At 36.4% G+C, this 55,628-nt stretch overlaps 6 protein-coding genes, 2 long non-coding RNA genes and 1 pseudogene across 13 annotated transcripts; 4 read left to right on the top strand and 5 right to left on the bottom strand.

Annotated features, from left to right (window-relative positions):
* Positions 1-44: 44 nt before the first annotated feature.
* Positions 45-5,425, top strand: LOC118055927 (probable importin subunit beta-4; annotated as a pseudogene).
* Positions 5,426-8,223: 2,798 nt separating this feature from the next.
* Positions 8,224-10,276, bottom strand: LOC118055891 (uncharacterized). Of its 2 annotated transcripts, XR_012170431.1 has the most exons (4): positions 10,017-10,276; positions 9,749-9,841; positions 8,888-9,682; positions 8,224-8,388 (listed from the first exon to the last, which is right to left on the bottom strand). It is a non-coding gene; the product is annotated as an uncharacterized lncRNA (long non-coding RNA). The 2 variants fall into 2 exon arrangements; XR_012170430.1 differs by having other exon boundaries at positions 8,888-9,841.
* Positions 10,277-11,134: 858 nt separating this feature from the next.
* On the top strand, positions 11,135-17,797 carry LOC118055817 (uncharacterized). The gene is made up of 12 exons (XM_035067819.2): positions 11,135-11,997; positions 12,149-12,265; positions 12,364-12,556; positions 12,800-12,966; positions 13,080-13,254; positions 13,826-13,887; positions 15,406-15,487; positions 15,971-16,028; positions 16,179-16,306; positions 16,973-17,056; positions 17,153-17,223; positions 17,380-17,797. The coding sequence occupies exons 1-12, from the start codon at positions 11,468-11,470 to the stop codon at positions 17,504-17,506; spliced, it is 1,794 nt and encodes a 597-aa protein (XP_034923710.1). The 5' UTR covers positions 11,135-11,467; the 3' UTR covers positions 17,507-17,797.
* A 792-nt stretch (positions 17,798-18,589) lies between these two features.
* On the bottom strand, positions 18,590-19,931 carry LOC118055818 (protein BPS1, chloroplastic). Its single transcript, XM_035067821.2, has one exon. The coding sequence runs from the start codon at positions 19,744-19,746 to the stop codon at positions 18,760-18,762; it is 987 nt and encodes a 328-aa protein (XP_034923712.1). The 5' UTR covers positions 19,747-19,931; the 3' UTR covers positions 18,590-18,759.
* A 2,446-nt stretch (positions 19,932-22,377) lies between these two features.
* LOC118055822 (BTB/POZ domain-containing protein At1g50280) lies at positions 22,378-27,825 on the bottom strand. Of its 2 annotated transcripts, XM_035067826.2 has the most exons (4): positions 27,543-27,825; positions 26,428-26,531; positions 25,158-26,312; positions 22,378-23,010 (listed from the first exon to the last, which is right to left on the bottom strand). In XM_035067826.2, the coding sequence occupies exons 2-4, from the start codon at positions 26,488-26,490 to the stop codon at positions 22,585-22,587; spliced, it is 1,644 nt and encodes a 547-aa protein (XP_034923717.1). In that variant the 5' UTR covers positions 26,491-26,531; positions 27,543-27,825; the 3' UTR covers positions 22,378-22,584. The 2 variants fall into 2 exon arrangements, with proteins under 2 accessions (XP_034923717.1, XP_073267091.1); XM_073410990.1 differs by lacking the exon at positions 27,543-27,825 and having other exon boundaries at positions 26,428-26,705.
* Positions 27,826-28,240: 415 nt separating this feature from the next.
* LOC118055823 (transcription initiation factor TFIID subunit 15) lies at positions 28,241-31,775 on the bottom strand. 2 transcript variants are annotated; one of them, XM_035067827.2, is made up of 8 exons: positions 31,405-31,775; positions 31,133-31,283; positions 30,648-30,994; positions 30,336-30,530; positions 29,466-29,549; positions 28,979-29,057; positions 28,773-28,899; positions 28,241-28,576 (listed from the first exon to the last, which is right to left on the bottom strand). In XM_035067827.2, the coding sequence occupies exons 2-8, from the start codon at positions 31,250-31,252 to the stop codon at positions 28,374-28,376; spliced, it is 1,155 nt and encodes a 384-aa protein (XP_034923718.1). In that variant the 5' UTR covers positions 31,253-31,283; positions 31,405-31,775; the 3' UTR covers positions 28,241-28,373. The 2 variants fall into 2 exon arrangements, with proteins under 2 accessions (XP_034923718.1, XP_034923720.1); XM_035067829.2 differs by lacking the exon at positions 31,405-31,775 and having other exon boundaries at positions 31,116-31,256.
* Positions 31,776-35,574: 3,799 nt separating this feature from the next.
* Positions 35,575-40,969, top strand: LOC118055819 (uncharacterized). The gene is given in 4 exon segments (XM_035067822.2): positions 35,575-37,322; positions 38,507-38,946; positions 39,117-39,450; positions 39,452-40,969. Coding segments are annotated over 4 exon segments (3,387 nt in total). The 5' UTR covers positions 35,575-35,864; the 3' UTR covers positions 40,607-40,969.
* Positions 40,970-41,793: 824 nt separating this feature from the next.
* On the bottom strand, positions 41,794-44,825 carry LOC118055820 (uncharacterized). Of its 3 annotated transcripts, none has more exons than XR_012170524.1 (3): positions 44,338-44,825; positions 43,835-44,241; positions 41,794-43,683 (listed from the first exon to the last, which is right to left on the bottom strand). It is a non-coding gene; the product is annotated as an uncharacterized lncRNA (long non-coding RNA). The 3 variants fall into 3 exon arrangements; XR_012170525.1 differs by having other exon boundaries at positions 44,034-44,241; positions 44,338-44,824; XR_012170523.1 differs by having other exon boundaries at positions 41,794-42,412; positions 42,565-44,241; positions 44,338-44,823.
* Positions 44,826-47,998: 3,173 nt separating this feature from the next.
* On the top strand, positions 47,999-54,319 carry LOC118055886 (uncharacterized). The gene is made up of 9 exons (XM_035067909.1): positions 47,999-49,172; positions 49,326-49,567; positions 50,525-50,543; positions 51,047-51,246; positions 51,789-51,898; positions 51,996-52,094; positions 53,007-53,430; positions 53,553-53,680; positions 54,091-54,319. The coding sequence occupies exons 1-8, from the start codon at positions 48,373-48,375 to the stop codon at positions 53,639-53,641; spliced, it is 1,983 nt and encodes a 660-aa protein (XP_034923800.1). The 5' UTR covers positions 47,999-48,372; the 3' UTR covers positions 53,642-53,680; positions 54,091-54,319.
* Positions 54,320-55,628: the final 1,309 nt, after the last annotated feature.

The raw sequence follows: 55,628 nt of genomic DNA, 5'->3' as shown, positions 1-55,628 counted from the left end.
ATGTGTAGTTGAGACACAGAAATTCCTCCTTTTTTTCTCAATCTTGTCCCCACTTCCTCTGCTTTTTTCATATCAGGCTATTCAGATAATTTCATGGCTGGCAAAGTACAAATACAGTTCCCTGAAAAAGTATAAGCTGGTCATCCCCATTCTGCAAGTGATGTGCCCCTTGCTTGCAGAATCAACTGATTCTGTTGAAGATGATGATCTCGCTCCTGATCGAGCCGCTGCAGAAGTGATTGACACTATGTCTTTGAACCTCTCAAAGCAAGTCTTTCCTCCTGTCTTTGAGTTTGCTTCTCTAAGTAGTCAGAGTGCAAACCCAAAGTTCCGGGAAGCTTCTGTTACAGCTTTAGGTGTTGTTTCAGAGGGTTGTCTGGAGTTGATGAAAGATAAATTGGAACCCATTCTTCATATTGTCTTAGGGGCTTTGAGGGATCCAGAACAAATGGTTAGAGGGGCTTCATCATTTGCATTGGGTCAATTTGCAGAGCATTTACAGCCTGAAATCATGTCCCACTATGAAAGTGTTCTTCCCTGCATTTTAAATGCTATTGAGGATGCATCGGATGAAGTAAAGGTAAACATAAGAATACCATCAAGTTATCATGCAAATCACATTTTGCACAGCACTTGTATAAACAGTACTCTTTTACTCCATATGATCTTCTTTATTTGATTTTGGATAGGAAAAGTCATACTACGCTTTAGCAGCATTTTGTGAGGACATGGGTGAAGAAATTCTTCCTTTCCTTGATCCTTTGATGCAGAAGCTTCTTGCAGCCTCCAAAATAGCCCTCGTAATTTGCAGGAGACATGCATGGTAAGGAAGATGCATCTCATGTGCTCTGGCAAATCATGTGATTAAACTGAATTAGTAATTAACTTCTGTGCCTTTTGTTTTTGGTTATATTTATAAATTTTACCAAGTAATGTTTTTGCAGTCTGCAATCGGTTCAGTTGCATCTGCTGCTGAGCAAGCTTTCATTCCTTATTCTGAAAGGGTTCTTGAGTTAATGAAATCCTTCATGGTGCTTACCAACGATGAAGATCTCCGATCACGAGCAAGGGCTACTGAGCTTGTAGGAATAGTGGCCATGTCTGCTGGGAGAGTGAGGATGGAACCAATTCTACCCCCTTTCATGGAAGCTGCAATTTCTGTAATGACATTACCATTTTCTCTTTAACAATTGCAGCATGTTCTTTTAGAAATTTAATTTTTTCTGTATTTTCTCAGGGTTTTGGATTGGAGTTCAGTGAGCTTCGGGAGTATACTCATGGATTCTTTAGCAATGTAGCAGAAATTATGGATGATAGCTTTGCACAGGTTTAATTATTTCCATGGAAATAAACTTGTATGGTCCTTTGCATAAATCCATGTTCACATGTAATGATATTTTTTTGAACAGTATCTTCCTCATGTTGTACCCCTGGCATTTGCTTCCTGCAATCTTGATGATGGTTCTGCAGTGGACATCATTGAATCTGATGATGGAAATATCAATGGATTTGGTGGAGTCTCATCTGATGATGAAGCTCATGATGAGCCAAGAGTTCGGAATATCAGTGTAAGAACAGGAGTGCTGGATGAAAAGGCAGCTGCAACTCAAGCACTTGGCTTATATGCACTTCACACAAAGAGTTCTTATTCTCCGTATCCATTTTCTATCCTCCTTATTCCCAGAATTATTTTCCGTTATCATCATGCTGAGGTTTGAATTTTAAATAACAAATAAAGTATTACATCTTGAATTCTTTAATTGTTTTAAGCTATTTGGAGGAGACATCAAGGATTCTGGTGAGACATTCAGGGTATTTCCATGAAGATGTTCGGCTTCAGGCTATCATTGCTTTGAAGTGTGAGTGACAACCATATGGCTTGTTGATGATATTGTGTTAATGCATACCCAGCTGCTCCATTTCCCCATTCAAACTAATGTCTGTTATCGAATTGAACTCTTTTGATTGTTTAAGTGGAAGCAGATCACCATGAGATAGCAATAACAATAATTATATGAAAAACAAGTCATTTTCTTAGGAGAGGAGAGTGGATGGGAACTTTAACAAAAATGTGGGCATCTTTTTTCCTTGGCAATTCAAAAGAGATTGAAAGATTAGAGACAAATTTTAGCGTGTCACCCTGATGTTTGTTATTGCTATTAATTCTTGCATGACTTGACTTGTCTTATCACACGCTGCCTGTGGGATTTAAGCTCTGTAAGCCTGTATTGTTCATAGCAAAGATGTAGAGATTGAATGAATATTCTATGATTACAATAGATAACACACTAAGTCTCGCCGAAATCATACTAATCCCATTATGTGATTCCATACAGCTATTTTGACTGCAGCACATGCAATCTTCCAGAGTCAAAATGTGAGTATGCATTAGCCCTTTACTTATTGTTGTCTTTCTTTGATGTTTTTAGAAATATCTTTTACTTTTCTTGTCTTAATGTAGCCCATCTCTTTTCCCTTTGCCACACCCATGGACAGATGACTTGTGAATATTACATACAACTTGCACTTTTCATACAATCTGGCCATGCATTTTTTATTTTTGTTTTCAGTTGGAATTTAATTTGTTTCTTGGGATAAAAACCTGAAAAGAAAATAGATCGGTGGAGCCATTTTGGTTTGTATGAGTTCTTCCATGTCCTCCCTTGTTATGTTGCTGACCTTATTCTCAACTTAATTCCAGTCTATCCTTGGTACAAGATGAAGTGAAAAGACATACAACTAGTTTCCAAATACACTTCTCTTCAATTCTGACTGTGATGGTTGGTTGTCTGTACTAGTAAAATGTTAATCTTGCTTCTTGTTATGCAGGATGGACCGGCAAAAGCAAGAGAAATGCTTGGTGAGGACATGGCTTGATAGTGGCTTATAAAGTCTGTATCTGCCAGGAACAAATATCCTGGTTTTAAGTGGTGAATAAATTCCAATTAACATATCTTCATACAAGCAGATACTGTGATGGATATTTACATCAAAACTATGACCGGAGATGATGACAAGGAAGTAGTTGCTCAAGCTTGTACGAGTGTGGCAGAGATCATCAAGGATTATGGTTATGCAGCTATTGAACCGTGTAAGCATGGCTGTATTTGCCCCCCCCCCCTCTCCCTCTCCCTCTCCCTCTCCCTCTCTCGTGAAATTAAAGTTCTTAGATGCAGATAAAACATCTTAATGGGCTGTGCTCTAATGTGATTTGATCATAGATATGTCTCGGCTTGTTGATGCGACTTTGCTATTGCTAAAAGAGGAGTCAGCCTGTCAGCAGTTGGAAGACGATAGTGATATGGAAGATGATGACACGGAACATGATGAAGTGCTTATGGATGCTGTTTCTGACATTCTTCCTGCATTCGCAGAGTCCATGGGCTCTCATTTTGCACCCATCTTTGCAAACCTATTTGAACCTTTGATGAAATTTGCGGTGTGTTATTAATTGATCCTCTTGGCAAGTTAGTTGTCATCTTGTGCTAAGACTCGTTTGGGTTCTTATCATTTTGATGGTTGGAAAGTGCAGAAAGCTTCACGCCCTCTGCAAGATCGAACTATGGTGGTTGCTTGCCTTGCAGAAGTTGCTCAGGGCATGGGTGCTCCAATTGCGGATTATGTTGATGTACTTTTATTGCAACATGACACTTTTTTGTTCATTCAAGGTTTGGTTATTTGGCAGTTCTGATATTTTTTCTATATTTTCTGAAAGCTTGTCTCATATTTCAGAGAGTGATGCCCTTAGCAATCAAAGAACTCGCATCATCTAATGCAACTAACAGGAGGAATGCTGCATTTTGTGTTGGAGAATTGTGCAAAAATGGTGGGGGGTCAACTTTGAAGTATCCTTATGCATGCATAACCCAATAAACTTACCCATTTCCCCTCTTTTTTCTATGTTGCCATGATTGATAGTTAAGAGCTCTGCCTTTTGTAATCTACATTTATGTTGTGGCTGCTGGATAGTGTGGGACTACAGTTTATTGTGAGTGATTAATTATGTTGAAAGTTGTCTTAAAAGGTAGAAGGAACTATTTTGTTGCTGATTTCATCATTACATAGCCCATTCATTTATGTTGCTGGAGTTTTTTTCTTTCACCAACACCAGATATTATGGTGATACATTGCGCGGGCTCTTCCCATTATTTGGAGAGTCAGAGCCAGATGACGCTGTCAGGGATAATGCAGCTGGTGCAGTTGCAAGGATGATAATGGCGCATCCCCAGTCTGTACCATTAAATCAGGTTAACATTCCAGTCTGTTCCATTAATATTCTTACTTATTTCTTCCTCATAAATCTTGACTGCTAAATCTCTTGGGTTAATCTTCTCAGGTCCTTCCAGTTTTCCTGAAAGTTCTTCCATTAAAAGAAGATCGTGAAGAGTCCATGGCTGTCTACAGTTGTGTCTATACTCTTGTTTTGTCATCCAATCAACAGGTAATTTTGTATCTGTGTGTACACATCATTCAGATGGATACAGCTAATAGATTGTTTGGTGAACTTATTAGATCATTGAAATAGTTATGAGGTGGTGAAAGTAACAGTACACAGACATATACTAATCTTATCTGCTTTTTTAGTTGTGTTTCGATCACTAAAGCTGTGCTCTTTGTTTTTCTTTCTTTATATACGCAAAAGCAGATCCTTGCACTTGTTCCAGAGTTGGTCAATCTTTTTGCTCAGGTTGTGGTTTCTCCAGTTGAAACACCTGAAGTCAAGGCTCAAGTAGGAAGAGCTTTCTCACACCTGGTTTCACTCTATGGTCATCAAATGCAACCTCTATTAAGTAACCTCTCGCCTGCACATGCTAGTGCTCTAGCTGCATTTGCCCCCAAAAGTTGATGCCTGATTGAATTGGCCAGTTCGCTTTCTTCTCTAGTTTTCTATATGTTTTCCTTTACAGAGTGTGCTTCTCAAAGAAAATGTTTTTTGATGTCGTCTTTTAGTTGGAAGGCTAAATTCAGGGAGGATGCAAAAGTAGTATCAGGTAAGAATGATTTTTTTTTATGAGAGACTCTTATCAGTACAAACTTTTACCTGCTACGTAGTATACCTGCTCCACTAGCATAAATTGAAACAGATGCACTCATTTTTACAGGTTTGGATCCTGCTGCTGTCTCCACATCTCATTCTGTGAATGCACTATTTTCTTTTCCATCAATTTTGTTTCATGGTATTCCATTTTCTCGATATTTATTTCCCTGCATTGTTATTTATCATAGCTCCAGTGTTCTCCAATTTATTTGCTTCTTCAGCTTGAGTGGCGAGGTTTTTTCAGGGTTTTCTGCTCATGACAAGAGAGGTTTTCGAGTGTTTCACAGAATACAAATTTGTTACTTGTCATTCATTCATTACAAAGCATAGAATGTAAAAAAAAATACTACCTTTGTAAGATCAATGTTATGATTTTTGTTTGCTGCTGTCGTGGTTTCTTCTGAGCACACACTCCATTTACCGAAGAAAAAGGACAGTTTGTGTTTTCCCTCCCATAAATTGCTTCTCAAGCTCCTCAGAATTTTATATCATGCTTGGAAATCTACCTTTAGCCTCTTTTTTATCTGTTTTCCCCATGCACGTACAAAACTCCAGTTCCCGCATTGATTTTGCCTGTTAACGAGGACACTTGCTTTATACATTATGTGAATATATAAAAGCCAGCAGCGTTGAAGAATCTGCTTCGCTACACGGCACTATATTATTAATTCTTGATATGCATTTTTTATATCTGTAGTGGCTTGTGGTTGATCAACATGTTTGTAGAAGCACATTTGCCGGTGATGCTGCTGCCACTCCGCAAGATAACGGCTCTCAGCTCCATAAGCTTGCAGAGTGCCGAAATTGCACTTTGTAATTGATAAAATGTTTATTCATTCATTTTTACGTGGATTTGAAATTAAATTTTGTGGATTTAAGTGCTCCGAGTGCCTTTCGATCTCCGGTCCTTGCGTGGTCCTCATTTTCATTGCCTCTCAACGTCATGCCGTCAACATTTACCATGAGATATGCAACAATCTTGTCTTTTAGCCATGTGCATTAGCGTCGGTGCGAAGATCTTTTCAATTTCATCATCAACCCCGTCTATTATTCCAAGCAAGCCATCCACAAACAGTCGTATCTTTTTCCTGCCAGGAAAAAAACATCTTTACATCCTGATCGATTGACTCTTAGCTTCAAGTTTTTGATACCAGCAAAGCAAGTTTGAGCATATCACATCTTCAAGGAAACAAGCGATCATATCATACAAAGCAAGGATTTTCTTAGAAAACAAAAGGTACCGAGCTTGTGTTGAGAAAAGTCTTGCAGCAGCTCTTGGTGCGCTCAGAAATCTCAAATAGAAAGTTTTGGAGGCTGCATATTTGAACGGGAGCGCATCTGGAGTATCAATGGTGCCTTTCACCAGTCTTTAAACGGAGATTTTCAGGTCCTTGACTTGAACTCGTCTAGGCAGAACACGCCCAAGGGAAGGGATTTCGGGATTAAATAAGGGTCTTTACATGCTCTTTTTGTTAAGCAAGGTCATCACAGCTTCACCACCTCAATGTTCTTCTTGCAAGCGATTAGATCAATGTGGCACTCCCGATTCTCGCCATGATACAGAATGTTCAACACTTCAACGTCACCGAGGTTGATCAAACCAGACAGTTAAAGGATTTCGAGCCCCTGGCACCAAAACATAACAAAATTCTCAATGGAAGGGCAGAGAGAGACGAGGCTGAATAATATCATCAACAACCTCAGTGCAGCACAGAGATCTCTTAGAGAGGGCCAAATTATGTTTTCTCTTGGGAGGGGCAGCTTGAGAAAGCATCTATCCAAACTAATAACAGAAAAAAGAATTGGCAGAGAAGATGGCTGCCGGCAAATTACAGCGGAATCGAAACCGTGAAATTCACATTCGAGATCAAGCTCCCAGTTCTGTTGAGGATTCCAGAGATAGTCTAAACTTCTGAATGCTAACTGCTATAGGCATTGTCTAACCAAAGAATTATGCACGAAATTGAGGAATTTTTGAGTCCTGCTATTGACTTCATATGTCCCTGGAAAAGCGAGCATTTCAAGTCGAAACAAGGACTGAAAATGGGCAATGAAATCCAAATATGATGCAACACTTTGGGCACGACTGATGTCAGTTTCATTGATCTCCACGTTCATGGTGTTGATATTGATGTTATTATCTTTTCCATGACGTTTCCTTTGGCAATTAATTCTGTTAGTCACGCTGGCAACATCCCCTGTCTTGCTTCCTCTAATCCATCATTCATCTTCTATTGTTATAAAAATAATTAAATAGATGAAAAAAATGTGATTAGTTGGATTAATTTCAAAATGAAGTAAATTAGCTGAAATTCAAATAAATAGTAAACAATTTTCCCCTTGGAAATGAAAGAAACTAACTAAAAAATGTCTTTTTTAATGGCCGAAAGAACTTTATGATATTTAAATAATTATTTTTTTAGAAAGAAAAAAATATAATAATATTATAGAGAAAAATGCTCTTAAAATATATATGCGATAGAGAATAAAGATTGTGAATATTTATTCTTATAGCCTATAAATTTTGTCTTTTTATAGAGAAAAAAAGTTGAAATGTAACTTCATCTTTGTGATATTTTAAGTTACATTATAAATTGTATTTCACTTATTTTATCAAGCTAAAAGATAAAAAAATGATTGGCCACGAAAGACTTTAATATATATAATGATCTTAATGGAGTATATACTTATTTTATCAAGTCTATTTATTGAGAAATAACTCATATATAATTTTATTTAAAATTATATAGAATTGATAGTGTGAAACTCAATTATCTCTTAAATTTTATACCTAACATGCTTGGCCAGGATATACTAAGAAACTCATTTGTGACTGGGTTTGACCAGTGCCATATCCAATACACGGGGCTTGACACATTGTAAAGCCTAATCACGACTAGTTATGGCCAACACCATATGATTGAGTCCACATTTAATAGGAAGCATGGTAATAAAATATGATTGTTCAGATAGATGCTATTAGAAACGTATTGTGCTCAAAGAATGATACCCTAGGCTGTGATATAGTCCTTGTTGTGAATGTTGTGTGAAAATTTATCTTCTCGAAAAGTTTTACTCTTCTCCAGGAACAAGTACTAATTCTACTCGAGGAATATTATATCACACCAGTTATTATTGTTTAGTGATGTTAGTTTTCATTTTTTTAGTGTTGTTTTCATGCTAACTATGACCATCTGGTTGGAACAATTGGTTTTGCCTTCTAATTTGGATAATTGACCCTAAACTGCCTGAACATTTATTGTATCTCTCGCAAATGTTCAGCCCTGTTTCTGTCATCAGAAGATGGTCCCCGGTGAAGAATATCTTCAGTGGCTTGTAGAATAAGCAGACTGATCCTTGCACCAACCATGAGATAGAGACACTGTCATTGATGTCTAATGCAGAAATTAACTGGAAGCAATATATCAGTATGCTTAAAGCGCTGCTATGCGAACACGAAGCAATTACTACAGTGGTACAACCTATGTTTTCAGAGAAATTTGTTTCCAAAAACAGAAAAAGGTTGACCATGGAAGATATACAGAAAGCGAGACAGAGAAAAAGATTCGAGGAAATAAGAAGGGAAAAGGGAATGAGTACGATTTGCTTTCATTTCGTTTAGGAAAATAAGGAAAAAAGTTTAGATCCACCGGGATAATACTACTTTTTATGAAGAAGGAAAAGAAGCGATCTCTTTTTATGCAACTTGATTGGAACAATTGGTACAGAGGCTATTATACGGTGCTTGTCATGATTAAACCAGGACCTGATATAGATGCTCAAGCGACATTTTTGAATTTTGGAGTGATAGTGTATATGTACAAAATATGAATGCAGAAGAAAACCTACCGGTGTTTTTCTGCTGATCAATTGGTGTAGGAAATGTCTTCTGTGCTTGAACAAATCTGGGGCAGGTTTCTCGGTATGGATTGAACTCGTTGGACAAGAAAGTAAGGCCTAAAATGTAAAACATTTTAAGGTTAACAGTTAGACCAGTACAGTTGGATCAAATTCTGTGCAATCAGTAATGTTAAAGGTCAAACTTTTATCAAGCCGATCAAAGACAAGCTAAAAGGTTTGCTACAGTTGGATAAAATGAGGCAAAGCCCTTTGTGCTACAGACAGAAATCGGGGGCAGAAGATCAGAAAAAATGGAATAAAGTCGGCAAAGTACGTAAACCCCTGGCTTAAGAATGCACTAGAAAATCCAGAAACTCAACTTGTGCAGACAAGCATATCTCTTACTCTTCTCATCCTCCATGCAGTAGAATCTTCCTTTGATTGAATGAAAAATTGATGTGGACAAAAATGTAGTATAAAAGCTTAGCCAACTTCCACTCCAGGTCATCATCAATAACTTCAAAACCGTTTTCGATTTGAAGCCTTAAAGCCCTCCTTCCAGAAGAATCCATTGTTGCATTTCTTCCTCCTTGAAGGGAGTGCCGCCGCCACACCCCAGTGGACATCCAAAAACTAGCAGCCAACTTATACGCATCCACTAACTTTTTATAACTCTCCTAGAAGAGAACTCTTAAAGATCATATAGTATTTCCTTGAACAACCAAGGCAGATAACTGCTTCCCAAACTAGTCAACTATGGATGGGGGAGGGGCGATGTATTCAGATGCTGATAGGAAATTTTGTCTGAAAAGTAAATGACCTACATAAGTTAGCTAAAACAGCAACTAAAGAATCAAATTGCAAAGGCACCTGAAGAGCTTTGAGGCGTTCCTCCCCAGAATCAATATAGAAGGATTCCTGGAGCCATCCAACGGCAGGCATCGCAATCTATGCATGTGTGATCTGCAAAACGAATCAGAAAGAAAATAAACTACGTTGCCTCATCCCATAACAAAACTTATAGAATGAACACCAGCATCATCAAACACTAAATTGGTCTGAAAATAGAAGCCTCGCGTTACGTTCCAGCTATACCCAGAAAAGGGAACGAGAGAGGGAGAGACTATTGTTAAGTTACCTACAAAGAAGTCTCCTTCTATATTCTAGTGTCGCCTCATTCGTCTAGCCTGATATGGAGCGGAAGCAGGTGCTGCAGCTGCTTCCTCCTGGCTTTTGATTGCTTCAATCTAACCAGTCTCTTGACGACTGAATGATGAAGAAGGTAACAACACCTCTGGGCATCTCAATTTTGCAGTACTCTTCACAGCCATCCCCACATGTTTCCTTGTCAAAAGACAGTCAAGAGAAATGAGGCAGCGATAGTCCCGCAGTCAAGAGAGAGAACACATAAAACATCAAAGTCAAACAAAATCAATCGGTCAACGCATGCTTGCTTCTTTTTTAAGCATCTACACAGCTGCAGTTATCTGTGTATGCCACCTGCTTCCAAGGGGTTGGGTTCCGGACTTCCGCTGACAAGAAAAAAGATTTCTTTTATGCTCGGATTAAAAAAAAAAAAAAACACCCATTTTTGCCTTTTGAAAAGTACAATATTTTAGTTTCTTTTAACTTCATTAGGAAAATACAAGCTTTGGTTATCCTTGATTTCGATATTCCGAGAGATTTTAACCGAGATTTCTCTTAAAAACATTCATTAAAGCTTGCGATTTGTCTAAAGTCTACTTAATTTGAATATGCCGAAAAGACAACCTCAAAATATTCTTTATCATTTAAGAAAAGAATTGAAAAAAAACTCTCATTGCTGGAACCAACTATCTTGTAGCCAGTATTGCACAATTTTGTCTAAAAAATTGGAAGGTCAGATTGGCCGTCTAGTTAACAAATTTTAGGTTAATTAGAAATTCTTTTATTAGAGATGACTAGATTATTAGTGATCCACATGTATTCGATTTTGTGTTATAATCTAATTGAATCTTAATTAATTTAATTATTATTTTAAGTCTGATTTAGACCTGTTTATTTTTATATTTTAAAAATATTTTAAAAAAATTAAATTTTTTAGTGTTTTTAAATTATTTTGATAGGTTAATATTAAAAATAAATTTTTAAAAATAAAATAATAGCCGGTTTGCACAATTTATTTCGGATAAAAGAAGAATGAGGAATTGTTTTAGTTTAATTGCTGAAAAACAAAAACTAGTATAAAAGAGGTGTAAAACATAGAGGTCCCTCATCCTCCCTCCCTCCCTCCATGCACCCTCCTCACCTCACCTCACCTCTCGTGTGTATATTCTTCTTCTCGTAACAAAATCTAAATTCTAAAACCTCAGAAATGAAATTAACAAACACTTCTCAGCCAACGCTTCAGCACAATCCATAATCAACAAAACCAAACACCCACCCCCCTCCCCCGGGAAGAAAGAAAAAGATTATTAGCTTTTACCACACTACTGTCATTTGGAGGAAAAAAACAACATAAACAACGACTTCAAATTCAAAACCCTAATTTTCTTCTACCATTCCGCATCAAAAATCAAACAAGCTTAGTTAAACACAAAACAATGATTAATGGTTTTGATGATGATCCAACATCATCACCACCGCCACCACCAACACCAACACCAACACCAACACCAGCAAACCTCCACTGCACTACCACCACACCCTGTCCCTCTCTCCACTTCCGCCCATAGATCCCCAGCTACTCCCTCCCACACTCAATCCCAACCCCCTCTTCCTCTGGCCCCTCTCTCCTCCTCCTCTCACCGTCTCCCACCACCAGCCCTCGATCATGTAATTTCCCCTATAGCATCCGCAGCTCACCACTCCGCTGACCCAGCTCCCACACTGGCTAGGGTCCGGCTCTCTGATATCTCTCCCTACGATGGGGCTCCTGGCGGGCCCTACGTGCGGGCGGTGGATGCGCTTTCGGGGTCTTTAATGAGGCACAACGCTGCTGTTATTGAATTGGGGAGTGAAGAAGCCTCGCTTATGCGATGTGGCCTCGAGGCTGCAAGGCTGTATTTTAGGAGTCGGTCTCAAAACGGTGTCGTTAAAGGTTGTAGCGGCCGCGGGGTTTATATGTACAGAGCTGGAAGGTAAAAATGCTTGTTTAATTAGTGTGTATTTTGATTAGAAGTGTGCGATTGGTGTAAAGTTGGAAACTTTAAATGGTTCTGTGTGTAATTAGTGTGAAGGTTAAAACTTCGAGTGGGTAATTAGGTGTTATAATTTATAAATGTGTTGCAGGCCAGTGGAAGATTGGGACTCGTCTCCGCCATGTATGGCTGAAATATTTAGGTGTATGGGAAAGGCAGCGCGCTCTGCTTTATGTGCAATAGCAAGACATCTTCGTTTAAGAAGCGAGTAAGGATGATGACGGTGGTGGATATTTAATTTTGAAAGCTTGTGTTGGTTAAGATTCTTATGAATGATATGAAGCTTGCAAATTATGTTGACTGCAGTGTTTTCAACCAGTTGCTTGATGATACCCCATTGCCAGCTGGCGAGGTGTCTTCTTCGGTGCTTGTTGCCACCTATTCTCATACTTCTTTGCAAAATGGAAAAGGGGCTATTGGGGCAGGGAAGCCAGCGGCTAATGGTGAAGTTGAGAAGGGATTGTTGACTTTGATTTCCTCAGACAGTCCTGGTCTGCAGGTATTCTACTGTCTTTTAAACAACATGTACTCCTGATATCTAACAAATATTGTTCTTTAGTGTTGGAGAATTTTTCCTGACTAAGTATCACACTTGTGCTGGCTTCAAATTAATTCTAAAGTTTCCTTTTTTCCTTTTCCCCCAAGCCATGAGTAACATTATTCATTTGCGACACTCTGACAGGTGTTTTAGTGTAATAGTGACAATCTGTTTTATACCATCTTAAATGCTTTTCTCCCCTAGGTTTGTGACCCAAATGGTCGCTGGTACTTAGCTGATTGTGGTTCAGCTCCAGTTGATCTCTTACTCATTACTGGCAAGACACTTAGCCACACGACTGCTGGACTTCGTCCTGCTGCCTCATATAGAGCTGCTCCTGATTTCTCATCGGGTACTAACAGTGGTGGGAGGTATAAATATTTTTATTGAAACTGATTAATGTCATGCATCTTGTGTTTAAAATTGTTCCAGTTTTACAATTGATTTTCACATTTAGGCTGCTCACTAAACTTTTCTGTTGCAGGACTTCACTGGTATTCAGGCTCATGCCACAGGGAAATGCTATTTTAGATTGTTCTCCAATTGCAGCAGCTGGTCATGTTATTCCCCAGAGCTATGTACCAATATCAGTGAGTCAGTTTATGGATGACCTTTCTGCTGAGGAGGATGTTGTGTGCAATCAACCTAATAATACTTATGTAAGTTCTAATTGGAGTTTGCCTGTAAAAGTGTAAGAGTAAAAGAATTTCCACCAACTGAACCTTCGTATACTAGATTTTATCCTTCTTTATTTGTTGTGCTTTGTGGCCTTTCCTTCTTCTCTGTTCTTCTCACAAGGTTGTTAAGAGTAGGTTCTGCTGAAATAGATAATTTGATCTGTCATGAAACGTATTTGTTATCCGCCCTGTTTTCAGCTGAGATCAGATCTTAAAGACCCCACATGAGCAACGGTTATGGAATTCATATTGTTATTGATCAAGTTCCTATTCTTTGATTTTTTTTCACTGGTTTGCAAAATTTCTATATGACTTTCATATCTGGAGAAAAAAGAAAAATATTGAAAAAATCAGCTGAAATCAGGTGATGCTCACACATGTAAAAGAATATGAGTTCGCTACTTGGTTTCCTGCAATTCCTTATTCTTTGTTCATGCATATTGAGATTTTATTTCTTGTTGTGTTAAATGCCTTACCTTTTTTGTTTGCTGATCAACTGAAACTTTCAGTTGTAATTTGTCATGAGATTTCATTTTAAATTTTGGATTTACAGGTTGCTCAAAATGATACGAACAAGGAACCATCACTAAGAAGTGTGCTCTCAGATCCCTTGTCGTGAGTTCTCCTGTCTTTGCTTGTGCTTTTCCATTATGCTTGTTGGTTTCAATATAATGGCATTCTAGATCAGGTAACAGCCTCAAGTCTTGGAATTGAGTAGGTTTTTTCAATTCAACATGATACTGGCACCTTTTTTACCATGGCTTATATTGTTAAATTCATCCAGTTAAAATATTCTCAGTCCCTACTTTATACTGTTACCAATACAAAGTGTAAGTTTTTAATAAACATATTTGTGCAATGTTATAAAGGAATCCGCGTACTGGTTTCTTTCTGTTTTTTTTCACAACCAACCTCTCTAATGGTCTTGTTGTGCATATATAACGTTTGGGAGTGACTCGCCAATAAAAGAAAAATACATAGCATAGAATTATTCCTAGGATCACACGCGATAACCAACTTCACATGCCATGGGATTTTTATGGTTATATATCCCTGTGACAAAGATCTTTAGCTGCTAGTGTCTAAGTAGACTTCAGGTTGTCACAATGGTGGAAAAGATGGGTGGTGAATCTTTTTGTCTATATTTCATCTCTGCGACGTCTCCTTTTCACTGATGCAGTGAGAAATTTGCAGCACTGCTGGCCTGCCAGTGTATGTATACATCATGAGAGTTTCCTACAAGTAGTTGTTAAGAATTGACTTCGAATGCATTAAGTTTTTACATAACCTCATCTCTTGGTGCTCTCAGCAGAGTTCGGGGTTCCATGTCATCAAAGAAATAGAAAACAGGATGAATCATCAGGTCTATACTTGATGTTGGAAAATTTGGATTTATTCCCCACAAAGGATTCATAGCTCAGTAGGTCAGAAAATTAAGGATCTTAGAAGGAAATTAGAGCTTTTACTGTACATGTGAATGATGACTGAGGTTAGTAGTAGCCAAAAATAAATAGAAGAAAATAGCATTTAGAGTAAAGAGAAGAAAAGAAACACTCTCAGGCTGCAGCTCAAACTAAACCAAAATACTCATAATTGTATCATTAAAGTCTTGCCTTTTAGATATTACTATTATAGGCACCAAAACCCCTAATAGTTCTGATCTAAATAGGAAATAAAAATCCAAATTGAAAAAGGAAAATCATAAATACTAGAAAACTTTTGATATAAAATCATTGTGTATATTGTTGGAAAACCAGAAAACTCATACATCAGTAGTTTTTGCATCAACTAAAATCAGAAAACCATAAATGATAGAAACTAAACCATAAATCCACTTTCCTAAGTAGCTTTAAATTCCTAAGAAGGACAAATTTCTAAACAGACTAAAACAAGAATGTGCAGAAATAAAAATCAAAATATGGTAATTCAAGAAGTTATTCCTATTTGGCTGCATCTGTTCATTGTCGATGATTTTGATAAAATCAATTTTATATTTATTGCTCTTCTTACTCATATGTTGATTTGACCTCTCTTGTTTAGAGAGAGAAAGAAACTGACCGCTATGTTAATGTGTGCTATGTGAATATTAAATGGGTTTTTTCTTTTCCATGCGCTTATCTAATGATGCATCAGAGGTGCATTCCTTGAAGATGCCATGTTTGTTTCCTGTGGACATTCGTTTGGTGGTCTCATGCTGAGAAGAGTCATTGATATGGTAAGTAGGATTATCTGCTAGTTATATGGAAATTAGAAGTAACTTTCATAATAGCATAGGTATAAGATGGTAAAAAACACTAGATGCCTGATGTTCTTATATTGGTTCTAGTGTCGATACATTCAAGGGAGTTTCAGGACCTTCATTTGTATATTTTTACAAACTTCGACACTCATAGAACTCATTGCTCTTTTTCTGTCATTATACTTCAAGAAGTAGAAAGAATTTTGATCCCCATCCTGCCTGGATTCCAATTGACGTTTCATCAAATGTTTCAGCTAGTGTTTATTGCTTATACTGCATAGGCACCAAAACAGAAATGTATAGTCTGTTGACGTTTTCTGTTATTCAAGGACTCCTACCTTGTGATGTGACATGCTCTTTGATATCTTCTTATGAGATCTACTGGTCTGCTGCTTTTGTACGATATACTTGTTATATAGGAGACAAGAATCATAACTCCAGTTGTTTTTTGTATCACAGTCGAGATGTACACTTTGCAATGCTGACATTGAGGCTGGGTCTTTGGTTCCTAATTATGGTAGGTTCTACTTGACTTGTATATACTCTCTCCCGCACTCAAACACACACACGGAACCTTTTGATGCCTGGTCATGCTAGATACCAATTCTTTTCTGAACCTCTTAATTGCATCTTATCATCTTTGTTCTTATATTTAACTTATATGCAGCTCTTAGAGCTGCAGCATCAGCTGTAAAGAATGAAGATGATCGAAGGCTATTCCATAATGCAACTCTGCGAAAGCGTCGCAAAGAAATGGGTGATCACACAGATTCCATGAAGAAGAGACCACACGGGGTATGCTTCAAATAAGTGCCCAACTTTTTTATCTAGTTATCGTGGAAATACAGTTCTACAAGCATGCATGGATATCAAATCTTCTACTACTTATGTTTGTAGTGGATAAGGGGAAGGCAAGGCAAAGGGAATTTAGATGCAACTTAGAAAAACTGTATAAAATTTCAATTGGGCATTGGCTCTGTTGGCAGTGGGTGATATCCATAACAATCTAATGGTGACTGAAAGCACAAATGAGGCATTAAGAATTGGTGTAAAGAACCTTGATTTTGGCTTATTTTGTCTCAACTACTATGGAACATTGATAGCTCTTCCACTAGTGTTCAATGTTTTAAGGGTTCTGTTCTGACTTCTATCGGTGCTTTTAGTGATGAAAACTATAACTCTAAATTTTTCTGTTTTAAATGATTTGAAATCAATAAAAATCTAATGATGACTGGTAGCACAAATGAAGCATTAGGAATTGGTGTGAAGAACCTTATTTTGTCGTATTTTGTGTTGTGCCATTTTAGCTCTTTAAATGAATGAATTTTCTCTCTGATGTTTTCAATGATCGATACTCTCTGTAGTTTGTTGCTTACAAAACCAGCATGCTGTGAATTCTGTTATGTATTAATAAAAGTCCAGTTTCAAAAGCATTTTGACAGATTATTTGCCTGTCCTCAGGAGAATGGAGATATTGCTGCTGACGATGGTTTGCATAGAGGAGTTCAGTATCCTTTTGCTGTAAATGAGAAAGTAGTGATTAAGGTTCGTTTTAGCATTCTCTTTCCTTGTATTCTGTTTATGGCTGTCGTCAATGGCATTGCATGCATGAAACATTGAGCACTGTGTTGAATCATATAGGGAAATAGGAGGACACCAGAAAAATTTGTTGGAAAGGAAGCAATCATCACTTCACAATGTCTCAATGGCTGGTGAGTTGAGATGGCTTGTTATACCAATTAAATACTGCTTACCTTCAGATAATCACGGTATTGGTAGTTGAACGCTGCATGGATATGAAAGGCAAATCATGGTTTAATTTGATGTTAGATGCACAGTGCAAAGATCTTTCCTTTTCTTTCTTTCAGGTACTTGCTTAAGATTATTGGTAGTGGTGAGAATGTTCGTCTACAATATCGCTCTCTTAGAAAAATTTTGAACTCTGAAGCCGTTGAAGACAGATGTGCTTCACAGCCAATTCAAAACAGCAGCTAATAGACTTAAATTTTCGTAATGTACACTTACCATCCCTATAGGGCTCAACTAGTGATAGATCTTGTCCTGTTGATTGCCAAGAAGGAAATGATATCGTTTCTTGTAAGTTATTTTGTATCCGAATATTTAGCTAGAAAGCCTAGAATAGGTAGGTTATTTTGCAGCGCAGAGTTCAGGTAGCAGATTGTAAAGAGAGGAAAAGATTGAGGATAACACGGACCGTTTCTTTGTAACACGAGGGGTATGTACACGGAGAATGATTTTATTAGTATATTATATGTTTTTGGTTTCCTTTTTTCTCCCTTTTTTTTCTTTCCTGTCCCGCAATTGTGAGTTCAGAGTATTTTTCTTTTCCCTCTTTTTCTCCCGCCACGCACATGAAGGAAACTTAAAATATATGGAACACCAACTGATTTATGTCGACAATATTCTCGCTGCATGTTGCCTTTGCTTTTGTTTCAGAACTCTCTATTTTAGAGCTGGACTGGACTTGCTTTCTTCGGAAAGCAAACTGCCCTAGGAAAGAGACCAATGTTGTCACCTCTACTTCATTAAGTTAATTAAAGCTTCTCGTTCTCTCTCTAGTCCTTTCTGATTGAACAAGTAAATCCTATAACGATAGCAAGTTTTTGTAGAATTTAACGTCTTGGATTTAGTCAGGAATTTGGCCTATGCTCGTACGGGTAGTGAGGATTCAAAAGAGACACACCAAACCCTCGAGCTTCTTGTCTCTGCTTGTGTAGTTTGGTAGATGCTTGGTGATAAAGGAATACCTTTTCTTGAGCAAAATCGTGTCTTCGAGTAAAGCACTCTGTTCTATAATTAACGAGGATGATCACAGCACTGGTGCCGCCATCTTGCCAAACTTACCCTTGTTTTTTCTATTCGAGAGTAAAAATATTGACAGACGAGAAACATTGAATTGGTGAAATTATATCACGAGTGATGATCTATCGAAATGATCGACAAAAGCTTTGAGATTTCAAACTCTAGAAAGGCTTGCGGCGGCAGAATCTTTATCCAGGATCGCATGATATGACAACAAGCATTATTGATAGAAGCTTTGCTTTGATCAAATTCCAATTAGCAATAATTCTCTTTCATTAGCTGTGCACGTTTACAAGGACAAGATTATAAAGCAAGCAAGAGCACGCGCACGCGCACGCGCCACGGTGGACTTTTTTCTCAGTAAAATAAAACAATGCTTTCTTTCTATGTATTCTTATCTGGCGGGCTTCCTTTGCTTTTTAGCATTACATTGTCTGTTGCTTTTGTTGACCCGCTCTCAGTCTCTCCAGCATCTCCTTTCTACTGCTCATAACCGTATTGAACACTTCATTCACGCCGTTACTCAACCTCTCTAATCCCTCTCCTAATGTCTCCGTCACCCTCTCCAGCTCCTTGACGGCACCGTTTAGGCTCTCCCCTTTTTCTCCGCCTGCGTCATCCATGACGCCGATCACTTCCCTGAGACGTGCTTCCACGTCATCTAGCTCCTCGAGTAGATGCCTCTTTTTGCCCGGCCGAGAGATCGCTGAGTTGAGAATATTGAACGAGTCAGCCCACAAAAACTCGGACGGCGCTCTAACGGCAACACCTAACTCCGTCGATCCACGCAACGCCGCGACCACAACTCCCGCGACAAACACCGTTACCAACCCAACGGAGTGGATCGTGCGGCGGACAATCCTTTCATCGGATGAGATCTTTCCACGTGGAACCTCCTTAAGCATGAAAGCCAAATCTATGACCAGATGCTCCAAATTCTTGCTGCTTTCATATCTGGGTCCCTTGAGATTATTATCCCAATCAGTCAGCGAAGCCCTAGCTCTTCTTAGTTTCTCTGCATCTTCACTGTTGTTGTTGTCGTTAAATAGGTGAAGTGCAAGTTTGAGGAGAAGCCGGCGATGGCGTAAGCGTTCAATCTCCGAAGCGATGGAGTTGCAGATATCGAGGAGCTTGACACTGTCATCCAAGTAAAAATTCAAAGAATCGGTGAGCTTGGGGTTGGAAAGTAGGGTTATGGCTTGGTTATGTGTGAAGGAGAGAAAAGCGAGGGCCGAGGAGAGCCAGGAGAAATTGATAGTAACAGAAGAGCGGGAATTACATAAAGTATTGAGGCGACGAAGAATGGATTCGTCGAAGGACTGAGAGATAAGGTCGAACTCCTCCTTCTTCTTCTTCTGTTTGTTAAAAGAATCGAAGAAGGAGGTATAATTGGGTTTCTCAGTCAGAAACATTGTTGATGAGAAGAATGGAATAGAAAAAATAAGCACAGGTGAGAAATGGTGGCTGTGATTTTATTATGTATATGGAAAGGGCGGTAGAGGAATAAAAGACGGAGGCTGGTGCCGCCGTAGGTAGTTGACGAGGTCGCTGCACGCTCCTTCTTTTACTTTCGACGCGGTGCAGAACAGATACAAGAAAGAAAGAAAGACCCTTGACATTATAATAATAAAACAAAACCCTAATTTACGGTCTTGTCCCGGGGATATTTTTGAATTTGTTATTTGTAAGCAAGGGTTGTCGGCTTGTCGTTCTCTGCGTGTTTTGTTTTAAGAGATTAAACAAAAGGGTACGCATCTAATTAAGAAAAGGAAAAAAAAAAAAAAACAAAAAAGGAAGTGTGAGATATGAATTAAGTAATAAATCATACATAGGGAGAATTGTATTAAAATTAATTATAATTAACGAATACAAAGTATGAATGTTAATAAGTAATGTTAAACATTAAAATAATTAAAAAATATTAATTTAAAATATAAAAAAATAATTAAAAAAAAAAACAGTTTTAAAACTTAAAAACGAAAATGACGTGGTATAGAATTTCACGGTATAGCGTGTGTAGAGGGAATTTTCTTATATTATTTTGAAAGCACAATAATAATCTTCTGCTTCTACGATCCAATGAAGGTCATCCCAATTTTGGTGTAGGCAAAATTATGAATGTGTGTGTCCATGTAGGATTGGAGATCATTTTGAAGACGTCAAATTGACTATTCTTCCATTGGAAAAGGTTGTCAATTATCTTAATCAATTGATGTGTTTTTTTATTTATTCAGTCATGTTTTTGAAAGACTGGAACAGATCAGAACTAGATGGTCTGCGTTCAACTTATAAGCTAAGCATAGACTGGTTCAACGCTCTTTTGTTTTGTTTGATATTACAATGTAATTTTATATTTTTTTTAAAAAATTAATTTTAAATTAGTTTTTATATTTATTTTTAGATTGTTTTGATATACTAATATAAAAAATAAATTTTTATACTATTATTCTCTAAGCACCCTTTTTTTTTAATTTTAACTTGGTAAATCATAATTTTATGATATTGTTATATTCATATAATTGTTGGCGGTATAATTACTACTAAGTGTTTATTGAATTAAAAGAAATATTCAAGTTCATGAGATTGTGGCTTGGTGAAAAATTCCTCCACATCAGGGTTTAAGCTCCACTTGTGTATGTCTCAAGTCAGGAGTTAGAGTTAAATAAATTTTGATCCTTTTTTTTCTCAATAAAAAAAATTCAAAACAAATAGTTATGTTTTTGTTTTTATTTTTATTTTCAAAACTTCACTAAACGGCTATCCTGCTGGCTGTTGGAACTTTTTATTCATTTTTGGACATGGGAAGTTGCGGGACGATATTAATTAGGTGCTTCGTTTCCGATGTCGGTGCGTGTTAATCACAGGTCTAATTACGGGATCACCAATATTCACGATATGATTTGCCTTTGCTAATATTATAACAAAAGTTAATGTTAAATCAAGACATATTTTATCGTTCGTTATGATAGTAATTTTATTTTTTTTTTTATTTTTTATAAGATATTTCTTTAGGTTTTTTTTAATGACGAGTGGGTTATACTTGTGAATATCAAGATGTGCGTGCTTCATTTCTTAGGTTAAATCAAGTTATTTTTCACATGATATAATGTATGTAAACAAATAATAGTTGGATTGTTGTAAATATTTATAATTTTTTTTTCTAACAATTAAAGTGTATAAATATCTTTTTATTTGTTGTTTGTCAAATCATATATGTTTGTGATATTTAGAAATACTTTAGGTATGATAATCATGGCAAACTTTGACGGCTAAACATTATTAAAAAAAAATTACATTTAAAAATAAAAATAATATTCATCTGTGGTGAAGCGTGACAATCTAATATACTAGTGATATACAAAAAATAAATAAATAAATAAAAAAATGGTAAAATATATAGAACGACGAGCCGCCACCAGGAACTTGCTAAGCCAACTGTTTTCGAAAACCATCCGATTAGTGCCAGAACATAGCACTGGAGGAGGGAGGTTTCTGTTTGCATGTATCTTTCCATAATTACCAAAATAAAGAAATAAAACTTTTTTTTTTTTTTTCTCGTGACCTTACCGTGCAGGGAATGTATCGATAAGGACATCCAAGAGCGAATCGAATCAAATGCCAGAAAGCGAAGACACTCGCCTGTTTCCATGTCGAGAATCCCTTTTTCTGTGTTGTGTAATTTATGAATTCCCTTGCATGGGTTAAAACTACACCCTACCATCACCCCAAAGCCAAAACCAATTCATGGGTTACATAACAGCTTGATAAAATATCATACGGCAAACTCTCTAGTTCAAGTTCTATAAATTTTAGAATCATTAATAGTTATATAATCATTAATTTTAAAATTTGTAGAATTAATCAAAATATACGGAAGCTATATATTATTAAAGCTCTAATTACTCCACTAATCAATCACAAAATAAATTTCAAGCTTCTCTTGAGTTTTATGGTACTTATTGCAACTTCCTTTCATCAAAATTTAGCCAGGTACAAAGTCTATCTGCGAATGTGATCCAAGAACCTGGAATATAAAATTGCAGTTACGTAGAAATATCAACTGCATTAACAATACAAAACTTTGCTACAATCACTAAATATTCACAAATAATCCCTCAAGCTTAGATTTTGTGAGAGTGATTAGAGTCTTTAATTGATATCGGCGCATGATATACATGTATCCTTGGTCTTACTTTCACCAGAAAAACGTAAACGACTGGATATAAATTTTGTGAGAGAAAAGGAGAAGTTTAACAGAGTTTAGGCAATGGCGATCTGCTATAATAAGGGGTAGTACCCCTCATGACATTGACATCATGACCGACCAACTTTGGCATCCGACGCCTCATCTCCCTGCATGCCTTCTCCAACTCCATGACCCTCCATTGCATGTTCATCCTCGTGTCTTGGTTCTCCGGTGAAAGACTCTCAACATCGCCATTGTACAAGACCATCCCGGAGGAATTGATCATGCTTGGACCCTTCAAGTCTTTGACAGAGACAGAGTACTCACCTTTTGATATTTTAGAATGTTGTAGCTTGAGTGCTTCAACTGCAACATCTGGAGGGATTCTTGGATTCTTGGCAAGGTCTTTGCATGCTTCAAGACTCATCTTCTCGTAGTTAAGGCATCTGCATAATCTTGATCGCTCCGCAAATGGGAGTGTTGGGTGAGACTGCAAATATCCACAAATAGAATGCATTGAAGATCATTGATAATTATACGATTGGAAAATCTCATCTATACCTTCACAAAGTTGATTTTACGTACGGAAGTCATTTTTCAAAGAATTTCAACCATTAGATTTGTGAGGCTTATTAGTGGGGACTCTCTCATTAAATGGATGGCGATATTTTAAAGAATATTTTGCAAGGAATTTTTTCTGTAGAATTAGCATCGCTAATACTGAAAACAGATTCTTGGGATTATTTGTTAGCCAACAAAGCTTTGAAGTAAAAGAATAGTAAGAAACTCTGTGGACAAGAAAGCAAATCAGTAGGCCATATCAGGTTCAATGCACACATTCTACCTCAAGAACATAAATTTGGCATTAAGTAAGGAACTTGTGTTCCGTAATGATCCAGGCAAACATTTCCAGTACTTCCCTGAACGTTAGACTATGAACTGCATGGCCCTTTGCATACATTATTTGAAGAAGCTCTGCAGGTTTTTGTCTGTTTAAATAGATGACAAAAGACGGTGGTGGTAGCAGAATGAGTTGCCGTGAGTGTCACGGACTTGAAAATGAGAAGAAACAAAAGATTTATAGAGGTAAAAGGGAAGAAGATGCACAACCTTATATGTTGTCGGCCGGGCCATAAATAAGTTAGCATCCATTGATGTTGGATTGGACAACCATTGGTCCATATCATGGAAAAGAACACGTTTAGCCACTGGTTAAAAATTCCTTCACGGAAATAATGGAGTGTTATTATATTATTTCTAGTTGGTAAGATGTTTCTTTCATTGCAGATATAGTTCATTGCACCCAGTCTGGTAGTGAGACATATATATAACAAACATAGTTTCAATAAAGTTAACAGGGAATGGATCCGTTTTGGAAAGTTTTGGAAAAATTAATTAGTTTATAAAGAATCATTGTTGAAAATAGTAATAGTTGAAAAATCACTATTTAAAATAACAATTTAAATAAATATTATAATTTAGAATTGTGGTTTTAATACCATTTTTTTTTTTTTTAATAAGAGTTCTTTAACGATTACGATTCATAATAAGATAGTGATTCTGAATCGCTTTTACGAAGCATTTATAAAAACTTTTTTTTTTTTCCATGTTTCACCACTTCTGAGAAAAAAAAAACACTAAAATATGTTTTTTGTATTAATTAGTTTATATATATTATATATATATTTGAGTTGGTTGGTTATTAATTGTTGTTTTTTTTTTGGTATTTTTCTAGTTAAGATTTTTTATTATTACTACTTAATTTTTGTAATATTATTTTTGTTAATTTTCATATTAATTTTAAAATTGTCTTATATATTATGCATTTTCATATTTAATTTATAAAAACATGATTTAATATCTTTACTTAACATATGAACAGGATGTTTAAAATTTCAAATCATTCATTAACAACTTAAAAAATATAAATAAATAAAATAATGTTTAAAAAACACAAGCATTAATTTGAGATTATAATTAACAAATAAAAAAATATTAAAATAGCTCTTGTTTCAATTATGGGTTTGAGGTATTGTAATTTATGTTTATGTTTGGCTTTTGGTTATGGTGATTTAATTAGATTTTATTTTATGTAAATTTTTTAGGTGTATTATGCTACTTAATACAACCACTATTATCTAATAGTGAGTGTTAATAGAACAATGTTTTTTTTAATAGCGGTTGAGTCAGACATATACTATTTTCTAAACATTTTTTTTTATTTTTTTTAACTAATCAAACGGTGCTAGTTTGATAAAATGACAAATATATATTGCATTTTATTAAACAAAATATATAAATACCGGCACATTAGTATCTGAGCCTGGCCAGAAATGACAAGTTATCAGATTCATTTTTCAATGTTGATGAGAGGGTAATGTGCCGTGGTTCTCTCCGGCTGATCAGCTAAAGGGAAAGAAACTAAAAAAAAGGCAATAGCTATAATTAAATTAAATTAAACTAAGAAGAAGAAGAAATAAATATTGGTGGGTGATTTTGTCTTGTCTGTTAAATTTGTCTTTGTTGTTTAACTCTTACTGATTTTTCTCCTCTTTATCCAGAGCTATCAATAATTTGGCCATCATGGATAAGAAAGAAACAAAAAAGAACGAGGAAATGAGGGTTTGCAATACTTGCCTCAAGATAGATATCAATGGCTTTGTAGACCCCATCAAAGCTATCTCTTGCGGAATCTGGTAAACTTTCTGCAACTCCTAGAACTTTTGAGGCCTTAAGGTTTTGATCGGGAGATATTTCACACAAGTACTTGTCAATCAATGTGCCAACCTTCTTCAACTTCTGTGAGGACAGCAAATCACTATGAACAAATATTCTCATCAATCTCAATACCAGATTAACATCAAAAACACCTCTATCATGGCCAGAGACAAGCAAGTCATCCAATGTTGCTTGGTCAAGCATCCCACCTATCAACATCTCCAGCTTAGCTCTGCAATCTTTGCTCAGACCAAATCCAGACACAATCCTCAATACTGAAAACAGGCCTCTGCAAGAAAATGAACAGCTCATAGAAATCACCCCGTGGACAGCAGTGTCTGCAAGACCAGCGTAGGCTGATCTTGAATACAGAGCAGCTCTTTTTGCTCCACTTTTGCATTGAAGTACTGCCATTTTCAGGAAATGGAGTAGGGATTTTGTGAGGATTAAGCTATCGTTGTCAGTTCCATAAGCCCCCATGTTTTTTATTACCTTTTCAATAATCATTGGAGGTAATATGATCAGATCATCAAACCACCATTGTTTGCTCGATGAACCTGGCTTAGTTGACTCAGGAGTGGTTTTAGACGGGGAAGAAAACCTGAACCTAGATGCAGTTTCAGAAGATGATGAAGAGGAAGAAGAGGAAGCAGCAAGAGTTGCAATATCTATATTATATGAAATCTTTCCCAGTAGTGAAAAAATGAGCTTTTCTACAAGCCCAGATGAATCCGCATTTGTAAGGAATAACTCACAGCTTTTGAGACAGGAAACTGTATCTTGCCAAGACCAGTAAATCATTCCGTCAAGAAATGTCTCTGTCTGTTTCAAGAGATTGCTCGTGGATACATTCTCGGTCATGCCAAGAAATACTGCACAGAAATGGAGAAGAGCCACATTTGAAACTGTGATTTTGATTTCGCCATGATTGTAACAGAATCTTGAAACCAGCTCAAACCCATCTGGGCCTCCGGGGAAGTCATCAATTTCAATAATTGAATTCTTAATCTGGGATTTTCTCTTTTCTCGCCTGACGATCTTCTTTAGCTTTTCTGAATATGCTGATAGAATTTTCTGCAAGAACGAACCATGAACAATCAGAACTAGTTCAATCAGAAAACCTTGCCTGAAGTTTCAAAGAAGAAAGAAAACTAGCAGTGGTTACTTAACAAAGTATTATATGCACTACCTGATTGATAAAGAATGTTTGTTGACCATTGACATTAATTGCAAGATCACAGAGCTGTGGCATTGCTTCTTTGCATCGAATGTAACCAAGAAACTTATGTTTGCCTGATAGTGAGAAATGCTTTAAGGATATATGTGACAGCAGACAAGAAAAATCATACACACTATATAAAGGACACAGTTATCTCATAATACCCCCAAGAAGCATCATCACGGTTGATAAATACCGCAGTAATTTAAAGCTCCATTTGACATTACCGTTGGTTTTTCACTCTGACTTGTAGTTGTGAACAGAATTGTGATCTGTGACGCATGCAGCAGAAAGTGCTTTTTATGATAAAATAGAAAGGGCAAAAAAAAAAAGAAAAAAACAGTTCCAGTGAGTGTTCAATCACTCGGTAAAAATCGACATAAATATGACTTATCTCAAATTAAAAGGAATAATTATTTTTCTAAAATAAAAATAATAAGAATTCCAAAAAAAAAAAATATAAATTCTTTTCACCAACTGCTTTCGATCATGAGTTCACCAACTGCTTAATAAAAGAAGTATCAATAAATATATGAAGCTAACAAAATACATGTTGGCAGTAGAAGCTAAAAAGAAACACCACATTGGTCCGCCGAACGAAAGCGATGACAGGCAATTTTGTCTCCGAGAAGATTTATATTATTTATTATTTATCCCTTGTCTCACCCACTCACACACACGTATCATATGTTCTTTTTCTATTATATTGGCTTTGGCAGACGTCCCCACGGGAGTTTTTACACTTTCGGGACATGTGAATAAGGGGCCCAGCAGAGACTTCTGACCCACTTGCTACTAATAATATTTCACATGAACGAAGGAGAATGATGCACACAACACCACCACTCCTATGTCACGTGACTAGCTATTTGTGGATAAGCTGCGTGTAGAATTTGCTTCAGACCAGAGGGGACTCGGGCTCTCAATTTGCTATCTTAAATAATTATACTCCATGGAATGATTATTGACCGAAAAGAAAACGAAAGGAGGGATGTGAAAACCCTAAAGAAGAACATATTGAAGCAAAGCGCTAAAGCCATGTACACAAAAAAATAAAGGGTGGGTGTAAAAAGAAGAAGAATTACCAGATGGTGAAGCGGAGTGCTAGAGCCGTCTGTAGAACAAAATTTTGTAGGGATTTGGACTTTGTAGAGCTATGAGATAAATTTCGCGGGGAGATCTTATTTTGATACCGTCCCCGTGCAGGGTGGTGGTGGGCGTTAGGTTCGGCGATTACCTTCAAAGTTCAAGGATCATGAAACATCGGGGATTTTGGGGAATTGAAAGTCCACGCTAGAAGATTAGCAACGGACAGTTTGGTGGCTCTTACGTTAGACAAGGGTAGCCTCCTCTATAGCATCTCTTTCCTTAAATTCGTTTGAGATTGACAAAGGTTGTCATTAAATCAAACATAATGGAAGTACTATAGAAGCTCGAAACCAAACACAGTACACGACGAGCCATTGGACAAAATATGATCGAACTTGCTAACATGCCATAACTCGTAAATGATGCTGAGCTCGTGATTTGCACGATCAAAAGTCTTCATTATCACCACCTTTCAGGTCCATCCATCTATCCATCCAAGCAAGGGGCGTAATACATTTACTAACACCAGCCAGATTTTAAAATTTGGACGACATTAAAACAATTTCAAACTAGTCTATCTAGCAACAAGAGCACAGATGACCCAGTTCCTAGTTTCTTGATGGTTGCAGTACGGGGAATAACTCAATAAAGTCACATCGGAGCAGGGATTTTAAAATTCCGGATAAGACAAAAATGCCAAGTAAAACCAAACTTCATATCGAATGACAGTAACCAAAATTCATAATTCATATCTGATGGCATCTTTCCCATCGAAGTAGAGGGCCAAAACAACCGCGGGTCAAAGCTGAGAACCTTTACTTCTATCCTCAGTATCGGTACCGATCCCGGTCCTGATCACGGTCCCTGTCCCGTCCATATTCTCTATTTCGACCATACTCATGATCCCGATCCCTACTACGACTACGGCGCCTATCCCTACCATCACGATCTCTGGCCTTGCTGCTTTCCCTGCCATCGCGATCCCTCCCTCTTTCTCTGCTTCTCTCTCTCCCCTCTTTATCAGCGGCACCTGGCAATATATCATTTTGTTAGCACCGATAACTTTGTCCACGTAAAATTTTAACACTCCACTGTCCATCTGATTCTAATGGATATAACTCCGGTTCATGAATAACATATACAGACCTATAAGATCAACGTGCTTGATTTCAATACATGCTTATTTTGAAAATAGAAAATTAAAGAATAAAATAATGCTCAAATACCGAATTCCTCAACCTCCCATCCTGCACGTCCAGCACCTGGAAGCACCTTTCCAGCTTCAGCTTGTTGAGTTTTCGCCCGAAATTTTTTCTTCAGATTGCCAAACTCGTCATATAGCTCTCCATCATCCTGTTATTGGAACATGAAAAATATAAAACAAGAACGTGTTAAATAATCTCAAAGTCAGAGCACCGCAAGAATATCTTACTTCAGCTTCTTTTCTTCGTCTCTTGGTTTCCTCTAATTCTTCTTCATCAAGTTCTTTGTAACCACCACCTCGTCCTCCTCTGTGTGAGCATAGATATGGGCATAATTTTAGAATAGTTTCTACAAGATGTAAAATAGTAAAACATGAAGTCAAGGAAAGAAGATAACCATTAAGAACTGAAGTTCACCCAACATAGCAAAGCAAATATGACTAAGTTAATGTTTATCCACTCAACTAAGGTACATAAACCAAGTTTGAGGTTTGTTACAACTCGGTTATTGCTTATCCACTCACCCATATGCTAGTTACAAGGTCTTCGAGTTCATAAAACAGGAACCCTTGTAAAAGGAGAACTGATGAAAGAGTAGGGAAACGTTTTTAGCACCATCAATTTTAGATTTTAGCAAAGAAAGTTGACAAAGTTCTATATCACGCAAGCTATATGATGGATCAGGAGAATTTGAGGGTATGAATTATCATATATCACCTCACACCACCCTCATTGTGACCAGGTTTATTTGTGTTGCAAACATTGCACTTTAAGCGCTTTGCCCAGTTGATATTACCACACCTGAAATACAAAAGGAAAAGTAGAAACATAAGCAACACGAAAAAAAGAGGAGGCTGAATATTTGGTCATGCATTTCAGAAACCTTGCCTACAATATGAATTTGAAGGTCTCAACCAAATGCCAACAAAGGAAACCCAGATAACTTCTTCAAGCTAAAAGCACCGCAGATGGTTTTACAATGTACAGGTCAATGAGCAGAATATTACCAACTAAACTTAATATAAATCCAGTACATAACAGCCTCATCAACTACACACCCTTGACTGAATAGCACAAAGCTTCAGAATGCATGCGCACAAATCTATCTACAAAATTCAGCATTCTAAAAACAGTCCTGCCATCAGAATAAATCCCTTTGTCCCAAGCTCAACACCTGTTATTTAGATAGATTATATAAGAAATGGGGAGCTACGCTCCAACAAATTTTATCAAATCAAACATCATAAAGCAGTCCATTGTATTTCTCCTTCCAGATTGTATTCATGGTCGTCAACGTTGAGTTTGGATCCACCTTAAAACTGGATCTCACTGGAAACATTATCATTCTACTGAACTCATTTAGCCTCACAATCTTTCTCCCTTTATTGGTCAGTGATTCAGATTGTTTTATGAGATACAGTTACACGACCATCATCCATCACTTTTTCCAGCAGTATAAGAAAATACAGAGGAAATGATACTGTATGCTCAGAATCAGAGACTAGCATGGCAAGCAACATGAAATTTAGCAGTTGAACAGCACAAGAAAGCAAACAAATTATGAAACTCGGGCAACCTGAGGCTTACATTGGACAGGTCCAGTCATTTGGACCAAAAAGTCCGGTAGGAGCACCAACTGACCGGCCAGGGACACCAGAGTCATTGGCACCGCGTCCCCTCCCGTGACCTCCAGCTCCAGCACCACCGCCAGATGGACCAGAAGGCCGAGCACTTGCACAACGGTTGCACACACCACGAAATGCAAAATTTACATTGGAACAACTGCTTGAACAATAAAGCATAAGAAGTTATTTGCATAAGAAAAGAGGAAGGTGGAAAAAAAAAACAGACTAGAGCTAAAAAAGAGCAAGAGCTGCTCACCAATATCACATCACAGACCTTGTATTCGGACACAACCAGTCTCCATCCTGTTGCCACGCTTTCCCAGAAGCATCGTCCTGTCCTCTACCTCTCCCCCCACCCTCATTCAAATCCTTAGCATTTTCCTCAAACCCGCCAAAATCATTGGGATCATCCACAGAATTACGAACAGTGTCATCTTTGCTCTTAGATTGTGCTATAAATACTCCAATGATATTACCATGAAAATCCTTGTTGTTGAACCACTCTACAGCAGCTAGAGCAGCATGAGGATCCTCATAAGTAACTGTGGCATCACCCTTAGGCTCATTCGTCATTTTGTCACGGTACAGCCATATCTTAGGTCGACCAGTTCTCTTGTCCTTCTACTCATTACAACAAGGAATCAAAAGTAAATAAAAGAACTGAACTAAGAGATCCCTCGACGTAAAAGGAAGCAAATAGTACAGGTAGATGCTTAAAAAACAGACGAAAAAAAAAAGGTACCTGGCAAAACTCCATACCTTTAACAACCCAATAGTGCCAAAATATCCAGCCAACATAATGTCATCGGTCCCTTCAGGTAAATTACTAATATAGATAGTCCCATTAGAAGGGTCTCCTTTCCCTGCATCGCTTGCCATATTGCTACAATCTCATCAAACTCAATAATCCCTGCCAAACAGACAAACCACATTAATTCCTAACCTAACAAATAACCTAAACATTAAATCAACTAAATAATTTGTTCATCTAAGAAAATAAAAATAAACAAAACCCTAATTAATTAATGTACCTCTAAAGAAGGTGCTTCGAAAATAAAATCGGATTGAGCCGTCTTCAATATCACGATCGGTTGATTTAAAAACTAGGGTTTTCTTCTTCGGTCGTCGATTCACTTCCAAGATAATTTAAAGAAATCGCCAAACAGGAAGTTGAACAACAGAAAGATAAGCTCTGCTGGGTGCTGTCTATCTGTTTCGAACTGTAACTCGTTGGGGTTTTTCTTTTTTCCTATTTTTTAAACCTTCAATGGATTTTACTACTGGATATGGGCAACCGCTATGCAGCGGATTCGCGTTTTTTTATATATAAAAAATTATATTTTGATGCCGCAGATGTGTTTCAGATAAAAAATCATGTTATAATTCTGATAGACTGATTGGATTTTATTTTATTTAGAAAAAAAAAAAGGAGTTTTTGAAAAAACACACGGTAACTTAGAAATATAAAACCTTTGAAAGGATGTAATTAATAAAAAAAAAAAAAACACACGCTTAAAATAGTGCGAAAGAAATATAATGCAGGTAATAAAATACGATTTAACCTGAGTTGAATTGTAAAATTTATATTTATGATTATAAAATTAAGATAACTCGGGGGAAAATTTAAAAAAAAAAAACATAATTATTTTTTTAAATAAAAAAATTAATGTTGAATAATAAAATAAAAAAAAAAATACAACAAAAAAAAAACATTGGCCTATGATAATTTTTTAAACTTGTAATCCAAGTCATTAGACCGGAAATACCATATATGAAAAACCATGACGCTCGATTCCCAGTAAATCAAATATGAAAGGATAAATTTGAGAAAAAAATCAATTACATAAAAACATATAAAAAAATAAAAATAGCAATTAAAAAATGACGATGAAAATCAAAATCAAAATAAATTAGAAGGTAATAATAATTTTTAAAATTTTGAGGATTGGATTGGAAGAAAAAAAATTACCAAGAGAGAAGAAATAATAAAAAAAGTGAGGATCGAGACAGAAAAAACAACACACCGTGGACTTGAATTGAGTGTTGAAATTAAAAACTACTACAAAATTACAAAGGAGAAAAGGAGCCAAATTAGAAGGAAAAAAATGCAGCAAATTAAAATTAAAATATTAGATTGAAAAAAAAACTTTAACAAAGAGGCTAGGGATATAAATTAAAAATAAAAAAGAGTAAGGATTAAAGTTGAATACCAATAGTAAATAAGATCGACATGTATTTCTTAGGGTAAAATAGAAAGAATAGGAAAAAGAGAAAGGTGTAGTTATAGCAAACCATTCCCTGGTCACCAACAAATATTGCACCAAGAAGAAAAAGATACGGTGGCACATCAAATAACACAACGAACAAGCATTTTATGCCACCCGGAGGCAATGCATACATACCTAGGATGCATGTGCACCTCCCGCACACCAATAATTTTTTTAGAATAATCAATATTTAATTGGTATCAAAAGACCAAGACACCCTTGATTTCCGTGATAATCTCACAATCACACACATGTGTGTGTATGAAAAAAAAAAAAAAAACAAAGGAGGATACCAAAAGACCCCTAAACACCAATGGTTTTATTGTTTTTATTTCACAAGTATCCTTGTCAATTCTTTGTGCATGAACAAGTGAAAGGGATATATATACAATGTTCTGGTAGTTTTATAATTTTTTGAATTTTTGAGGCAACCAAGTTATTTTACTGCACTTGAAAATAAAAATATAATTATATTACCGGACAAGCATTTAATAACTAATATATCACGTGAAAAGATTGAAACATCCTTAACATAAAAAATAATTATTTTTTAGGTTAAGAATAGCACGCCACTATCATACCATACAGTAAATAGTGAACCAGTCTAAATGCATAATGTTTTTGTCTTCATTTTATCTTTATTTATTTTCTTGTTTTATAATATTTTTCTATCAAATTTTTTTTTTAAAAAAAAAATTTTAAAGAGAAAAAAAATGAAAATCATTTAAAAAAACACATCGAGTTGTATCACTGAATGGAACATTAAATCAAGGGCTCGCTTTCATTTTAGTATGGCACGTAGATGGAGCAGTTAGTTTTACAATAAAATCTTATTTTAATTTAATGATCAAGTATTTATAAAATACGATCCATTAACATGACTTTGAATACTTATTTTAAGAAGATTCGTGCGCGCGCGCGCATATATACATTTTCTTAAGTGTTATTTTTTTATTATTTTTTTTAAAAAGAGGCCCATCATGCGAAGGGCATGGCCGAACATCACGTGTAAAGAGCATCCCTTGTAGAAACCTGCAAGGTGGAAGACAGCAACTCTCTATACTATGGAAACCACTAGAACTATACGTGTGCGTGTGAAGGCGGTGTTTGTGTAAGTGTTTTTTTTGTTTTTTCAAAGGATTGTTCGCTCGAGTTTTCGCCCCCTTTATCTTGCAGTCTGGTTTGGATAAAAAAAAAAGTATTAACTATTGATGCGATGGAATTAATAAAAAAAGAAGGAAACTTAAAAAAAAAAAGTTTTTTGCTGTATCTCTCATAGTGATTTGTTTCCTTCCTTTGGCTTTTTTTTTTTTTTTTTGGGATTAAACTTTATAACTCACTTTTTAGGACTGTATTTTAGTCTTGTGATACAAGTTTAAATTTACGAATTAACTTAATTCACATGAATTTTCCTCTTGTTTTCTAATTGATTTTTTTATATCCCAACTTAACACTAAATTATCTAAGAATTAAAATTTATGATTTATCTTAATTTGATTTTTATAAAATTATCTTCACTCGGGTCATGAATTTAAAGGATTGACTCAAATTATTTTTTTGTATAATTTTTTAATTGATTTTTTAATTTTAATTACATCATTTGACATTAAATTTATTAGGGATTGAGATTTATATTTAATTTTAATTTTTTTAGTAGAGATTAATATATACTATCTCAAGTTATTTTCTTATTATTTTTTTTACTTAAACCCCTTAATATTGAGTTTATACTTGATTTTATAATTTATTTTGATTTTAAACTAAAATATCAATTCAAATTGATCAAATAAGATCTAATATTATCTTGTCTCAGTATTTATAAAAAAATCTTCATAAATATAACTATTATCTTACTACTTATAACTGCTAGATGTTTTTTTATATTAAAGAAAAAGCTGATCTCACCGACAGTATGTGCCAGTGAGGGGCAGTGATCTAATTGTACGGAACTGGGCAGCAAAGCCTTCCAAGACTCTTTTTTTTTTCCTTTCAATATTGCATTTATAATTGAAACTTCACATCACAATTTCAGTTTCTCTCAAATAAAGTTTTCCAACAGTATTATCAGATTTTTTTTTTCCCATCACACCTCCTTTTTATCTCTCCCGTAAAATCAAGACATCTACAACTTAACAGTCGCTTTCATATCATATCCCTTCCATTTTCTAGATCCAGTCTAAAAGTTAAAGATTATAGTCAAATCCAGTCCATTTCCACGTGTCGATCACGTAGCGGTGACCCGAGATATAGATATGGACACAATCCAGCTTGAAAATTCAATTATTTTTTTTAATTAACATCAACGTCTCGATTAATTTATATATACTTCAATAATTTTAAAATTTATAAAACTTAAACTAATAAATTTTAAAAATCAATTTAAAAATTTGAAAAAACAAACCTATAAGCTATGTAAATGGGTTGGATTCATTAAAGTTATTTATTCAACTAGGAACCAAGGATGGCAATGGATAATGCCAGGGTCAGATTTTGCTATGTTCAAGTCTGGTATAAAATATCTAAATCCACCCCTCAACTTCACCTCTAATCCAACAGACAAGATTAGATGAAAAATCATCTCCATTTGACAATACCTAACATGACCTGATTTTTTAAATATATTAAAATAAAAAATAAGTTTAAAAAATAAAATATTTTCATCCATAAGTCATGGAATAAAGTTTAAACTTCAAATCCATACAAAAAACCACGAGAAACTTTACTAATAATAAGATAAAAATCAACATATCACAATGAAAGTAAAAATACAATTCTATATAAAAAAGAAGAAGAAAGAAATCGAGTGGAATCACATCGAGTGAACTCATCACACACCCTATTAAATCATATAAAATTTAAATCGAATAAAATTTAATTCAATCATATAAAATTGGCATCCCTGATCAAAACCTAGATAGATGGAAAAAAGGGAAAGGTTAAACTTTAACAATGAAAAAAGAAAAATGAACGGATCACCGGGTGAATCGCAGGCGAGAGGGACAAGAATTTGGGCCGGCCCTACAGCTAAGACAGATAATTCTGGATTCTTTCAAGCTGCAGGGAGCATTGGGCATTGATTGGCCCATACATCCCTCAAATTCCATAACGGATGCTTCCCTCTTCTTCCTCTTCTTCGTCTTCTTCTTCCCCTCTGGAACTTCACAGATCATGAGAAAAGATCAATCAAATTCATAATTCCGTTTTAGCATTTGTCTAAATCCACGATGAATCCACCAGATAAACCACTTCCCAAACCTCTCTCTTCTCAAGACTGGGAATCCCTAATCGAGGATTTCCAACAAGGCGGTCCACGCCACCACAAATGGACTGCACCGCACCTACTCCAATCTATCCTCGACCAAGCCTTCACTTCTCTCCTCAAAAAAGACTTCCCTCTCAAGCTTCCTCTCCTTCTCCTCCTCGAAGAATTCTCCGAAACGTTTTTCACCCACGAAACGCATCTCAATCGCCTCCTCGAATCTCTCCGATCCGTTATACAATCACCCCTCGACGGCGTAACCATCTCGTATTATTTAAAAGAACAATTCATGGTAAGCACCACTTCGATTTTCGTAACCGTAAACGCGCTCGAGAAATTTCACCCGCGGTTCATTGAGGGTTTGGTTGAGCTTCTAGTGTTGGTCATTAACAGGCCAAATCACAGCATGGATAGGCAATCACGCGCGATTGCGTGCGAGTGTTTGAGGGAATTGGAGAAATGTTGGCCGTGCTTGTTGTCTAATATTGGCGGGCATTTATGGAGTTTGTGTCAGAATGAAAGAAGTCATGCTTGCCAATCTTACCTGTTGTTGTTTACTAGTGTTGTTTTTAATATTGTTAATACCAAGTTGAATGTTTCGATATTGAATACTTCGGTGCCTCTAGTTCCGTTTAACGTGCCGCAATGGGTTTTGTCTGGTGGGGATGAGAATGGGATTGGGAGTAAAGAGGTGGTTGTGGGGTTGAATTACAAGGAGTTGAGGAGAGCTATGGCCTTTTTATTGGAGTCTCCGCAGGTTTTGACACCTAGTGGGATGATGGAGTTTTTAGGGATGGTAATGCCTATGGCTGTAGCTTTGGAGTTGCAAGCGTCGATGTTGAAAGTGCAGTTTTTTTGGATGATTTATTCGTTTGATCCTTTGTCGTGTCATGTTGTTTTGACGATGTATTCTCGTTTTCTGGATGTGTTTGATGGACAAGAGGGAGAGATTTTTTCTCGATTGCTGTTGATTTCGAAGGAGACACACCATTATTTGGTTTTTAGATTGCTTGCTCTTCATTGGTTGTTGGGGTTGTTAAGTAAATTGATGTTCAGTGGAGAGGTTGGGAAATATAAGTCAATTTTTGAGTTGGGTCTGAGGTTTTATCCAGCCGTGTTTGATCCACTTTCATTGAAAGCGTTGAAGCTGGATTTACTTGCCTTCTACTCTATATGTCTTGATAGGTTGAAACTTGAGAGTTTTTCCGGTGAGGAGGTGGGTATTGGGAAATCTGCTGCTAAGCTGTTTGAAGATGGTCTGGTTTCTGTTTCGGCTTTCAAATGGTTGCCTCCTTGGAGTACAGAAACTGCCGTGGCTTTCCGTGCATTTCACAAGTTCTTGATAGGTGCCTCATCTCATTCTGACAGTGATCCTTCCACCACCAGAACACTCATGGACTCTACCATCTTCCATACCTTGCAGGTACTTTATTTTATTCTTCTTTTTGCTGAAATTTCATTCTAATTGTTACTTTATCTGAATAGATGTAGCAGAATCACAATATAATTTACGAAGTCAGTTGTCTTTGAGTTTGGTATGTCTTCCTTTAGCATTTGCTAAAAACTTTCTTCATTCTTTATATTATGAAGTCTGACGTGGAAAAACAATGGGCTATAACTGAAAATATGTTTCTGACTTATGCTCGGTGTGCTAGTTTTAAACAGAGTTGAGGATCAGAGAGCATAGGGAACTGCATTCTCAGAGGCATGTTTATAGAATGCTGTTTTTACATGTAGCTAGATCATATTCGATTGCACAAGTTGTGGAAGGATAGTTGAGTGGGAATAAACACTGTTGAAAACATGGAATCTGAATGACAAAGGAGAAAAAATTGGCTTCATGTTCTTGCCTTTTTGGAGCTGCTATTCCAAGTTTATAGTGCCATCTTTGAAAAATGACTGATAAGAATTTCTATAAACCTTGTAAGAGTTTTTCATTGGGGATTACACGGTAATATCCTGTAAGCTTTGCTATACATTAAACACTTGGAAATAAAATGCTGGACCAAAAGGTAAATTCACAATGTTATTTACTTGTAGTTTAGTCCTTAAATAATCTGCTATAAATGTTAAAATTTACATTTCTAAATTTTCAATTCCATCAAAAAGCATGTTCTGTGGTCTGCTTTGATAAGCTTCCTTTTCCTACGTATTCTATTATCTTGGATATAACTATCAAGATTCCTGCCACATGTTTGGGATTAAAGGAGATATATTTCAATCTCCACCCCAATTTTGAAGGTTCAGCGTGCAACTAAGGGCAAGAACAAACTTGTTGCACTGAGCAGCATGTCACCTTGAAGAATATAGGCTAGGTATCGTTGATTTTTGTAGATTAGGTTTTATAATACTTTAAATGCCTGTTTATTTCCCAATAGAAATAATAAGGAATTCATATCCTGGGTCTTGTTTAATGTGGAAACAGACGGGGCCTAAATTTCTCATCTTTTAAAGCATTTTTCTCACTATTTACAAGGAACATTGTGAAGTGTCTTGCCTGATTTCTTGAGTCTATGGGGTGTGGTTTCAGAAGTGGGGTGGATGGAGTTTGGCCACAAGCTGTTTTTTCTCTCATAATGATGATGTTTCCAAATTTCTTCTGTTTAGGGGATGCTAGTGGACATGACATTGCAGTTTCAGAGATTGGTCCCTGTCATTGTTTCTTACACTGATCGCTTGTTAGGCTGTCAAAAGCATCGCTGGCTGGGAGAGCGCTTGCTTCAGACAGTTGATGAGCTTCTGCTTCCGAAAGTCAAAATAAACTATAAGTTGTCTTCTTACCTGCCAATATTTGACAGAATTGCAGAAAACAGTACAATACCTCCCAGGGGATTGTTGGACCTACTTGACAAGTTTATGGTTTTTCTTGTGGAGAAACATGGCCCTGATACAGGGCTGAAAACTTGGTCCCGGGGAAGTAAAGTTCTTGGCATTTGCCGAACTATGCTGATGCACCACCATAGCTCTAGATTGTTCCTTGGGTTATCTCGCCTTCTTGCTTTTACATGTCTATATTTCCCTGATTTGGAGGTTCGTGACAATGCAAGGTATGACCAGAGAAATTGCTTGCATTTCAGTGTTGTTTCAGTTTGACAGACTCTTTCCATGTAAAATAATCAAAATCTGGCTCTGTTAACTATATGGATCTGTTTGGAGATAATTACCTATTATAATCAGTTGTCATTGACTTTTCTTCTTTAACCATGGCTTTTTATAGGATCTACCTGCGAATGCTGATCTGTATACCAGGAGTGAAGCTTCGAGACATACTGAACCTGGGGGAGCAACTCGGTATTTCTCCATCCTCACATTCCAGTTCTTTCTTCAATGTTCACTCTCCTCGACAGCATTATCAGAATCTCAAGAAATCTAGGAACATCTCAGCCTACATTCACATTGAGCGAACAAAACCACTGCTTGTTAAGCAAACCTGGTCCTTGTCCTTGTTACCTTTGGGTGATGGGAGTTCTAAAGCTGGTTATCTAGAGAGCATAAGGGATAGTGAACCTTTGGTTGACATAAGAGATCTGAATGACAATGACAATGACAATTTTGCTGACTGTCCCAGAAAATGAAAGAATCTATCAGTCTCAGGAGCCATTACGCGTAATGGATTCAAAAATTTCGGAGATCTTAGAAATATTAAGGAGGCATTTCTCATGTATTCCTGATTTTAGGCACATGCCTGGGTTTAAGGTTAGAATATCCTGCCATTTGAGATTTGAATCTGAGCCTTTCAATCATATATGGGGAGACAATTCACCTACTAGTCAGTTGGATGGAGTAGATGGTCTTCCTGCCATATATGCAACTGTCCTTAAATTTTCATCCTCAGCACCATATGGATCTATCCCATCATATCGCATACCTTGTCTTCTTGGGGAACCTCCCAGGAATGATGATATTTCTGGCCAGAGTGTTTCACTAGACATTGTTCCCATAGAAAATGGTGCCAGAGAAGAGGAAAGCTTCAGAGCTCCTGTAACAATTGATTTGGAACCACAGGAACCAACTCCTGGTCTAGTTGATGTTTCCATTGAAGCAAATGCAGAAAATGGTCAGGTCATCCGTGGTCAACTTCAAAGTATCACTGTAGGTATAGAGGACATGTTTCTCAAGGCTATTATCCCATCTGACATTGCAGAGGATGAGATACCTGCTTATTATTCCCAGTTATTCAATGCTCTCTGGGAGGCGTGTGGTGCTCCTTCCAACATAGGGCGGGAGACATTCCAATTAAAGGGGCAGAAGGGTGTTGCAGCAATCAGCGGAACCCGATCAGTCAAGCTACTTGAAGTTCCTGCAGACTCTCTGATCAGGGCCACTGAGCAGTATCTGGCACCCTTTGTTGTTAGTGTGATTGGTGAACCACTTGTTAACATGGTGAAGGACGGGGGAATAATCTGCAACATCATATGGAAGGATTCTGCATCGGATTCCTTTCTTGAAAGCACCACGTCAGTTACTGGTTTAGAAAGAGGTCCCCTTCACCTTACCTATGGTGAAGACGATGAGAGTGGAAGTTCAATAAATACTAGTAAAAGAAACATGGGCTGCTTTCTTGTATTGATATTTCTTCCACCAAGGTTCCATCTCCTTCTCCAAATGGAAGTAAGTGATCTTTCAACCTTGGTCCGAATTAGAACTGATTACTGGCCATGCTTAGCTTATGTTGATGATTATCTGGAGGGTTTGTTTTTGGCATAGAGATGAAAGGTTTTTCCTAATAGAGTATTTCTGCACAGAGGTAGATCCCCCTCTTCTGCTCAGGGATTAGGTCTCATCTAAATTTCCTCATCTACCACTTCTGTGGCTGCCGTGAGATCATTTGCATTTTGTTCTTAATTCTTTCTATGGATTGTTTTGCACAAAGAAGGGTAATTTTTTGGCACCCAAAAAACAAACTGTTCTGTAAATACGCTGCAAGAGAGCCCTCGTTTTTTAACCGCGTTAGTGTATCGGAAATATAAGGATGGATTTTTGGATAGTATTCATCTCTTTGGCAAATCTGCAAGTTTGTACTTGATTTGTAAAGCAAACTAATAAAAAAAAATTTCAGTAGACATTCTTTTATTATAGGAGTAAAGAAGATTTTTTTAGTTGTTAATGGAGCTTAATAGCAGTATTTCTCTATGTTCTCCATCCTGACAATACTGTAAACTCCACAATACGGAAAGCGAAAAGGGAGTATCCCTTTCCCGGAGTCAGAATACTTCTGAAGAGAAAATTTTGTTGAGGTATGTTGAACTTTTAATTTTTAACGCAAGCTATGGAATTAATCATGCAGGGGATGTTTTATCAGTTAGAAGATTAATTATCATTTATTAATGTTCTCTAGGTCCAATAATCTCTACAGGAGTATAAGTATGTTGAACTTGCCAGCCAGCAAGTATCTATATTGAAAGAGGAGCGCTGCTTATTAGTGTGCGTGTGTGTAGAGACAGGGAGCTCTGCAGTGGGAAGTGAATTGTCAATAACACTGATGTGTTTGTTCCATTATCAACACTTTGACGGTCGATTACAGCGAACCCAAATCTCAAAATTATATGGTAGATGATGTCGTTTCCCTTGACAACAGGATGACTCTCAGCTGCAATTATACCAGCAATGTTATCCAAGGATACTTGCTCCCCATGTGGAGCAACTCGACCAAGGGATCTGCAATGTCTTCTCTCTCCCAGGGCATTTCCACATAACAGCAACCCCGATTTCAAATATTGAAGTCAAGCTATCTCACACGATTTGCTTGCTCGCATAATTGTTTGCGGTTGTGTTTGTTGTTGTTGTTGATGCTCATGCTCGCCTCCTAATCTCCTCCTCGTAGAAGTATAGGATCTCTTCTTTCCACTTGTCCAGGCAAAGCCATCTTAACGAAGTTGTGAAGGTCCAGACCATCTTCAAACATGCCATCCGTCCGCCTCTTCCCGGAAAATATCTCTTATAGGAGAATGCCAAAGCTATAAACATCACCATATATTTATGCCTCTCCTCCCATGCCATTGTCTGCCATTCAGGTTGTCGGTCTTCTAAAATCCAAACTCTGCATGGAATATTGGCCAAAAACGTGCAACAAAAATGACCAAATTGCCATTTTATTGGAAGATCAGCTTGCTATTTCATTTTTATCTGCCTACTTAAACTGGGTTTGGTGGCTTGAAAGCTGAAATAGCTTCTAGGCTACGGAAGCGTCACAATGGTCCCCTAATTATTAAACCGGGAGGATCTAAATTTGTTATAGGATGGGCACTTCAAGAGAATTCTAGTGAAGTAATAGGAAATAATATGGGTACCTGGAGCAGCAAATGCTACATGGAACCCTCAAATGTTTCCTTGTTTAAGGTTTAGTACCAAGGATTCTAGACGCCACCTTGAACGGACGAATCACAGTGGAGTCTAAAAGACATCTCGTGACGCGGATGGTCTAAATGACTGGAGTATTATGTGGAGTCGAATGACGGAAGAGCCCCTCCGTTCACCGGATGTCACAGGAGGGATAGATGGTGGGCGAACCATCTGCAAAATCAGAAGATCGTTCCAACCGGGTTCAAACTTCATATAATCACAACCCAAGGGATTGATGGCATCATCCGTTATTCGGAGCTCCAAGGCGATCTCCTTAGATTTTATCAAAACGCAAAAAATAGAAAAGGAGAAAATCCTATCACCTGCGTTTCGTTGTCAGCCACTGCAGAGATCTTAGGTTGGGTACTATATATATATATATATATATATAGAGAGAGAGAGAGAGAGAGACTAAAACGAGCTTATCCAAAAATCAATAGGCTATGTTCTGTCATGTGTTCTCCTCGATCCTGATTGATATCTTCCAGAATCATTAGAGCTTCTATTTTTAGCATCTGTATGCCTATCTTCCTTCTGATCCGGTGAAGACTTTTGCTTTCTAAACATCTCCTCCGCATATCGACGCCACAAAGTTTCCCTCTCTTTTCGAGGCATCTTGTTATACCTAGGATCAGGCTTCAGAAGACGTTTAGCAGTTGACCATGAATCAAGGACTGTTTTCCCGTCTTCTGTCTTCTGGGTTGCTGCTTCAGCAATTATAACTTCAGCTAACAGATCTTTGAAAAAATTTGTACACCGCTGGGAAAAACAATTATACTTCCTTTTCCTTCTAATTTACTTATTTGGATCATTTTCGCAGCTGATTTTACACTATCACTAGTTACAAAAACAAATTTCCAGACCAGCCACAACTAGCGGCTTAATTGCAGCTTCTTGAGCAGAAAAATGATTTTGCACATGGTATATACTTGAAGTTCATAATCAATTTTGCATTATTTGATAAGATCATAACTCAAATATTTCCAGTGGCCTGAGATACAAATATGTGACAATCTATACAACACATGCAGAGGGCGAAGCACATGGATATTTAATTTCTTGATAATACAAATCAAATTCTTTTGTCTTTGCAATTGGTGTCAATGGATCAATAAAAACTGGGCGATTCATTGTCTTGTTAGGGTACTATTTAAACAACAACCCAGATTCATAGATTTGAAACTTTTCCTTGTTCCAAAAGCAAAATGCAGTCAAACAGCAGTTGCAATAATTACAGAGATTGTAGTCAAGCATGACAGAGAGCAGTTTCCAATATGTGCAAAGCCAATAATTTATACCTGTTCCTCCCTTTTGCCCCTTGCATCTCGCTCTGCTTTCCCCTCTGCAGCTTTTACTTCAGACAAATACTCATTGAAGAAAACCTCTCTATCCTCATGCTTTACAGATTGGTATCATGGGTCGTTCCTTAGACTATCCTTGACCTAAAATTAGCACAAAATAACATCAATACAAGGCTATATGTCAAAATTTGAACATATAGCATGGATATGCATTAATTGATTTTAAAAAACACAGAATCATCCCTGCATAGATTCAGTGCCTCAGCTATGCGGTCGATATGCAAAAACTAACCATATTCCACCCTAGAGGCGTAAAGCATTGCTTATGCTGGTTTACTTTCTTCCAATATGACTAAGTTATACACTCAATCTTTTACCCAAAACAACTTCTCAGTTCATCTTGTCCAAGTAAGTTTTTTAAATTTCCATGTCATTCTCTCCAGGAAAGTCCTCTATGTCCTACATATCAGTCCATTCAACTATAATTATACCTAACAGCATTCAATATCCTTGTCAAACTACACTGTAACCTAACAAGGTCCAAGATTGTCGGCGCCGGAATTGAACAGCTGCTGCTTGCATTGTTACCAGCTGAATTCTCCAATGGAGGAGCATCTGCTGCGACTCCGGCTTCAGTGGAAGTTGGCGGAGGCTTTACTTCTCGTCGCGGTTACCAAGCTGGCGATTCCATTATTTTATCTACAGAGTAAAGAAGCGAGTACGAATTCAAATACAAAATGAGTGAATGGTTTTCTTGTTAACTTTGACGAGATCAAAAGGAGAGATAAGAATCACCTTTGAGAGAGTGGAACTAGGCGGGATTAAAATAACAAATGCAAAACCCTGATTCTATTTCCTTTGTATGGAATAGAGGGTGATAATAGGCAGGAGCGGAGACGAAAGGAGCGGAAACATTTTTATTTTTAAAAAATAATTTTATAAAAAACATCAATGATAAAAACAACTGTTAATTATTATAAAAATATATTTTTAATTATTTTCAAGTTTTAAATTTGCTTTGAAAAGTAATAGATAACTGCTGAAAAACGTAACGTATAATTGATATGATATTTGAAAAATTATGTATATGGTAGATATATGGAGGAGGACGCGTTTGAACCTTTTTTTATTTTTATTTCCCTAAAGTGCGTGTGAAAAGCAGCTATTTAGTATTTATCTTCTTCCATTGCCTTTGTTTTTATCCTTTTATCTGTTCAAGCTGTGCGTTGAAATCTTCACGCTTCCAGTGTCTTCTCCCGTGACTTCACATGCCAGGAGTTCTCAGCGCTCAACTTTGAATATGAATTATAAATCGATTAGCATGCAAAATTTGAAGAACTGGATAAGATTTTTATAGGAACGTGTCACGTGTTCAATGAATATTGAGAGAATAGCATGGTGCATTGTATCGATTACAGAGAGAAACGAGATGTCAGTCGTCGTTTTTTGATTTCTATCGAGAGATAGACAACGCATTGGGTTTGAATACATGCATGAACACGACGAACCTGCGAGGCGAGGAGAAAGTTGTGTTCACAGATGCTTCAGCCTGGACTTCCACTGTCAAATTTCCTGCATAAGTACTATGAGAGTTTTTAAAAAATTTCTTTTTTCTTTTTTTAAACGAGCAATGACATAGTTCTGGGTTTAAACATGCAATGCCATTTTTTAAAAAAAAAAATTGCCCCCTTGAAGCCAATTTTCGTTGTCGACTCCATTCGTCAGGCGTCACTCAATTTTCAATGGTGATTTCTTAATCTACAGTGACTCAGTTCTCAATAACTATTTCTGAATCAACAATGACGCAGTTTTTGCCGACTATTTTTGGGTCTCAAGTGAGTTGGTTTTCGTTATCCATTACACGTGTCAGCGTCAACTCAGTTTTGTTTGACGATTTCAAGGTTAACGGTGACATAGTGTTTTAGATGATTCCATACGTCAGCTGTGAATTAATTTTCACTGCTGATTTAAAGCGTTAGTTGCGGATTTGATTTCTCTGTCGATTCCATACGTCAATCGTCACTGAGTTTTCAATGACGATTAGTCTACAGTGACCTAGTTTTCGCTAATGATTTTTGATTCGGTAACGACGCAGTTTTCACTAATGCTTCCGTGCATCAATGATGACTCTATTTTCGATTTTGATTTCAAGCGTCAACCGTGAATTAGTTTTCGCTGCCAATTCCATACGTCAGCCGTCACTTAATTTTCAATGACGATTTCTCAGTCTACAGTGACTCAGTTTTCAATGACGATTTCTTAGTTTACAATGACTCAATTTTCAATGCCGATTTTTGTATCAGCAGTGACGCAGTTTTCGCTCACGATTTCAAACCTCAACGATGACTCTATTTTTGTTGTTGATTTCAAGTGTCAACTGTGAATTAGTTTTCGCTTTCGATTCCATTAGTCAGCCACCACTCAATTTTCAATGATGATTTCTCAGTCTATAATGACTCAGTTTTTGCTGACTATTTTTGAGTCACCAGTGACATAATTTTTGTTAACGATTCCATGTGTCAGCTGTAACTCAATTTTCGCTGACGATTTCGATGTTAGTTGTGACATGGTGTTTTTGACGGCTCTATGCGTTACTCATGAATTAGTTTTCACTAATGATTCAAAGCATTATCATTGAATTTTTTCGCTGGCGATTCCATACTTCACCAGTCATTGAGGTTTAAGTGATGATTTTCTAAGTGTACAGTGACTCAGTTTTTGCTTATGATTTCTGGTTCAGTAATGACGCAGATTTTCCTAACGATTCCATTCGTCGACGATGACTCTGTTTTCGCTATTGATTTCAAGTATCAACCGTGAATTACATTTCCCTGTCAATTCCACATGACAACCGTCACTCAATGTTTAGTGATGATTTATTGGTCTATAGTCACTCAGTTTTCGCTGACACTTTCTGGATCAACAGTAATACAGTTTTCGCTAACAATTTCTAGGTCCCCAGTGACTTGGTTTTTATTACACATGCACATGTCAGCCTTAGCTTAGTTTTGGTTGATGATTTTGAGGCTAGCAATGAATATAAAACACTATTTTTCACTCTAGTTTATAACAAGTATTTTTCCTAAAACTAGCTTAGAATGTTAATTTTCTCACTCGTTAATTAAAATCATGATAAAAAATATATGTAATCATAGTATAAAATAATTAATTTCTAAGATAACAATATATATACATATATATTATCATTCAATCCTCGTCTTTTTATTAATTTTTTTTTATTAAATCTAATATATATTTGATGATTCTTCCTTTTCTTTTTTATTAACGTGGTTGTCTGGACTAATTTGTATATACCTCGACTAATCCCACGGGCTTTCAATTTAACAATTATATAAATTTTTAGTAGCTATTATATTAATAATCATAATATTCAATCTTGAGATATATTTGAAGATTCTTGCTTTTACACTCAGCATTGAAAATAAAGGCAATCATAGTCAATGATCCTTATTTGAATGCAAAGATAAACAGTGAGATGCTTGGAAGAAAAACCTAGTCCATATCCTTTGTCTAATGCATCCCTTCATTTAAAAAAAAATATTATTTGAAAATCATATATGGATAACAAAACACGTTTTTATATCTCAATAGCTATTTAACATGTGTAATCCTGACGCGGCAGCATTTTTTTATTTTAATAAAATAATTATTTTATAATATAAAAATATCAGGATGTCCTTTCAGAAACACGAGAAAAAAGAAAAAAGTCTTGATTTTTAACTTTTTTTTAAAGATATAATAGTATTGTTACTGTATTTTAATGCGTGCAAAACAAAAAAAATATTCCAAGTCAATAATTTATTTATTTTATTTAAAGGATAAATAAGTATTTTAATTATTTTAATATTCTTAAAAAGAGTAAAAAGTCCTTGGGTAACAGCTAAAAAAATTATTAAATATAAAGACAAAATTGTATTTTTAACATGCAAAAAAATAAAAAATAATACTATATCCTTAAACAACTTTTTAATGATTAATAAACTAATTATTAAGATCAAAACATTCTCAATATTACTTACATTTGTTTTTCAACTTATGGGTAAAGAAATAATTATATTGTAATAATCCATAGTAAATTCTATCATTACAATGAAAAACACACATATTTAGAGATTTTGTTAATATTTCTATTATTCTATCACGTGACACATATTAAAATATATTTTGAAAAGCAAATAAGTATTGATTGTGTATTTGATAATATAGTAGATGTTTTTTTAAAATATTTTGTAATTAAAAATATATTATAATAATATTTTTTTTAATATTAATATATTAACATTATAAAAAAATATTTTTTAAAAAATAAATTTAATATTGTTTAAAGAAAAAAATTAGTTTGAAAAACAAGTCAAAGTGAAAAAACAAACTCTAGCCGCGTCGGCTCCGACCAGCGCGGAAAAATCCAATTAAAAGCAACAATTGCATCGTCCACGTCTTTCTCATTTTTAGAGGCCTTAAATCCTGCGTAATCAGAAAACCAGCTTTCCCTTGCCAAACCCACGAACAGAGAAAGAAACGCTTTTTCTTAATTTCATTAAAATTCAATCTCCTCTGCTAACACTTCTTCCTTTTCTTCTCCAATTTCTTTACATGGACTTTTCAACTACGACTCTTCTTCTCAGTTACCCCAAACTCTCTAGATTAAGATTTTATTGATTTCATTTCCAGCTCTTCCTTTTCAATCCTTACTAGCAATAATAATAATATTATATATAAATTGAAAAAAAAAACAATTCTATGTTCCCAGGCAATTATCCTTCTTATGCCCTTATCACAACTGGGGCACTGATTTTTTCCATTTTCTAAATGACTTTACAGTCTTCTCCGGCAAGCTTCAGTTCTTATCAAATTCTCCCTCTCCTTTGCCCATGCAAATCCTTCCATCAAACCAACTACCCGTCACTTCCCTTCTCTAAAAGGAGGTGGAAAAAAACAATCACCGACCTCACACACCAAAATTTCAGAAGAAAGTTCTTAACTTTCCATGCTTGTGTCTTCCCAAACGACACCAGAAATAGCAATGTAAACATTGATGAGCTTTCAAAGGGGACTAAGAGGTTTGTTTTCAAGCGAATTGCTAATGAACTGGAGATCGGAGAACTATCCCAAGAGCCATCGATTTCGAACTTCACTGGTTTTCAAGAGGATCCTATCGTGGGAAAGCTAAGGACTCAATTGGGAGCGATACACCCGATACCATCACCTCCAATTAATAGAAATATTGTTGGGTTATTTGTGTTTTTCTTTTTTGTGGGTGTTGTTTCTGATAAGGTATGGACTTCGAGGAAGAGAGATAAAAGCAATGAGGAAGGGAAGCGTGCTGGGGCGTGGCCGCAAGTGCCCACCAGCTTTTCCTTGTTTCTGGAGAAGGATTTGCAGAGGAAAGAGTCCGTTGAGTGGGTTAATATGGTGCTAGGGAAGTTATGGAAGGTTTATAGAGGCGGGCTTGAGAATTGGCTTGTTGGGCTTTTGCAACCTGTTATTGATGATTTGAAGAAGCCTGATTATGTTGAGAGAGTTGAAATCAAGCAATTCTCTCTAGGGGATGAGCCATTGTCCGTTAGGAACGTTGAGAGAAGAACTTCTCGCCGCGTCAATGATTTGCAGTAAGTTAGCTAGCTATTTGAAGCAGTTATGATAATGTTTCAGAATTTTTGTAATGAATTTTTGCGTGGTCGGCAGCCTTGCTGCCATGATCGCTGAGATTCAGCTTTGTTAAGAAGCAAAGTTGATTTATGTTCTCTTTTCATGATATTTAGGTATCAAATAGGTCTCAGATATACTGGTGGCGCTCGGATGCTTCTAATGCTATCGCTAAAATTTAGCATTATCCCCATTATGTTGCCGGTCAGTGTTAGAGATTTTGACATTGACGGTGAACTCTGGGTCAAACTGCGGTTGATACCAACAGAGCCATGGGTGGGAGCTGTTTCTTGGGCTTTTGTGTCACTTCCGAAGATCAAATTTGAATTGTCGCCATTTCGTTTGTTCAATCTAATGGGTAGGTCATAGATATGGTCCCAAAGGAGCTGTTTCATCTATTTTATTGGCCATAAAGGAACTATTTCATCTATTTTATGTCTTAATAATACTTGCATTTGGATTCATTCTGCTCTAATTCACTAAGTGGTCAAGAATAAAAGCCAGTCGATGGAATGTATTAATGCATAAATCGCTTTCTTTTCTTGTAAATGATTTGCACCTAATTCATTAAGTGGTCAAGAATAAAAGTCAGTTGATGGAATGTAATTGATGCATAAGTTGCATTCTTTTCTTGTAAATGATTTGCACCTCCCTTGTTGGCCCCGGGAGATCTAGGAAATTGTGGCATTCTGATTAATCCTACATGGATAGCTAGCCATTATAGTACACTTATTGGTCATTGATGGTCTCAGTTGCGAGCATGTTATTGACCTATCTAGGGTTTTTTGAGGACATGTTGAAACTAGAGGAGCACAGGATTAGCAATAGAAAATATCCTTCCTTGCATTTGGAGATAATTCCATGCTCTCTCCAATGGTTGTAGTATTGTATTGAAGCAAATGTCAAGTCTTACACTTTTTGATGTTCAGAAATAAATAAAAAAAGAATCAGGCAATAATGAATAAAATCTGTTTTTTTTTAGAAATAAAAAATCAATTTCAAGTGTCCATTTCCACTTAAAAATAAATGCATTTCATTGATTTGCAAACCTGCTTGAAAGATACACAGAACATGGATTATGTCCCATTTGCTTTCAAAGAATGCTTGTGCCTGAGTGATATGGAAACTTGACAAGCATATTTGATGATTGACAAAACTGAACATGATTTGAGATTGTGGACATACTGCCAAGCTCTTCTTTTTTAGTTCCATGTGTTTATCTCTTGTATTTTAATATCTGTTTCACCTGATATTGGAAATTCTAACGCAACCTTCTTCTTCTCTCATCTTTTATGCATGCATCGGACAACACCAGCAATTCCAGTTCTCTCATTGTAAGTGGACTTTTATCGCCATCCATTTTTTAGTTCTCCCCGTATTATTTTTTACTGAAATATTATTGCCTCCAGACATAGTCTGTCTTTGAAAAGTCAGTCATCACAGAGCTTCAAACTTAATATGGTCAGATGACTTGGAATGCAACCAGATGGTAATTTAGGTTTTAGAAGATGCAATGTACTACGAATGATAAAGTCTGTGCATTCTGTTAATTATTGTGTTCCCTGAATCAAATAATTTGATGCTTTATTACAAATACACTTGCTTTGGAAACAGTAAATAAGTTGGTTGAATTTAGTTGTTAGCCATCCTCAGCCAATTTATCTTCAGAGCTTGAAGCCAGTGCTCTCTCATGTGTCAGGAAGATTTTATTTTGTTTGATAATAACGACAGTAGAATGCATCAAAGTAGAAGGTCCATAATAGCTGCAGCATATTTTTTTGAGGGTTTTACTGCCTTTTCCTCCCCCTAACTTAAATGTTTCATTTCAATTTCATAGGTTTCTGAAAAAACTTCTCACTGAGGATTTGCCTCGACTGTTTGTTCGTCCAAAGAAGATTGTTTTGGATTTTCAAAATGGAAAAGCAGTTGGGCCTGTTGCAAATGAATCAGGAGAAATGCAAGAAGGAAACGAGGATTTTGTTGGAGAACTATCAGTGACTCTTGTAGATGCTCGAAACCTTTCCTATGTCTTCTTTGGTATAATTTACTTCTAGCTTTTTCAGTTTTCTTAAAATCTATCATGCATTAGACAAAAAGAAAATATAATTATTCAACACTGGTATTACAATGAGAATTCTTGCATGCGGTTTCGAGTAGTTAAATCTTGCTCAACTTTAGGTTATTATTGAGTGCTAAGGATGCCTATCCTTTAGGCTGATTTTCTCTGTCACCATCGACATAGGATTTAAGCTTCCACTTGATTTGTATCTGACACCTGTTTGGATAATTGAATAAGCACCATTCTTTGTTTTTCTGTTAGCAAGAAAAGCAGAGGGCTGCTATACATTTGTCTTTCAACCTATTTACAAGTATTTCAGTATTTTGTTTGCTCTGATTCTATCACATTGGTTTGTACTCTTAAACATGCATTACCACATTTTGTTGATGTTATTAGTTAGGGGTCACAATCGAAGTACTGTTGCTTCCCCTAGCCTGCTATCGGTCATGCCCCCTGATTAATTCTCATATACATTTTGTATTGCACATGCAGTACTCATTGATTCCCTGTTGTTTGTCAGGTAAAACTGACCCATATGTTATTCTAAGCCTGGGAGATCAAATCATGCGTAGTAAAAAGAACAGCCAAACCACCGTGATTGGCCGTCCTGGTGAGCCAATTTGGAACCAGGTGATTCTCCATCTCCCAAGCTACATGTATTTACAAACACTTTTTGTCCTCCAGAAACATTTTTCTTAAGGTAATTGTGTTTTATGACTTTGGCCAGGATTTTCATATGCTTGTTGCAAACCCCAGGAAACAAAAATTGAACATCCAAGTGAAAGACACTCTTGGATTCACAGATTTAACTGTTGGCACTGGAGAGGTAAGCTATCTTATTCCAAAAAACTCTTCTTCTTTTTTTGGTGAAAATACAAAGTTGTCTTTTGTGTTTTCTTTGAATGGCTCTCTTGTTTGAATGGCTGATCTCAAAGAATATAGAGGTTTTTTTTATTAGATATAACCTCTGCTGTGGGTTATTGTATGCTTAAGATTGCATGCCTAGAAATTTTTCTCAAGCAAGCGAGGTAACATTAAATATAATGAATAAATAAAAAGTTAGCGTAGAATATTGATATCTGGATATCCAATCATATATGTTTGGTTCTGTGCTTTGTAATGATATTATAAATTCTTTTCAATTTATACTGAAATTAACGATAGTATTTATATTGAAAGAATTGATGTTCATAGTAGATTCTGTTGAAGCTGCCTGCTTGTGATTGTGGTATTGGTAAAGAGAAGAAATGTGAGGTGGTTGTTGTACAAAAAAACTTATTTTTAATGGTCTTGGTATTAGTTAATGTTTCATTGCAGTATGGTGACATGGTGATTCCTGGGATTGGATTAATCATGGTGCTATTGGTGGTGGCAGTGATGGCAGTTGGCTGGCATGGTGATCATGGAATGGTGGCAGTGGGGTGATATGATGGTGTGATGGTGGTCAATGTGGAGTCAGTGATTGTGGTGGTAAAGATGATCATGGTTGTGTTTTTGGAACAGTGGTCAGATAGGTGGTAATTGCAAATTTAGGACTTGATGTGTTAGGGACCATATCCATAATTGTCTCTCTTTTTTATTTTATTCTAGGAGCTTTGTTTTTTGGCCTTCATGCTGTAATTTGTCTGCATTTATTGAGCAATTTGTGCATTCATATGAAATTTTGATTGCAAATTGTTGAAGTTACATTCTTTCGTTTCTCTTGAATATAGCTTTCTAAATTCAATAACATTTACAGGTTGATCTGGGATCTCTGCAAGATACTGTACCAACTGACAAGATTGTGGCTTTACAAGGAGGTTGGGGATTGTTCAGAAAGGCTTCTTCTGGGGAGATACTTCTTCGACTAACTTATAAAGCATATGTCGAGGATGAAGATGATGACGAGTATGAGGTGGAGCCTGTTTATACAGGTGCTTCAGATGATGAGTTGTCTGATTCTGATGACTCAAATGCTATTTATGAGCCTAGTAGAAGGGATTCTTCTAATGAGCGGGATAAAGAGTCATTTATGGATGTTCTAGCAGCTTTAATTGTGAGTGAGGAATTTCAAGGAATTGTAGCATCTGAGACTGGAAATAGCAAGCCTTCAATTGATGCCTCAAGTCTTAATGCTGAATCAATGCCCTCAGATAGTAATAACAGTTCTGAAGGTTCTTCTGGTAATTTTTTATTGTCTCTTTATTATTCTTCACGTGAACATTTGATTCGTAAAGATACCATATATCTAAGGTTGGTTTAACTTATCTCATGATTCACTTTTTTTGAAAACTTGTTATTGCAGGATCAATCTTAGTTTGGTTCGCAGTGATTACAAGCATATTAGTTCTAATTGCTGTCACTATGGATGGTTCAAGTTTTTTCAACCCCTGACCTGACTCGATAAAACATACTATGAGCTTGTTTGATCAGGTAGTTCTGAAAAATCATTTCCACTTTGTTGCAGCTTGAATTAGAATAATAAATATAAGCTTTTTATTAAAGTCTAGAAGTCCACGAGCAAGTGCCACGACACAATAGAATTCCACCATCCAGGGCCAAGCCAAACAAGTTCCCATGTATTTGTGACTTGGCTTACTGTTTGTCATATGATCTTTGAAATTTTATCTTTCAAAATTAGAATGCTCATTTCCATGGGGCCGCAGTTGATCCTATTTTTTCATGCAAATTATCTCAAAGTAAATGATGTAGGAAAATCGTGTGGATAAATATCAATTCAGATTATGTGAAATCTCCTTTTTTGCATCTCTTTTTGCTCATGTGTTACTGAAGCATCTTAAACTGAATTAGACTGCTTGTTGATGTAACTCCTTTTTTTGCAGGTTGCAAAACAATCCCCTTCTCGCCTATCTGGGATCATTTACATAGTTCCTTTTTTTGGTCCTCGCACTGTTTTTTCCCCACACGTCATTCTCAATGTATATTAATGGTCTTTAGCAGAGGAATATTCTGTTAGCGGCGAGAAAGTTTTGGCTTCTCTAATTCACTGTTCACATACATGATGGCGATTCATTTGAAACCCTCTCAATAAAGTTTTGTCGATGAGATAAATTGGCCTTTGATCCAGGTTTTATTCGCTTGCGATAGACAATATAAGAAAATGTAGCTCTTATCGTGTGCCTATGGAAGGAAGGAAGGAAAAAAGATAGTTCAATTGCATGGAAAACAATAAGCTTCAAGTATATGAAGCTCGCCAGCCACCTTGGACCAATCCAGGCTTCCTGGCTATATTTAAGGGAGATTTTTTACATTTCTAGCCACCATTGATCTTACTACCTAAAGAGGGATGTTTCATTAACGAAGGAGATTTTTGAAAGAATAATAACATAAGTATCACTGCATTTGTTCATTTATTTCTGATGAATGAAATTACATTTAGTATTGTAAATGAGAACGGGTGTGAGCCATTGAAATGGGCTTCGGCACCTACAAAAAAAATCCCTCATCTTAATTTTAATCCCACATCTTGGCTAATTTTAACATTATTATCACCTACAAGTTTTAATGCTTGGGGAATTTGTACTTCAATGTGTCTCCACCAAATGAACCGACAGCTAAGATTATCACAAGATAAGTATAAGGTTTAAAATCCTCAAGAATTCTAATTTGTTCTTAACCGGCTATACGAGGGAACTTAGTTCACAAATACTCTCGGTTATGAAGGGGGGGAAATATAAACAAAATGAAACAAAGATTGAGTTTTGGCAACCACGACGTCTTTTATAGTAATTATAGTTGTTTCTTACATATATTCGATAAAAATTGTAATTAAAAGTACTGTTATTGGTTGCTAACCATTTCAAATAATTAACCGAGTTGGGGAATACCTCAAAGCATCACTACCAAGCTCCTTCCATGGTTGCCTATACATCTTCCATGGTTGCCTATACATCGTATGAGAAAATGAATTTTTGTCTTAACCATTCGTCACTATTTTCTTAAATATTAAACTTTTTTAATGCTCAGCTTGGTTGGTGCTCAAGCTGCAGCTAATATGGGGTGGAAAGAGAGTGCTGTTTTCCTGTTTTCACTTGGCACGGTCCATTACTTGGTGCTGTTTCCGGTGGTGATAGGCTTCCAGCTATGTCAAGGCCAGTTTTTTTCTTGTTCATTGCAGCACCAAGTAGGGAAAGCTTGGCTTGAGATTCCATAAATGGAGCTTTTGATACTGCATCAAAGATGCCCTTCTTTCTCACCCTCTTCCTGTTCACTACTCTGGTAAGGAAAATCTTAAAATGCTGAGTTAATTAGAAAATGAGACCAAGAAAATGACCGGCTTTGGAACTGTTAATTCCATCATAACCACACAAACATTATTCGTTGAGATTTATAATCCTGTGGTAGGACTTGGGAGTTGCGT

The sequence above is a fragment of the Populus alba genome, chromosome 8 (assembly GCF_005239225.2).
Source record: "Populus alba chromosome 8, ASM523922v2, whole genome shotgun sequence".
Classification (NCBI taxonomy): domain Eukaryota; kingdom Viridiplantae; phylum Streptophyta; class Magnoliopsida; order Malpighiales; family Salicaceae; genus Populus; species Populus alba.
This window is presented reverse-complemented; position numbering and strand designations above follow the sequence as displayed.

What these genes read in the sequence shown, in the direction of transcription:
- LOC118055817 (XM_035067819.2), top strand. Translation starts at nt 11,468, where the DNA reads ATGGTTTTGATGATGATCCAACATCATCACCACCGCCACCACCAACAC. An exon ending in TGAGAAGAGTCATTGATATG is followed by an intron (nt 15,488 to 15,970) that starts GTAAGTAGGATT and finishes TTTGTATCACAG; the next exon opens with TCGAGATGTACACTTTGCAA. An exon ending in ATGAGAAAGTAGTGATTAAG is followed by an intron (nt 17,057 to 17,152) that starts GTTCGTTTTAGC and finishes TGAATCATATAG; the next exon opens with GGAAATAGGAGGACACCAGA.
- LOC118055818 (XM_035067821.2), bottom strand. Translation starts at nt 19,746, where the DNA reads ATGTTTCTGACTGAGAAACCCAATTATACCTCCTTCTTCGATTCTTTT.
- LOC118055822 (XM_035067826.2), bottom strand. Translation starts at nt 26,490, where the DNA reads ATGCCACAGCTCTGTGATCTTGCAATTAATGTCAATGGTCAACAAACA. An exon ending in AAACATTCTTTATCAATCAG is followed by an intron (nt 26,313 to 26,427) that starts GTAGTGCATATA and finishes TCGTTCTTGCAG; the next exon opens with AAAATTCTATCAGCATATTC. An exon ending in CCATTGATATCTATCTTGAG is followed by an intron (nt 23,011 to 25,157) that starts GCAAGTATTGCA and finishes GGATATTTGCAG; the next exon opens with TCTCACCCAACACTCCCATT.
- LOC118055823 (XM_035067827.2), bottom strand. Translation starts at nt 31,252, where the DNA reads ATGGCAAGCGATGCAGGGAAAGGAGACCCTTCTAATGGGACTATCTAT. An exon ending in CACAATGAGGGTGGTGTGAG is followed by an intron (nt 29,058 to 29,465) that starts GTGATATATGAT and finishes ATGCTCACACAG; the next exon opens with AGGAGGACGAGGTGGTGGTT. An exon ending in ATGGGAGGTTGAGGAATTCG is followed by an intron (nt 28,577 to 28,772) that starts GTATTTGAGCAT and finishes ATATATTGCCAG; the next exon opens with GTGCCGCTGATAAAGAGGGG.
- LOC118055886 (XM_035067909.1), top strand. Translation starts at nt 48,373, where the DNA reads ATGACTTTACAGTCTTCTCCGGCAAGCTTCAGTTCTTATCAAATTCTC. An exon ending in CCTTTCCTATGTCTTCTTTG is followed by an intron (nt 51,247 to 51,788) that starts GTATAATTTACT and finishes GTTGTTTGTCAG; the next exon opens with GTAAAACTGACCCATATGTT. An exon ending in CAGTTCTGAAGGTTCTTCTG is followed by an intron (nt 53,431 to 53,552) that starts GTAATTTTTTAT and finishes TTGTTATTGCAG; the next exon opens with GATCAATCTTAGTTTGGTTC.